Here is a 70173-nt window from a genome sequence, read left to right on the forward strand (position 1 = left end):
ATGGTTCAAGAAACAAAAGAGACAAAACAAGTTGTAGTCGTTTCGGCGTTTCTAGAAATGACTTGTGGCCAAAATAAGTAGCCCTTGCCCAATAATATTCCGTCAACCCCTTTTTACATCCTTCTTCTCTTCTCAACTGTTAGAACAGAAGCGTACGCGACTCCTCTGCAACTTGTCTCCCTTTGTTCCCAGGCGACCATCGTTAACATGTCAGAGCTCCCATGAGCTCGTTGAGCCTTCCATTGCTTCGATTTCTATCTGATTCGGAGTCCGCATCGATTTCTTCCTGCCTTTCGCTTTCTTCTTCAACTTCTTCTTGCCCTGACCACGAAGATCTCCCAAGGCTTTCCCTGGATTCGGATTGTCCGAATCCAAATCAAACAAGTTCTCTAAGCAGAAATCCTTGGAGGCTTAGTGACTTCTATAACTGCTACTGCATCTGCCGGCAAGAACATTAGGCCTTTTGCGGCCGCGTATCCAACTGTTAGAGTCGGACGTCAGACGGAGTCCGATTCGCAGAGCACCTGATTCAACCACTACTGTTCTTTGGTTGTTCCATAGGGAATCTTATTATTCGCTTACAAATGTTAGATGTATATATGAGGGGTCTTTCAGCTAATGTAGGATTTCTTCCACTGATCTGCAAATTCTACAAAAAAAAAAAAAAAAAAGATCTGCAAAAGGTTGTAGTCCTTTAAGCTTTACTGGGTTTTCTGATTTCTATCTGGTGGGTTGTTTTTGCTGGTTCTTGTAATCTCACAGTACTGAGCAGTAAGAGATATGATCCTGTTCACAAGATAAAATTTTTGTTTTAAGTTTGCTGATTCTCTTTGTGTAGTGTATTTGATTGCATGATGCAAGTGTGCAAGTGCAAGATTTTCCAAAAAAATTCTACAAGAAACAAGGTTTATCAAACACCTAAAAATCCATTTCTGTTCCCAGAAACGTGAATTTATGTTTCTGGTGTTTCTGAACACAGAAACGTTGTCAAACGGTGCCTAGATGTACCTCTCCACTTTACTCATCCTGCTTTGATCCACGAATAACATCCTCCATAATTTCTCCTTCCTTATTTATGATTTAATGGGTAATCTAATATAGTTACCAAGAGGTATCTCTTGATCAACAATCTTGACGACTTCTTTATAAAGCAAATCTCATAATTTCATGTCTCAGTTGATAGTATCTCTTGATCAAACTTGTTGACAATGAATGCTCCACATTTTGTTCTAAACCTCTCCTCCATGAGGTATCTTTGGATAACTAATAATTTTTAAGAATGCCTTGTGTTTTTTTATGCAAAATTGCAACAGAAGGAAAAGAAGGCCAGGTTTGCCTGTGGTTTGGTCTGGTCCAACTTTAAACCAGTTTTATGGTTCTTTTCAGAACCTAGGTTTCAATTCTGGTTCACCAAAGGTACCAGCAATCATGGGCTCCCACTTAGATTTAATTTTTTTAATTTATTACCATTAAGTAGCTAGTTGTCAGGCAGGAATAGTTTAATATAATTCAAGTCTTGTTTTCAAGCTGTTTTCCTTATTTCAGTTTCCTAGTCAGTTCATGTTTCCTTCTTCAGTTCAGGATTGGTTTTAGGCCTTTCCTTTTTTTTGACATTGTGTCTGCCTAGGACGATTCTATAACATCTATGTAAGGGGCTCCACCCAACCCACGAATTTATGAATGAAGAATGGCTTTGGCTGCGACTTTGGTCTATAGTCTCAAACTTACTCTTGTGGGATACAAGAGTGTTGACTCTGTAGTGGATTGCTGTGCAATCAGTAGTTTCTTTTTTGCTCTGGAGCAGGTCAATCAGGTAGATTCCTGATTATATCTCCCTTCTATTTTCCCACATCTTCTCTCCAATCGATTCAGGTCCGTGCAGCACGGCCGGGCATGCTTAACTACCTTTAAGTTGAATAAAACTGCTCCCAATCCTGCGCAGGCTAGTTTTCTCACTTTCCTTTGATTCTGTTTTGCTTTCTGAATGCGATACTACTAATTAGTTTTATGCCCTGAAAATTTTCAGTTTCTAATTCTGAGTTTCTCTGGCCGTTTCTAAATCATATTGCAACTTTAATTTTAAATTCTGGTTTCTAAATCTGATTTATTAATTCTGGATCTCGGAATCTACTTTCTATTTCTGTTTCTAATTTAAGTTTCAGTTTCTAAATCTCAATTTTCTAAATTTCTGAGTTTCTAAATCTGAGTTACTAATTTTGGTAGTTACTAATTGTCTAATTCTGGTTTCTAGTTTCTATTTTCTATTTTCTGTTTAGGTTTTGATAACCTACTAAAAGTGGTTGACGTAGATAAATCACCTAAATGGGCTTATTTTATTAGAAATTAGCTCTGGGATGGGTTTTATACATGTTGTGCCTTGGTACATAGGGTTTTATTTGTAATGAGCCACTTTACTAGGCCTTTGATATGGGTATAGGCTAGGCATATGGGATTAGTTAAGTTAATAGCTTTATTTGTTTATTTTACTTGCTATTAAGCGTTTTAGTTAGGCTATCTTGGTGCAACGGTAATGTTGCCCCATTGTGGCCAGGAAACAGCCTCTCCGTGAAATGGGGTAAGGTTGTGTACATTATAACCCTCCCCAGACCCCACAGTGGTGGGAGCCTCATGCACTGGGTATCCCCTTTTAGTTAAGGTTGGATTAGTCTATAGGTCCAGTCCTCTTTTGAGTCTATTTTCTTTATTATTTCATTCTCCTAGTCAGTTTAGGTTACCTAATTAGTTAAGGATTGGGTTAGGCCTTTCCTTTTCAGTGTTTGAGTCGATTTTTGAGTCTCTTACGTAAGTTTGTAAAGGGGCCCACCATTGTACACGAAAATTGATTAATGAAAAGCTTTGCTTGCTTCTTCTCCATTGAAGACCTCTTGTGTTTGATCAAGAAAGCCCTTGTGTTCGATCAAGGCCTTGTTTTTTATCAAGGAAAAGGGAATGGTATTTGATCCAATCGAGGACTTGCGGTGAGAAGCCCGGGTGGATAATCTTCAAGCTATTGTTCTCTTATTGCTGTTGTTTTACGGGTTATTACTCTTAATTCTCTGATCACAGCCATTAACAAGTAAGTGTTTAAATCTGAAATCTCTGGAACTAGAACCCTAGGTTGTAGAAGTTCATATGCAGCACTTATTTTAAGATTAAACAAACCAGCCACTGGATCATCTTAAGATTTTGATCACTTGTTCAAAAACCCTACCAAGGAACTTGATTTGAATTTCATCATATTCTAACCATCTGATTTGCTTCTATTAATTATTCTTCAAATCTGGATTTTATTCTCTGTGAAAAGATCTTGTTTGGCTACCGTTTTGATCATTAAAATTCTTGTACTATATTCTAATTTCAGTTTCTAATAATTAAAATTATTTGGTAAGCAAGTATTGGTTTTTTAGCAAGGTACGGAATGTCGGAATGTATTGTCAAATATTTTGTTCAATACACAACATCTATTTTGTTCAAGGGATTGTAATCTAGCCAATTGAAAGGGTCTTCTAATCAATTCAGAGATCATTTCGTGCGATGGATCCCTCGCTGGCTTTATTGGTTTGAGATCGATTTTGTATTATTTGGTATCAGAGCAATGGAATGACGACAGACTGTTGATGTACATTGACGTAGCCCCTCCATAACAGTTCAAGCTTTTAGGTGAAAGGGTAGCAAACATGTTATCAGAGATGGGAGGTCAAGTGTTGGATTCCTAGGAAGTGCATCAAAAGAGTTTTCTCGACATTTCTTCTCTGTCGGTGTCAGGCGAAGGAAATGCTGCATGAGCTCCACATGCAAGGACCATGGGATCTTGGCTCTTGGCTTGCATATGTAAGGAGTGTTGATGTATACATTGACATAGTCCCTCCCTAACAATTCGAGCATTTAGGTGAAACGGTAGCAAACATGGTATCTGAGTCGGGAGGTCAAGTATTCGACTCCTGAGAAGTGCATCACTAGAGTTTTCCCGACATTTCTTCTCTGTTAGTGTCAAGAGAAGGAAATGCCGCATGAGCTCTAGTGCAAGGACCACGGGATCTTACCTCTTGATCGGCATGTGCAGGGGAGTGTTGATGTACACATTGAAGCTGCCCTTCCTTAACAGTTTGAGCTTTTAGGTGAAATGGTAGCGAACCCAAACGAAGTCAACGATTGCTGAGTTCTACATCGGATTGAAGGTTGATTGAGCGGATCTGATTCCTCGACTTTACAAAAAATGATGATGAATTTTCAAAGAAAGAAGGCTTGTGACCCTGTCAGAGAACCTGTAAGTCTGGTTTTTACTGAGGCTTATGGTTCAGTTTCTAGTTGGATCTGATTCCTCGACTTTACAAAAATGATGACGACTTTACAAAGAAAGAATGCTTGTGAACCTATCACAAAACTTGTAGGTCTGGTTTTTACCAAGGCTTATGGTTCAGTTTCTAGTTCAGGAACTGAACCAATTGGGAGGCCCAATCATGTGCGATTAGGAAGATCTCCTAAATTTCAGGAGATAAACTCCTAGATTCTATATCCTGCATGTGGGAAGCCTGGTGGGCCCTATGGAGGAAGATTAGGTTCTTGTGATTACTATCACCTAGAAATTTGGAAACTCTTCTTCAATCCAAGTTGTTCCCTGCATGCAAAGATCTCTTATCTCTTGAAGACAACTGCTATGGGCCAATTAAAGATGTGATTGTGATGATAAAAGATTCATAGATTTTGAGAATCATATCACTAAATAATGCAGGTTCTTTCTTTAGTTAATTATTTATTTTACAAGACTGCAATCACGCCACGCATGGAATATGTCTTGTCCTTATTTTATTTTATTAGTTTCTTCTTTAGTCCAAGTTGCTGTCCAAGTAGGGAAGGTTCTAATTAGTATTTATTTCAAGTCTTTTGAGTCTTATTTACAATGTACTGCTGTAATAGAGGAGATGGTTGAGAAATAAATATTGTACTTTTAGGATTCAGTAAAGAATCTGGACAGGTTGCAGTGGTGAAGTTGTGACACCTATTGGCAGTACTTCCAATCAGACCCTGCTATGGTGATTTAGTAGGTTGGGTAAGGTGGTGATTCCATTCCCGCAGGCTAGGTGGTGAATTCTGTTCTTCATACTGATCTGCCCCCGTATGTGATCCTGTTGCTATTGATCTCTCATTGGTTTTACCAGTTCGAGATCGATTATGCATTACGAACACATCCCATTTAATAGGTAGTTGGGACTTGGGAGCACGATTACAAAAAGGCCCCTCTCTAAGTTGAGAAAAATTTCAACATGATGAAAATTTAACACAAACCAAACATGAACCACTCCGACACGCCATGGGGTGGGGTGGGCTGGGGATTGGATTCCTTTTTAATAATTGCTAAAAGCAATTGTCCTTTGTTTCTTTGATCTCCCCATTCTTCACTGACTCTTGAATCTTTATTTTATTGAGATATACGATGTAAGTCACTAGTTTCCTCTCCTTAACTAGAGAAAGTTATTATAAATAAATGTTATATTTAACATCCAGAAAGTTTCTATTGGAAAAGATAGAACTCATGATATCTTCTCATACATCTTATCTTGTTCTCAGAAACAACATCTGCTAATGCAAAACAAAAAAAAAGAAGTTTCATGTTCCCCCTCAAGAATCCTGGCATGCCAGAATCCAACTTGCCTCGCAGATATGCTTCTTCAGAAGGGTCTATGAAACACAGTATAAATAAAGAAAGAAAATGCCCAAACCAAAAAAAAAAACCACCAATAATAATCACGTTAGAGATATCAACTGAATTTTAAGATGTGTATTACTACACAACTCAAGCATCTTAACAAGATTTGGGGCTCAATGTTATTAACGCCAAGTGAGTAATATTGCAAGCTTAAGTTAGTAGGGCTCAGTTGAGTAAGAATATAAAATGTGACAATGTCCAAGATGATGCAAGAAAGTCTCTGAACAAATAATTATGAGACAAAGTTGAAGTTGTTATCAATACTCAAAAAAAGTTACAAAATAAAATAATTTTTATAAAAATGAAAGATATACAATTTAAACTTTCATATTAAGGACTCAAAAGCATAAATCATCAAGGAGAACCAAAAATCAAACAGTCTCCCAACTCCAACCATAGGTTCAGTATACAAGAGCAATAGCAAGCCAAGGCTGAGAATACAGCTCAGAGATCCCATAAACATGAAGAAAGAGAGAAGTTCACAATCAAGCTCAAAACTGTGACAATCATTTCCCTCTGTAACAAATGAACAAACTACCGAATGTTAAGCGACAATAATCATGGACATTCAACATAATGTTGACTGTACACTAATTTACCTAGCATGATGAACACCAGGGTTTCAAGCATCAGGAACAGCAAATCCAGATAGGGATCCCTAGTGGCTGACCCAGCTATCCGATAAAGATAGCCAATATAAATTAAAAGGAAAAAAAGGCAGTCGGATTCACACTTTCACTCAGGATTGATCAGGATCAGGTCAGATAAGCCGATCTGCTTGGGCCAGGATCCCAAGTTTTAAGACCTTGATGACCACAGAAGACAATATAAAATATAGTTCTGTAGGGATACTTCTAGACTTCCAGTTACCAATTATTGATGATGAGGCTATAAAAAATGGGAGAAAAAAACTTCCTAATGCAAAACCATTATTCTCCAAATCAAATTAGTTTTGTATATTTCAAGGTTAAGCACAGGATTGTTAAAGGATATAAAATGCCAGCAAAATCATTTCAATATCAATCAAAAAGAAATGATGGGAGGACAGGTTGAAAACTCCCAACAGATGTTTGAGAGCTAAGGAATCATTTGAACTGAAAGATAAAACACAGACCTCCATCTTATACTTCCCATTGATGGCTTCCAGTGCTGCAAGAGCTTGTTCTTTCATCTCATACTTCAGAAAAGCACACCCTGCTCCATAAATAATATTCGATGTGACAACCGAAAGATTTCTACTGGTGATTTGCAGACAATCAAGCAACAAATAGTACTCAGCACTTTAGTGCAGAAACTGAAAACAATAACTGAAAGGGCAACATACCTTTGCTCGTTTGCTGAGAACCTCGCAGAATCTGTAAATCTTTTATGGTTCCATATTTAGAAAATAAAGCAGCAACTTCAGCATCAGAGACATTCTTTGGAAGCATGCCAACAAAAAGCTTGTGTTCTGAAGATAAACACATTCATACAGACAATTAATAGATCTTTAACAAAGTGCATTTCTATCTTCCCAGCATATCCAAAAGGGGGTGAACAGTGAACTAAAATATCATGATGGAGCAAAAAAATGAAAATCGGCATCACCACAATTATAGAAATGATTAAAAGAAGTTAAACAGTAACCAAATCTTATACCTAGCCTTTCCAACTCGCCATCTGCATACTTCACTTGTAATGGACTTGATGCCTGCATCAAACAGAAAGAAAACAATGCAATTTCTAATCAAAGCAGATAATTACAGCCATTGGCATGTGGCATCATACAGAAACAAAATGTAAGTGAAAGAGCATATACAGTTCAAAGGATCAGAATGTCCTTTGCTATATGAAGCAAAAGATTTTCTTTCCCGTTTTCAATTCAAGTATTATGGAAAATAAAAATATAAAAGTGCTGCAAATAAGCCAACCAAGAAAATGATTAAGCAAAACAAAATTAAAAGTTATCTTGAGGAAGGAGTGAAAGTGATGCATTTTCTGCTGATAGTAAGTAGACAAGTTATAACCGTCCAATGTTTGGCACAAATTCACAGAGAAATCAGCAAGTAGTTCTTTTCTTTTGATTTTCCAGCCACTGAAATTTTTTATTTAAGTTTCATCAGATAAACGGAGAAACATTTCTCAAGAAAAAACATTCACCGAAGGAAGAGCTAGAGATCTAGTAAATTGATGCAGGTATAAATGTCACAATAGTTGGCACATGCAAAACCTAGTTTCTCTAGTCTATACACTGAAGGTAGACAAAGACGATTTAAAAACAAAAAAAAAAAATGTACTTCTGGCTTGTTATTTTTCATATTTTTAAACTAATAACTACACAGCATTGTTCAGTGGGAATTATGTGACTGGAACAGGCTGCCACCTGATATGTATGTCAATATAGATTACTTCAATTTCCCCGCGAAAAATGATGTAATTAACCAAAGAAACCATAACTAGGTGGTAAATATATTCAATACTATACCTATTGCATTATGGAGGATAGGATGCAAGTAGGGATAACAAATGGATTTGGTGCTTCAAAGGCAGGGAAACTTTTCTATCAAATCCCAGTATGAAGCTTTGTTCGAGTTTAGGCCCTCTTCATGCTCAGTTAGCACCCAAAGGTGTTTTCTTTCTAAAATACGGTTCTCTGTCTGGACAGCATATGCAGAGTACTCTCACTCTAAATCGCTTAACCCAAGGGTCTAAAGCATTTTGAATTTCTGCCACATGTGTCTCTCCCAAGCAGAGATTGATCGTCTTCTCTCCAATGCAGATTTGCTCACGGAGTTTCAGGGTTTGATTCCCAAATACCTTGGATTGCCATAGGTCATGCCTCTCTACTCTAGAAAAGATTAATGCATGCGGCGATTGAATGGCATCCATTGTTCGGGAATTCGTGAAGAGAACTTCGGTCTCTGATGTTGCCAGAAACATCACGGAGCACATGGATGATAAGCCAAGAAGTTGATAAACTTTGATAGCGAGCAAGTTGCAGGACTTTTGGACTTGTCTGCTGTTACAAAGTGGCTTATAAGGCCAAGCTTCTTTTTTTTTCTTCTTTTGCCTCAAACATTAAGCAGTGTTTGGTTGAAAAGACAATGTGAGGGAGTGTGTGAAAGTGAAAGAGTGAGAGACCTAAGCCATGTGAAGTGAAGTGGAAGAAAATAAGACATTTTCTCTCATTGATGATTCATTGTACTAAGAAATTGAAGAAGATAAGTGGGATCCATCACTTTTTAAGGTTTCATACACTGCCTCACAAATCCCCACCATTTTGGTCGGATACTTCAACAAGTTTATCTGGAGAATGAGCAAGTGTACAGGACAAGTTCTATTCCCAACGCCACCCTTTCTCAAACAACCAAAGAACAAGACAATGTGAGAAAGTTGTCAAAAAGTGATATAAGGAATTTGAGGGATGCAAGAACTGAGGGGGCTCACTTTTTTTTGTAGTCTTATATTCTGAGGTGCTGTTCAGTTGTGCGGTCTCTTTTTTTCAAGAGATTTCCCTTGGTCTTTCTAGTTAAAAAAAAAACAAAAAAAAAAAAACCTTATTCAACATAACAAATGCTATTCTGTCCTTAGCAACTGTACTTTTTATTAGTTTCGTAAAATGGCATTTGGACTTGAATCATTTCCCCACAGTAGTATTCTCCACACGACAGAAAAACAAAAAACCTCTTGAAATCTCACAACAATTAGGAACCAAACTTGGACCAATGAGCAGGTAAATTGAGAAGCAGCCCCTCTGCGGTTATCAGGCCTCTTCTTTTTTCTTTTCATTTTCTCTGCGATATTGAACTGCATTCTGAAAATTTTTCTGGGCATTATTCCCTCATTGCCACTTCATAATTGAAAAATGATGTATTGATGGTATCATGGTAGATTGAGACTTTTCAATGCAGTTTTGACATTATGGGTATGAAAGGAAAGAACTAGGGAACTTAGATCCAAGGTTCTTTCCAGATATGCTTGACTATGAGGAATTATACGTAGATATGCAACCCTAAAACGATGCAGAAGATAATGGGAAAACAGAACAAACAATGCATACAAATTTACGAGGTTCGGCAAGGTTACCTACGTCCTCGGTGAGATGAGATCCTGCTTCACTATCAATGGAGAATAGGGTTACAGCGCTCGTCCCTCACACCTCTCAGTATTGCTTGCATTACAGAGAAAAAAACCCTCGCTATGAATATATAGCGAAAAACCCTAATCCGGAAAGTACAAAACTGCCCTCAAATAAAAAATTCCAGGGGGGGCTGCACCCCCCCTACACCCCCGCTATGCAGGGGGGCCTCCTGCCCTCTTGTAACCCCCCACGGCCTGCTAACTGGCTAGCGGGACCGCCGTCCTGCCTGTCGAGGCGCTGCACCAGTACTCACTGGATTAAACTATGACGGAATACAAGACATCGTACACCAACAGTAAGTTTAGCGAACAACAGGAAATTCCCACCTGGATACTACTATCTTTGGTTGATTGTTCACAAGCAGGTTTTATGGAGGCTTCACTGCTTCAGTGATATATAATGCACAATATGTACACAAAAAGGAGCACAACTGAGATGAGACTGTTGACTTGTTTGGGGGGATGCAGGAGGGTAGATTGTGATGGTCTGGAAATGCATAACAAAGAACAGTGACAGAAAACACTGAAAAACTTTGGTTGATGAAGATTGAACACCATAAATGGTTATGGAAAGACCAAAGGGCATTGATTTTCAGGTAGTACAAAGAGGATCTGAACCCATAAGATTAATAAGGCACATGGCCCTAGACATATGAGAATAAGAGAATAGGCACGAAAATTATTTATTTGCCTTCCACTTCAAATGGTTCATACAAACTCAAATGAACAAACAGGGAAATGTGAGTATTGTGTTCAGTAAAGGATAAGATTGTAGTCAAATAGTTGTCAGACAATTGGATCAACATCATCCTCAATCTGGGTGAGTGCATCAAAATCTTACCAAGCTCAACCAGTTAAATACCTACTCACCCTGAATCGGAATCAGAATATTATTGCATTACACAACATCAACATGAATAGGTCCCCTGATAGTGCCTATGACTCCCAAGGCATACTCATTAGGCCTAAATTGTTGCAACTTGCAACTATCGCTCCTCATAGTTTTACAGGACCATAAAGTCAACGTGCAACAGAACAGTTATTAAACCCTAAGTTCAACACACAGGAACAACCTCAAATTCAAGAATATCAGCTCATGTGACCACACAAAATAGATCAGTACAGACAAAAAGAATCAAAATTCCAGGCTTAATACAATCAAGTAAATAAAAAACATTGAGATTTTCAAGATAATTACGGAATCACATGACTCGAGAAGAGAGATCAGACTCAAACTCACCCCTGGAAGCGTTCGCTTGTTATGACACGCACTGACTGCCTTATCTGCTTCTTGTCTCGACGGACAAATCACAAAACAACAACCTGTAAAAGGCAAAACCTTACCAAAATGCCAATCTAGGGTTTAAACAAATCTCCAGTACCCATTCAAAACCACATATATCGACTAAATAAATCTCTCAGATCACGCATTCTTGATCCGTCGGAACACATGATATGACAACCAAAAAACAAAAAAAAAAAAAAATTGCAGTACTAAATTAGAGAACAAGGTTTGAAGGGAGAATTTTTTTTCCAACCTCGGGAAGCTCGAGTAGTCTTGTCTTTGATGATGTTGACCTCGTCCACAATAGCAACTTCCTTGAACATTGCAAGAAGTTGAGATTCAGACATGTTTTTGGGGACCTGACCAACGAAGAGCTTCACACTCTCTCCATCTCCGCTAGACTGTGGAGATCTCTGCCCTTCCGCCATTAATGCCGAAACCCGTTCAGTTTCCAGTACTCTGCAACTCGTTCCGATCGATCTTCACAGTAGTCTTCGCTCGTTCGAAAATTTCGATCTTTGGAAATGAAATCTTTTAGAAGGGTAAAGTTGGGTCTTTACCGATTGTAATTATAATTGTGAAATTTTCTAAATGCCCCGGAAGTTGGCCATAAATACTAAAATAGCCTCATAGTTGTTCAGATAAGACACGTGGAATTTGCTGACAAAGGTGAATTTGGAAGTTCCGTCGTAACTGTTGTATATCCATATGCCATTTGTTTTTTCTTAATGACGTAAATACCCCTTTCATTCAATCTCTATCTGTTGCTTCTTAATGCGGCATTCATATGTTGAACGTTGAAAGACTTTTAAAACTTTAAAAAGGAATCAAGTAGACTTGCGGATTGAGTCGGGTGATCGGGTCTGTGTCGGGTCAACTTCACAAATACCAACCCAAACCCATTAACTTTATCTTCTCATGTCACCCAACTACTTGTAGTTTCTTAACTCGAACCCATGATCACTAGATTTCGATGAAGCAACCTAGGAGGCTCATCGACATGAAATAAAATGGTGACTAATGTTGTGGAAGAAACACTTGTATAAAGAAAGAAAGAAAGTGGCTAACTTAGAATGAAAAATAAAAAGTCATATTGAGGTAATATAACTAATTTCATATGGATTAAGATATATTCAGATAACCATTTAAGGTACTTTTTTCCTTCCGCCATGGTTGAGGGAGAATCCTACTCTCCTCCAGTGGCCGGCTATTGTCCTCAACATCTTTTCCTCCCCTAAATAGATCTCGCTCGTTAAATAGGTTTCACTTAATTGATTGCATATGCTAAAATCCTCATTGCCAAAATAGATAAACAATCTTACCCCGTGTTGCTAGTCAGGTTAGTCAATAAAGTCATTGGCCTGTTGTAACTGCAAGAGTGATACTACCTTCACCTCTGCTCTCCCCTCGCCTCCCAACCAAAGTAAAGAAAGAAAAGAGGTATCGGTCCTAAAGTTATAGGGTTGGGGCTAAAGTCCTCTTCACAGCCGTTCAATTACATATAGTTTCGTGACAATGCTTGTCCTTTTTCTTCAACAAATGTTCTTCTAAACACTCTTAATGACAACGTAAATGAGTATTTATGGAAGAAAAAAAAAATGTATTATTACAAAATCTTATATGATGCGGGAAGCTGTTCCGGACTCGGTGAATCCGGAGTTTATGATGGACAGTATTGGATGGCCTCATTTTTTTTTTAAAGAAAATATTGAATGGGCTCAGCATCTCCTCACAAACTGAAGGAATATACTTTTGATCTGTTGGAATAGACACTAGTTATTGATGTCACGGTCTGCAGTCTTTGATTAAAAATTAAATAAATAAGATTGATTTCAGACCTTATTAAGTTAAAAAATGGTTTTCACAAAGCCAGATTAAACAGTGAACCAGAATGCATGGGCTCCGGTTTAACTCCCCCTGATTGAAGGTCCGGTCCACTCCAATCCAATATTTAAATGAATCTAATTAATAACAACCATACCTGCCTTATAAAGGATTCTGAAGTACTAGGCAAGTAAATACGAAAGTTAAATGTTAAAATCTAATTACCAAAATAGTGAATTGAGTTGTAAATTTGTAGATTCAATGTATAGCGCATTAGTTACGGTCTCTGTTTAAAGAGCAGGCACTAGGAGTGTGGATGATATAAGAATCGACTCTTGTCATATGTATCCCCCCCTCCCCCTTTGGTGTGCTTAGTAAAGTCTCTTTGGACAGTTCCTTAGTATGCAATAGCTACAAAGAAAAAAAAAACGTAAATTTAGTTTTTTTGCTCTTTTAAGATAGCATAATTTTTCCCCTCCCACGGAAGTAAATCATGTCATTTCACATAAATACGGATTCGGCTCTTCTCCTGAGCGCCCATAGCTACCTAAGAGAACGCCATGTGTCCAGGCGAAGATCTAATGCATTGAAAAGAGGGATGACGAATGAGGCACGAAAAGCGAGGAGGCGTTGAGAACCATTGACTCTCGCCTGGACACGTGGCGTCAGCCCAAGTAGCTTTGGGTAAGACCTAGGCAATGGGCGCTCAGGAGAGGAGTTAGATCCCCTTTTATTTTTTTTCTCTACATTAAATGATTTTTAGGAATAGGACAAGGAGCAACTAAAATAAGGTTACAACTTATTTGTTCACCACTTTGGTTACAACAAGTTGCACCATTTTTTCCTTTTTTATTGAATCAAGTTGCACCTAATAATTAAATGTGGCCTTGAACCAATCTAAGTCATGGTTCAACTGAGGGGAGTGGCTGATTCACAGAATCAGATGATCGAATCGATGATCTAATTTCAATTCCTTAAACCATTCATTCTCTAAGTACGGTTCACCTTTGCTTTGATACGTTTGTTGTTTTGACTGAGATCATTTTGCTTTTGGTGAGTCTAATTGAAAATTTCAACCTCTCCAAAAGTGATCCATTTTCCACTTCTTAAAAGTTGGATTCCAAAAAGAAAGAAAGAAAAAAAAGTTGGAAAGTTATGTGACAGTGAGCAAGGGTGGAGGAAGCTAAAGGCATTTGAGAATTAATCAAGGTAGAGTAACTGCTGATTTCAGTTCGAATTGACTAAAAAAACCCTAAAAATATTGCTTCAGATTGGTCGAATCGGGATCAGCTGCAACTAATTTTGATTCAAATTGCTCAATTCTTTTGATTCAATCCCAATTTCATAGATCACACTCGCAGAAAGAAATCATAAAAATTCACTTCCACCTCAAGATTACACTCAGCAAAATATATTGCAACCAAACGGAGCCTTAAGTGTGATCTGTTCAGCCATCAATTTCGTAGTGGATGAGAGGATTGAACCGGTATTTAGGTCTGGTTGGCAAAAGGCAAAACCGGGTTTTTTTTGGGGTGGGGGAGCGAGAAGAGGAATTCATGGATTAACTGCGAACAGGACAGAACAGGTAAAACTATTTTATGTTTGGGGTTGTTTTGGTAAAATATCCTATAACAGTATTAATACAACCAACGACACAAGGGGTATTTTCGTAGTTTTGTGAGAAAATAATGGTGTAAATATAACAGTTCCAGATTGTCCCGCCGAGGCACAGGGGCAATTACGGGAAAAGAAAGTAAGGCCAACTGGCAGCACGGAACGGACAGCACACGTCGCCGACAGTTCACTCTTCACTCACTGTTTTTCTCCCTTTGACATTTTGTGAAATTTCTCTTATTTTGTTTCCATCCATGACCTGGCTCAATCTGCATTTATCAAAATTAGACTGATTATATGTATTTGTGAGCAAGATTTGGAAATATAGAAAGGCTTTTTTTTTTTTTATAATGTATAAAAATTGCTATGTAGAGAAAACATAATTTTTGTTCTTCCGTTTAGTGTGGTTGTCAAAAATGAATAGAAAAAAAAGTTGAAAATTTTGAATTTGAGAAGAAAAATAAACACATATATCAATCATTGCATTATGATGATACTTTTTTCATCACATTACAATGATTGATGTATTTATCTCTCTCTCTCTCTCTCAAATTCAATAAATTATTATGAACGAGAAAAATGCTAACCACAAAAGAATATATTAAGTTTTCACTTAATACCTTCACTCAGGTGTAAGAGAGTGATCATTTCTGTCTAGTAGGACCTCTAAGACTGCCCATGCGGCTGACACTGTCATCTTATCAAAGGGACTCTCTAAATGACACCTCTATTGGTGTATTTAGAATTTGTAGCTTTTCCTTGGATTGGCCCCTTATCTTATTCCTAAAAATTCTTTAAGTCATGGGTAAAAAAGGGTTTTCAAAATAAATTGAAGTGAATTATTAAGTTACAAACTCGAAAACCATAATTCTTAAAAAGCATATAAAATTACAGCTTCTTGGTTACAAACTTGAAAATGATAAATGAGAATGACAACAATTAGAGATATTCTTGAATTTAAGGAAAAGATGGGAATCAGTTTCATGTAATACAACAGATACTACAAAAGAATTTATTTAAAAGAATTGAGGATCAAGAGTTAAGAATCTAATTGCTCAACCTGAAATCTCATTCTTAATCGGATTTGCTCTAAGTGGAATCAAACTGCAGATCCACTCAAAAGCAGAAAAGCAAGATGGTAGTTACCCAACTTCATTCTCCTCCAGATGTGAACTTATTGGCAACATGTAAAGCTGTTTCATTTTGAAATTGAGGGTTCAATCAAAACCATATGAAGCTGGTAATCTTGAATAGATAGAACCTGTAAATCAGAGAGCCCGCAGGCCAGCATGTTCCCTCAGCTTCTCACACACAAGAAAAGTTATCATGGTTTGTGGACCCAATCTCGCGAAAGTTACAAACCCCCTGAAATTTTTTAAAAGGTTATAAATCCTTGAATGTTGGAACAGGGACGCAACTGTATATGACATGCACAAATGAATACAAGCACAAGAAATATGTCTAGAGTCTCACCCTTTGTAGAGTGCCCAAGGGCCTTCAGTGAGAATGACCTGAAACCACAATTTAAGTATGAGACAGGAAAGGGATAAAAGGTATCATTCCATGGAAATTTATCTTTCACATTTAAATCTTGAAAAGCTAGCTTTTGAGATGGAACAAGCAAGAAATCTAGGGCAATAGCAATGGGAATAATGGCCAACTCCCAAAAGAGGACAACCCAATAGTCATAAAAATCACAAAGAAAGAAATTGCTAAATAAACAGGAAAGAGAACTTTAGATGCATGGAGTAAGCAGTAGAGGTGAATACCTCATGCAACACAAAATAATATAAATGAAATTGCTAGTACCTCATATAGTGTCAAGAGTAAAAGAAACAGTTTGTACCACAAAAAACATGACAACACATACACACCTGGTATGCACAATGAAATCCATTCCTGTAACCACCAACTTTATAAGATTCTCGCTGCAGCATGAGACGGGTTTTAATCATGTCCATGGGTGCAGTTGCAAGGGTGCTCACTGCTCCTGCAATGGTACTTGAGCTGGCACAGATTATAGTTAGCTATGCTGAAAGGGAAACTTAAAGGATGCATTTGATAGATTCTCCAATATACATAGAGAAACAGCACAAAACCATTTCTTTCTTTTCCAATTCCAAAACAAGTTGACAATTAAAGGAAGAAAGGGGGAAGGCTGGGAACAGGACCATACATGAAATGGAGATGAAAGCCTTCTTCAAGAGATGTCCACCTAATGAGAGCCTACATCCAAAAAACGAAGATAAGGTGGAACTGAGAAATATGAAGATGAAAATGGATTCTATAAACTCCTGGAAGCGTGTAAATGTAATTAAAAATCAAGCAATTCAGAATCGGTTGAAATTACTTCGTTTAAATTCAAACTGAAAAATAGCATGCTTAGAACTTGACCCGCTTGGATTCATCATATGTTGCCAGCTGAGATGCAGTCAGCATTGCAGCTCTGCCCATTGCAGGACCAACCCCCTTCCAGAAAGATTTTATTCCCTCTTCTGAAGCAATTTTACGCATTTCTCTAAGAACACCCCTTTTCTCCACATTTGAATTCGTCTGTAGTCGCACCTGTTGAAAGGAAACAAGTCGTAAACAGAGTCTAAATATATAAATCCAAAGAAAATTTCACAGAAAAGCCTTTTCAACCTTCAGGACTTCTGTCGGATTGGTCAGAGCAGTAGCAATGGCACCAGAGAATGCACCAGATGCAATTTTCACCAAGATATTAGTGGAACCAAAAGCCCTGTCACAGACATATTTTGATGGTTCATACAAGCTCAGACGTAGACCTCCATAAACAAGTGATCTCATCAGTGCAGGTGTAAATCCCTGATACATAGCCTTAGGACCTTCCATTTTTAGTATTTGAGATAAAAGTTTTCCCTGCAAATTTCCCAACTCATAACCTTTAAGAAAAATATCATAAAAATCATACAATAATGATATAACAGCCAAAAGCATCGTAATACCATTCCAATTAAGGGACCCTTCTCGCCAACGAGCTGCATTTGCAATCTAACTTTGAGAACATCTACATTCCACATTGAAACAAAATACATCAATAGGATACAAACCGTAAGCCGCAAAAAAACAAGGCCAGAACCATATGTAAGTTCAACATGCACAGTGAGTCAAGACCAACTTGTGACATAATTTTTATAAAAATTTTAGGAAATCACTGCAGTTTAGCACAACTGCTAGGTCCTCTGAAAACCATAACCCACTTGAACTAAAGACTAGACTTTCTGCAAAGAACTATATCTTTGTTGTTGTTTCTGGTCTCTATGATTTGCTGCACTGTTTTCTCCCATATGATAGCTTGGTACAGGGATACTTCAAAATACAAAAAGAAAGCATTTGTACCACCGAACTCATCCAATAATGAACGAAAGACTACTGGCACATTTTGATCCATCCTAAAATACATTTTGCCAAAAGTAAATAAATTGGAAATAAATAGTTAATGGAAGAAAATCCAATCCAGTGGTAAACTGTACAAAGAATATTAATTTGATAAGCTAAATTTATACTACAAGTAAGACACTTACATCCATAGAATTTTCACCTGGAAGTGCAAAAAACATTCTTAAGACCAAAAATTTCCACAAGAAAGACCACTAAATGTCTGTTGATAAATCTACTGATCGTAAGGAAATTGATGTTGATAATGTTTTTAATGTGCTTGTTTGTTTTTCCACACTGACCCCATAATGGCGTCGAAAGGCATACAAGTCAGAAGACTTAAAAAATGATTTTTCTTTAAAAGGAAGAAGGAAGAAGAATAAGCAAAACCTAAAGGATGAGTGAGGCCAGTAGCAGTGGCAACAGCAATTCCATTGGTACTGAAGTGATAAACAATATACGAAGCTGAAAGGACAGAACCCTTCTTCTCTTCAACCTTCAGAGGCCCTGAACATATCAAATCATAGTAAATGAGCTTTCAATAATTGTTAAAAGTATACCAAAACCGATCCAACAAAAAAAAGTACACCAAAAGGCTTAATATGGAGCTGTTTTGGAAGTTAATTAGTAGGCTGAAGACTCTGTCTTTGAAGGGTTAGGCAAATGGGTTCTACTTATTAATGAAATTAATGTGATTGCACCTTAAGTGTTAAGCATGGATTTCCAACCCTTATCACTCAACTCTCTCCTCCAGTCGTGTGAGAGCTTTCGTTGAAAGGGTATATCACCTGATCCACAAGAAGGGACCCAAGGCTGCTTAATTCAATTTGTTCATGCTAATTTTTTTATCCTAGATTAAGCTTCACGTTCTTCTTCAGTTTGGTTATCAATGGATGTTGCTCAAGATATGCAACATTTTCTTTGTTTATTCATGGGTATTGGGGAAAGCATCATCAACTGCACCGTTAGCGAATTCAAATTTCTTTTCGTAAATTAAAAACCCGAAATTGAAACTATGCTTGGAGGTACGAAACATTCGGAATTTGAATCAAAAAAGTCCATCAGAAAACTTAGGACTAGGCAACACAGTAGGTCATAGACCATCAATTCTGAAGTGGAAGCAAAGCGAGATTACCAGAAGCAGGTGATCCCGGCATGTTTGGTTTCCGAGAAGAAGGTTACTTCTCCTCCCCCGAACTTCACTAAATCGCCGGAAGAAGTAGAATTCTCAAGGCGGAAGCCTCATAAACTAAACGAGCCAATGCCTCTTTGTCTCTGCACTGCGACTTTCAACAAATTTACAAACCAAAATGACAGATTAACCGCTTCGCTCATGATTCATCACTCAAACCAACGAAACTCCAACCTGCGTCGCGCCGTCTTCTCAGTCTCAGACCATTCGTAATACGCATTATACGCCACGCCTTGCTTCTTCAGCTGCCGTCAGAATTTCAGATGAAAAGGCAAGAGAAAAACCGTCGGATTGGCATAAGAACCCTCTGCGGTGAGGCAGTGCAGCCGTTGGATCCTTCATGTCAGTCACTGCTAATCACAGAGAATTTGAACCCATCGGATTGTGGGCGCGTTTACCCAAGAAAATGAACCAACTGAAACTGGGTCCCAGTTTATGATCCCTCCAAACAGGACTGAGCATTACAGGGGCAGAGTGGGCTGTCTCATCCATATTATTCCGATCAAATGACATATCTATCCCTAGCATATACTTTGCAACCTGGTAGGAAGCTCAAAACCTTTTGTCCCTGTTGCCCGATCATGTGACTTCTGCTTTAATATTGGACCAATAAGAGTGAATAAGGTCATCAATATGAAAGGAATTTTTATTTCACAAGGGATGAAGCGATAATTTTGCACACCCTTATGTCTTGGCATAGGGGTTATGCAACCATGCAACTTCCATTTTCCCTTATTATCTTCTAGGCGAAAGAAACCCAAACTAGAGGGCCAATGAGAGGGAGTGTGGAAATATATTTAACACACATCAAAAGTGGTAGTGTGGTTTTCTCATACCTTGCATAGTCTGAGATTTTATGCACCTAATTGGCAAGTTTTTTTTTTTTCTTATTTTTTACAAAGTTTTTCTTTACGCATACTTTAGGAATCTCAACAAGTGGCATGACCTCATGATTGGACTCTTTAAATCATCATTACATTCCCACCCCTATTGACAAAGTCAAAACTATCCTCTCCTTCACCAATCTTATGGTACTGTCATACTGCTGTCCATGGTGATAGAAGGAATTCCTCCTTCACAGTGGATAAAGGGAAACGTAAGTCCTTTTTCATGCATTCCAGACATAGCCAAGAGATATCTTCAACATGGGAACCAGAACCACCACCACCACCACTGTGGTCTCTCTCTTTCTCTCTCTCTCTCTCTCTCTCTCTCTCCAATCATCTGATGCTCTATCAAGTATCAACTTCATTCACAAGCTGGTCCGCATTTTCCATGGCTATGCTTGGAAGACAGGAAAGGAAAAGGTTTGAAAAAAAAAATGACAAGAATAAATAAAGACACATAAATTCATCATTACTTTTTTCCCTACTTTTTGTCTTATTATGTTTTTCTTTACCATCCATTGACTGCGTTCCAAAAATGGTGGAAGAATAAAACACTGTTTTGTTAAGTTGGTAGAAACTCTTCGTAATGTGTGGAAAATAAATCATTTACAACTATACAGGAATTTCATCACTTGTCAACATAACCTCCAGAAATGAAAGCCCAGAGCTAATTACAGACTTTTCAACATTTTTGGGTGCACTCCAAAATGCATGTTAACACCACCAATAATATTGACACATAGACATAGGCCTCAAGATGATCAACTAGTCTTGACTCTTGACAAGAGCTATCCTTGGATGGAAGTGTGGGCTTCATTGGCAAAACCTGGTTTGATCTCCCTGCCTTGCATGTAGGTCAAAAACTGCCCTGGCAGTTCTTCCAACAGGGCTTGGGCAGTAGAAATCTGACCACCTGCATAACAATGATCTTAGTGCAAAGTGGGGTTAAAAATAAATAAAAAAAATTAAAAAAATTAAAAAAAAATTGCGTAATAGTAACTGTAAATACAGGAGAATCACATTAAGGCACACACATCAAATAATGTCGCAATGTCGCCTAATAATAAATATAGAAGAATCCCAGTTAGCAAAATAAAACCATTCAAGCACACACACATCAATGGGTCAGACAATGTTGCCTAGTAGGCTAGTACCCAGGCCTCCCCCACCCCCAGGTCTTCTTTTTCCCCCCTTCTCAGTAATCAGCATAATTTCCATGAATTTTCAAGGGGAACAATTGAAATGGTAATCTAGTAAACACTTCTAATTTACATGGATTAAATCACCCCTTAAATCTTGAGTGCTAGCCCTATTGACCTTTTTGAGCCATGAGCTGAGGCTAGTTTTCCCCTACCCTGTATTTAAGTAATGGAGGGCCTCAATGCCAAAATGTGGGCTTCTGTTAGTTGAGTGAGTACTCAACAAAGAAGCAACGGTGTTACAAATATACAACTATTATAACTTGACACCATTATGCAGACAGACACATTTATCCTGCTTTTTGAACCACCACTGCCAATCTTCCCAAGAACACTTTGATTTGATAATCTTATCCATCCAATTCACTATAATTTAAAAGATATCATGGAGGATTGTCTGAGAAATAAACTCCCATATTAAATAATCAAGAACATCTGAACATTTGGTTTTCTTCTCTTTGCCCATTTTTCCTTGGAAGAGAATAGTTATATATTGTTAAGAGATCCTCTACATTCTGGCCTAATAGATGATGGGATTTGATCACAAACCAAACAATAACAACCACACTATACCATCTGAGCATGGGTATTAAGTAAAACGAACCAGAAAAGAGTGCGCAGAAAATTAAAACTTAAACACCCACCATGCAGCTCACGCATTGGAACAAACTGCACGATGTCGCGTGTGGCTACCCGTCCTGTAGAACTCTCTAATCGATGTCCCTTATCAGCATCAAGGATCTGCCAAAATACAAGAAATTTGTATAGTTTACATTTTCTTTCTGATTTTTAATCGCATTCACCAAACCATTATACGGTTGGAAATTTGATGACCTTAACAGAAAGATTGATTAATTGAAACCCTGGAAACAGGATATAACTTGGAAGGCTAAAAGCTCGATAAGAATTGTATTTGTACCTCCATTTCTTTAAAATCTGCACCTCCCACTCCAACAATAAGAATGGACAATGGTAGATCGGATGCCCTTACAAGAGCATCTTTAGTTTCTTGAAGATCAGTAAGCACTCCATCCTAAAAAAATCCTGGATTACTTTATTATCTACATAAAAAATGAGGGAAGACAAAGATAAATGTAACTAGAAGCCATGTCATTCTTTACCGTAATGATGAGCAAAACAAAGTACTTGCGTGAGAAAGTCTGGCTTGCAATTTGTGCAGCTCTGTTGATAACTTGCCCAAATAAAGTGGGCCCGGCAAGAGCAACAGTACGTAGTGTGTTTGCATAAGCAGACATGATGCCACTAACTCCTTCCACCTGTAGAGTGAATTGTAACAACTGGCTAACCAAAAACTTTGTCCGGATTCAACAAAAACTGACAACTTCACTTCTGAGAACCATTGTCGGGCTGGGTTGCAAAATGCCACAACCACAAATAGCAGAAAAATTACAGAGAAAACCCAGTTTTTCTCAGCGAAAGCTGGAGATATCATGCATAATAAACAGACTAATCAGAGAAGTGGGACTAATCTGGTCATGAACTACCTAAATGTCTCAGCAACAGAGCACAATGACAAATCGAGCATGATGAAGACTCCATACAATAAACTACATATCTCAGCGCAGTGGAAGACATGCAATCTGCAGGGCTGAGTTACTTGAAAGACAATGTTCGTAATCAGAGAGTGATTAGACCCACACCAAGAACTAAGCACTGGACAGTTCCACAGACTTTTCAACTTCAACAGCTTCAAAAGTAGAACATAAGAGAAGTAACCAAGAATAAAAATGTGACTTCTTACCTCACTATCTATAGCATTTCCATTCAAGTTAAAACAATGAGAGACAACACCATCACTTAGCCTTCCACCAAAACCCCAAGCAGGAAAACGCTTGTCGGAATCGTAAAATTGGATGACATCTCCAACCTCCATTATAGCCTGTGTTGAAGTCAGTTAGCAATGAGACAATAAGATTGCATCCATTATAATTATAATATTGATGCATGAAAACTTTTACAAGGTCAATGAAAAACAATAATCCTACAGAATAAATGTAGAGCCAGTAAAAACAAAGCCATCATGTTGCAAAGGTAATGGCTCCAGAGTCCAGACTAACGGAATCAACTAGATAATTGTAAGTTCTGAAGTAGCTTTATGCAAGTCAAGTCATAAAAACCAGTGCAAATAATTATGAACACAATTATTTGTCAATTTATCAAATGTTTATGTATTAACTGTTCAACGCAAATCTTTCAATGGGAAATCTACTAGGGATCCCACCATCATGTAGTGGGGGTCCCATAGCCCTCACTCTGTAAAAATAGATGAAACAAGATATGATCTTTTACCTGCTGGTAAGCATTTAATCGACCTGAAGGATCAATGTAGTGCAAGGATTCTGGGAGCCGGGGATTTCCATTTGAAGCTATAGAAAGATAAGAGATTAAAATCATCAACAGAATAAATTTGCAACAAACACCAAAGGAAAATATGTTTGACACCATTTGAAGTTATCTACCTGTGAAGTCAACAGCAACCATAAAGTTAAGCTCAAAGCCACTAGAAATGTAATCCAGGAAACTGTACACTATTTTCTCAGAAAACCCATCCACAAACAGTTGGCCTTTCAAAATCTGTGGACAAATAGTTGCAAATCTGGTTAAATATGACAACTTCACTTAAGATGTGGCTAACTTTCCAGCAAGATTGGACAACAACCTTCTCATGGCCATGGTGAAAAGAAGGTGGCAAATGAAAGTTAACTCCAATTTTTTCCTTGTAGATTTTCTCCAAGTCAGCTACTGATTTTTGAAGTTGTCTGATGAAAGAAAATCAAAACAAAGTAGCATACGTTAGATTTGATGCACAAAAAGGAATGCGCAGAATTAGATCAAAAGCAATCAGCACAATGCATTCATCAATTACCCTATAAGTTCATGCTTGCCACTGTCATTGAAATCAAAGCACTCTATAACCAGTGGGTTATCCTACATAGAATTGGCACAATGTCAGGAAGCAAGTCACATAACAGGAGTACTTTCACTTTTTCGAGTTATATAAATCTATTGGAGAAACAAGGAAAGTAAGAAGCTTGCCTTGCTTCCAAATTGCTGCATGGTCAGCCGGAGGGGCTTCCAAGTAGGATTTAAGTTGTTATTAACCACTTCCGTCTTGCAAATTGGAATAGCACCACCACTCTCAACAATTCTAGAAATTCTCAAGAAAGGGTCCTACATGAAGAGAAAGATAAAAATGATGACAATAATAAAATTAAATAATAACAACAATAATAAGAATGATAATGATAAGAGGGTAGGTTTTCTAGGGGCCAAATAGGTGTCCCTCACCCCTGTAGAGAAGCTTTGCAAAGGAACAAAAAGCTTTCCATGAGAGTAACAACAACAATAGCGATGATGACCATGTCAGTAACAAGAAAAGAATGCCATAAACCTCAGACTAATGTAAAACTTTAAAAGAATAGCTGTTCATAAACTTCTAAGAGAAATAATAATCACCATTTTAAGGCAAAAGTTTTTCTGGACACCACAGTCGAGATATGTGGTATCTCTTCATTGCTCACCTTGTTGTGCCATGTGGAAGGGTGATGTGGTAAATCTAAATCATGGAATATTGTAAGAAAGGGTTTGGATTGGCCATGTGTAAATTTTCCGGCTCAAATGCAGTCATACAATCTCCCATGAATTTGCATATTCCACTTGCATTTTCAGCCATCTATTCTTTTCAATAAGTTCCACTTTTCTCGGATTTAAAAGCTTATGTTGTACTTGACCAACTCCGTTTGGGCTGAAACTTGCATGTGAGCAGGAGACCTTGGGGTCTATCTTTCCATAAAATTTCAGCTCCATCCGACCAGCATGTGACAGATATTGGTACTGTCCATGGATTCCATAACGGACATGCTTCCCGGAAAACCGTTCCCTTACTTTAATAACAGTAATAGTAACAGTGATGATGATGTTGGTGCTGATAGTTATAAGAAGAATATGCCCATAAACCTCTGAATAATATCAAAGCCTTAAAAAGGATAGTTGCTCACACTTTTAGAGAAGAGATCCTTGTTATCCAAGTGAGAACAACGGAGCATCATCTCGACAGCTTCCCTCGAAGCATTTGTTTCCTCTGCACGGACAGTAACTGTTCCTAATCTTTTCATGCCTCCATGCCCATTTCTGTTATGTAGATGAAGCGTCAGACTCCTACTCTGTTTAGTCACTATCTGCCATTTAGCAAAAATCTATACTGTTAAGTATGATCACATGCAATAGTTCTCATGCGGATGCACGGATGTGATATAAACCCAAGTTTGCATTCATTACAACATAGTATGTACATAAACACCATTGACACAGATACAAGTAAAGATGTCAAAATCCAGTGCAGGTACAATACCTACTTCAAAAACTAAACATAATATTCAGTTAAAGACACTTATTACATACATACATTTATGTATTAACAGTGAAATGAAATCTTGCTTTGAGTCCCACAGACACAGAGCATGTATATAACTGGCTATTATAGGTGATATATACAAAACCACTTACATCTCATCTTGGTGAGATAATGCAGCACCTTAAATTTATTCTACAAGCCTCATACCCATTCTGAAGCTCACAAGAGTTCAAGTTCTTGTGAGCACAACATGTCATCACGTAAGAACAATTCAGAGTGGAACTATGTGCTGAATCATTCATGATATTCCAGGTCAACACTCAAGAATATACTGCAACCTACCTCTGACAGAACACAACTAGCTTCTCCAAGGAATTCTTGCTCGTTCAACCTCAGCGTCTGCAGGAAAACAGAATATAATAAGTACAAACTTCATCATCCGAAAGACTAGTAATTTATTAACAAGGATAAAATCCTGACTTTAACTAGATAAAAGAATACCTATCATCAGAAATACTATGCACTGATTTTATAAACAAAACATCTTCATGGTCGATATTTATCATTTAAAAATTTGTTCACATATAAAAAATTCTTACACGTATTTATGATTCAAAAATTGGTTTAAAATTAAAGTCACGACTCTCTCCATGGTCACCTGTTTTGCCATGTGACATGATCAGATGGGGCCCACAACAATAACAACAAACTAAGCCTTATTCCAACTTAATGAGGTTGGCTACATGGATCCAAACACATAAAGTAAGGAAAACTGCATTCTAAAACAGAGAGGGGGTGGGGAAGAGATGAAAAAAGACAAAGAGAAATATATGAGAAATGAACAATGAAACAATACAAATGAAAGATGAAGAAAGCAATATGAAAAGGCAAAACTGCCTAATGGCTGACCACAAAGGAATCTCCATCAATCAAAAAATTCAAACAAACCAGTTTAAGGCTTGCCATAGTGTATATCTCAGCTCAAAATTTTAGTTCACTGCAGTCAAGCAAAATATTATATCAAAACCAGAACATAGGATACCTTCACAGGTAAATTGTGATATTTGGTGTCAACATCAAACACATGAAACCTGAAAATGAGGTGCACCAAAAGGGAGGGGGAGGGGGGGAGAAGGGTAAAGAATAAGTATTGGATAAAATGGAACACAACCATATGTGTCTACACAAATAATAAGCAATTTTGAGGATGGTGAAAAATTTACACTAATGGCTGAACAATCTCAAACTGATAAGCAATAGGAATTTTTTCAATCCAAACAGGGTCGAGCGTGTTCATAATTACTTCCGTACGACCAAGTTCCTCAAGTGTTCCATCCCTTTTCTTTGTATACACTACGGCAATAGGGTCACTCTGTAAAACAAGGTGGGGGGAGAGAGAGAGAGAGAGTAAATAAGAACAGGAATAAAGTCAAGCAACTTGTACAAACATGTGCACTTAAGTAGTGACAATCTGATAGAGTAACAAGACAGAATATTGAAAGCTCTGGCCAATAAATACTTCAAATATAAAGCATGCACAATTCAATTGGACAAAATTTTAAATACAGCTGAGGATATAGAGGAAGAACTGCAATAAGTTGAGAGGTTAGCTAATAAGATTACAGGATTTACAGTTACATATCAACTATTTATACGACCTTTAACCTTAGAAATATGAAGTTGGACTAGGTATCTGAAAGTTTCAGTGTTCCAATCAAAACTATGAAACATATTCCTTCACATGTTTGTGCCATTTAGACATGAAGTGGAATATTTCTATGAACCAACAATGCATCTGAACTAAAAGTGAATCTCAAATCGTGGTTCATTACATAACTGAAAATGATAATTGCCTAGCAAAAACCTAATCAATGAGGCACTGGAAAGAAACCAGTAAGAATTAGGAGAAATTAAAAATCAATAAAGAGTTTACTTATGAGAAAGAATGACAAACGAGAGAGATTATGGTGCAATGAACTCTCAAGGATGCATCTAGCTGATGGCTCTAGCAATTCCATCATCACTGAGGAAGCTGAAGGTATGTTATTTTGAGAAGTTGCAATTTTTCTCACTTCATAGAATTAACGATAAGACAGCTATCTACATACATAGTTCAAAGTTGTTTATGCCGGTGATATGATTCTTTAAGAGATTGATCCTTCATTTGCATATTAAACAAACCCAATATCATGGCAATGGTATATTATTTGAGCAACCATTCCAGGCTTCTTAGTCTTTAGGATGAAGATGATAACTGTAACAGAATCTAGTTAGGTTCCAAACATCTCTGCTAAAATGAGCAACCAAACTGCATATTGGGTGGTAGATGATAATCAGCAGTGCAGAAAAGGAATTATGGCAGGCCTCTTTCCACAAAAGGTGAAGTCATACATGGGGCCAACACAAGACCAGATTTGAGTCTAATGGACCAAGTGGAATAGATTTGAGACTTGGAAACAGCCTCTTCTGCGAAGCAGGGGGTAAGGCTGCATGCTTAGCCCCCTCCCAGACCCTGCAGTAGCGGGAGCCTTGTGCACTGGGTTGCTCAGAGGACCAAGTGGAATAGGATGTCAAACTATCAGGTGCAGCAGGGATTGCTGACATGTTTGGTTGTTGAATTTTTAATATGCAAAGATCCTTGTCATTCAACAGAAAAAAATGTTAAATTATTTAATGTCTTGCTAGGTTGGTAGAGGTGTTTCATGAAATTTGAATTTCAATTTTTTATTTGTTTACTTAGTTTTCTTCATTCCTATTTTAGATTCATTCTGCATTGTCAAATTGAGCTCTGTTTTCTTTATATAGTATGAATCAGTGAAGCAGAAAAAATGGGGCTTGAATGCTTGATATGAAAGGATTGAAATATCCTTCGGTTTTACACATCTATTGAAGAACACCGAGATGCCTTCATGGTGCTACGTGTGATGCCAAAAAATGCTCCAGGTAGTGGTTCTAGCAAGTAATTCTAATTTTCTCTTCTTCTACCTTTTTTCTTATTAAATTTCCCCTCCTGTTCTCTACAAGCTTTCATAGCACAAAACAACCATCTCAACCCCTAGTTTTCAAACCCTGCTATCCCAAAATTTAGAACTTTAGTATAAATACATTCCCAACCACCGACAAACCACTTATGAACCTTTCTATCATCATCCTCTTGCACAAAATCTGTTGAACACCTTTAAACCCAGCGTTAAAGCAAACATACCACCCTTAAAACCCTGCATTATCAAACCCTTGCTTATTCCTTTCCTTCTATTTGATCCTTAATTCATCACGATTTATTACCAATACTCAGATCAATAAACAAATTCATCACGATTTATTACCAATACTCAGATCAATAAACAAAACCTGTTTCTACCAACAGCCTGCAAGTAAACCCTTCAGATTTCAACCAATTTTTCAAAAAAAAAAAAAAAAAAAAAAAGACACTTCCTAAACCTAGACCCAGGGCATCTGCAACCCTCAAACCTAATCCTCTTTAGATTCTAAATCAGTAGGGGTTCCTCCAATGCAATCAAAGAGGCAGAGGGGGTGAAAAAAGGAAACTGTGATTCAAAAGTCCCCTCCCTAATCCTCTCTCTTTCATACTTTCAGTGTAACGCCATTGATTTCAAATGAGTGCAGAAAAGCCACAATGCAAACCACTCTTCGCATTGAAGAGGGGAAGCCAATGGAAGTTAGCTTGTTTTATTAGAAAGGACCACAGCAACTCTCCTCGGAAAATCTGAGTCAAGTGGGCGCTTAGGTCAGCAAATTCCCCAGCTGATGATTGAGCCAAGCACGGTGTCATGAGGGTCTTATGCATATTAGAGATTGAGGGTAAAAAACCTGACACAATAATGTAAGGGGACGCACTATTGGTTTTATTGTATTTTATTCATATTTAAGCCTTTTCTCTCTTTCTCAATAAATTGTATTGCTATTCACAAAAAAAAAAAAAAAAGCGTACATGTTGACGCTATAAATTTCAGTACAGGCTAGAAATGCTAGATAATCCAATCATTTCATTCCCACAAGAGAAAGAGAAAATTAAACCATAATCATATTAAACAAAGAATGGTGAACAAATAATAGACTACACAATACAATTACGGAACTATCATTCTTCCAATGGTATAAGACAATACAACAATTGATATAAAGTAACACCTAAGAAGTTTCTCTTAATTGAACCCAAAAATTTCTTAGCAACGAAAGTATACCTTTGAAAAGATGTCCCGATCACGTAAATTTGCAGCAGATAATGATAACTGCAATGAGCATTTGCAGTTTAGTCCATTGTTACATAGTAATTGACAGTCTTCAGTAGACAGAACCAAATGGACGGGAAATGTACCAATGAGGACAAAAAGAACACTTAAACAACAAGAAATAAGAAATAAATGGTCACAAAGAGGATATACAGAAAGATAAACCAAACCAAGAGTAAAACTAAACTCATATTCAAATTATTCTAAGTAAGTTGAATCACACATGCTAGCTACTCTATGATCAGCAGATGTGGATACTCCTAAGCCCACATGAGCAAAGATCTGGAAAACAGGTACAGAACTATTTTAAGAACTCAAGGATATAAATATAGCAATGATACCATACTTCAACTTTAGTTTTTCCCATGCCATATTGCCATGCATCTTTAAAGTTAACTCATGTCATATTTGATGATTCTCCAGTTAATACAAAGCCAACCACCAGAAGGATGTACCCAGTCCATGAGGCTCCCAACACTGCAGGGTCTAGGGAGGGTCATAATGTACACAGCTTTACCCCGCTTCGCGGAGAGTTTGTTTCCTGACTCGAACTGACCACTTGGTCATAATAAAGCAACCTTACCGTTGGACCAAGGTCCGTCCTCAAAGCTCACCACCAGAAGATTTTTTAAAATAGGCCATATCCTAAATGTCATTGACAAAACAATAACAACCTTCTTGTATGTTTCATTTTATCAAAGGGGGAAAAATACAGGATTCACTAGAATAACTAGAACAACAAGAGCTAGCATCCAATTGTTAGACCTAAAGGCAGCAAGATACCTTATTGCTATAAGATTCACAATGTAGAAAAAATATTAATGTTTTTACAAAAGAAACTAAATAACAAAAAATAAGGCCAAGAAAAGGCTGCAGTAGGCATGATATTGTTGGCAGTGGGGAATGCCCGATAAAAATTTTGCAACCCCACACCTTGGAACATGCAATACAGGTTTGAGTAAATACATACAAGAGGGTTTAGGGTTACCTCAAAACCTACAAGTTCAGGTTCTTAGAAGGATTGCAACACTTAAACTGGCTACTCTGCATGGGCAACGGAGATCAACGTAGCGGAGATGTTCTTCCCAAATTATGGTTTCACAAACCCTAGCTCTCAAAACCTGAAGAGAGAGGATAGAGAAGAACTGGAGGAGAAAGAAAGGTTGCCATGATTTTTGGGGATTCTTAAAAGCCTAAATAGTAGGTTAGCAATTGATTTTTCCTATCTCTCCTCCCTAGCTACGTATATATAGAATACCATCTCATCATCTCTCATGCTCAGTGTGCCAGCCAATTGGTGTGTTCCCATTGAGGTTGCACAAGGCCAGTCTAACTCATCTCCAATATTTAGTATTATTTACCCAACAAATAACTCTAATTAATAACTAGTGTAGCAACAATTGAAAATAACATGTAAACCCTTGAGTGATAGAAAACAATACATTTAAGTCCCTCCACTTTTACAGCATCGCATAGCGGATTTTCAAATACGGAAAATACAACCATCGAAAACCCTAATCCGTCAAAACAACTAATACAGAGAATCTCGACCATTGATTGGACATAAAACACTTATAATATTGTTTAACATAATTATTAATAATAATAATATTTAAATAAAATGGTATACAATTTACAAAACTGTTATCAAGCTCGGAATTTTGTAAATCATTGTCAGTAAATTCTCTTGAGATACTCCCTAATTAGGAACCATATTCCTTGTTAAGCATCCTCTCCACTCACATATACACATCACAAATCTAGCCTACCGATATATAGTCGGTGTAGGCATTGGCCACTGGAAAAACTAAGATGGACAAAGTATATCTGCAGCAGTAGGAAACTCTCAGGTAGTGGGACAAAAAACAATCAGAAACCTTTGTTGCATAAACAACCGACGACGATCCGTACAAAACTCTCACTTAGATCACGTCCAACACACATAGTATGAATGCTCACGTCTATATTCTTGAATCACATTCTGCGAAATATACAATGTGACAATCCTATGACAAGTATGCCCAATATTGTCCCTAGTTGAAGACGCTTTAAGGTATAACCTTAGGACAACCCATTGCACATAGACTGATAATACATATTAATGCGTATAATCATGGTTCAACATCTTCGTCTCGTAAGAAACCGAGACAAAATCTGGGCTTGAAATGGTATCATTCAATGGGTTTTGATGTGTTTTGATTTTTGACCAAAGCCTTGTTCAACACAGTCTTTAAAGTCACATGTCTCCCACGAACTCAGACGGGCTTCAATATAGAACTTGAATATCTCAATGGAAACTTGGAGGTAGATTTGTTTCAAAATACCCCCTTTGTTCGGAATATTTCAGTAAAAGCACCCAGGAACAACACTGGTTTATACCTAATCTCATTCAAGTAAATGATATTATAATTATTTCACAATTTACTTAAGATACCGTTCACAATTAAGGAACACCCCACTAATGAATCTAACAAAAATAGTCAAAATTTCAAATTCCAAAAAGATAAAAAGTCAATTCTCCAGTTCAATAACATAAACCGAATTTTCAGTTGTAGGGACAATTTTTAATTTTAAATGCTAGTGTTCGAACCATCTAGTACAAATTCATAGTATTGCTAGCGCCTAAATATCAAGGAATGATGTTCTCAAATTCCAATACATGAGTGTGGCTACACAAGATGAATGTTACATGTCAATATATCGGTCATTCATATTGTCTTTCCATTTAGGAGAAGACCTCATGCAGTATCATATGTTCCTGAACAATGGACATGAAACCCATGTCAATGCCATAATCAATTCTACAAAAATTTCAACTGCGGTATAGCATGAATCATCCCCTCAACTTCTAATATAAATATTGCAAATCGAGGCAACATGTTAGCAGGAGCGCAGTGGAAACAGTAATCCCTCTTAACTTTAGTCTTTATTTTCTCTTTCTTTTTGTGTTCTAGTCTTTTTTTGGGTAAAGAAGAGAGAACCCAGATGAATAGTAATTAAATATATACCTCGAGTTGGGTGAGGAGGCCATGATAACCGCGAGACCTGAAGAAGTAGTCAATTGCGTCATTGGGTTCAGCAGCTCTTACGTCGGTCATGGGCATGGGCGTTTGTTGTCCCCCACCTACGGCCTGTTGTCCTCCCTTTGTGTCCGATAAACATCCACCCATCTCTCTCTGTACACTGTTAACAAGAGGGTCAGAGCTTCAGGGCAATGGAAGTTCAAAACTTAAGCGCAAAGCAGAAACTCTTCACTGTAGAAGTATTCCTGTATCTCCCAGTAATTGAATTGCTCGGCCAAATCGAGTTCTTGAGTTGGGTATTTGATTTTCCCGCAATTCAGAGTTTAAAAGAGATCCTGATTCCGTGTTTTTGAACCCTAGATGGATACCTAGAAGATACAAAAATGTGTCCTTTTTTGTGATTGAAATTACATTTCTTTTTCTTGGAAAAGTTTTTGACTGTACATTTAAGATAATTTTGGGTCCAACATTCACTTCCAAGTTTCCAATTAATTCCAATAAAGTAACCAATGGAGCATAGGAAACGTTACCTGCTATTGGAAGCTATTTAATGTGGAAAGTCACATCGTTGGAGTTGTTCCATCTTGCAACTTCCAAGTTGACTCCATTTCCCCTTCCCTGCCTTCGTTCTCCTTTCTTAGAAAGGTAAAGGGTGTTTGGTTCGGTAAATCAAATGATGTATGTATCGGATATGATTGTCAATCCTTTGATAAATATTCTTTCGAATTATATTTATTTTTAAAAAATCGTTTGGTTGCCTTAAGGCTAGCACATGTTTCTCGCGGGTTGAGATATTGGCTTCCATAGATAACATCTTTCCGTTTTTTTCTTTTATACTAGGTGGTAAAAAGGTTGCTCAAATCTGAGTTTAAGTGTTGAGGTAAACTCATATTTTGAACACATCCTTTATAATATGGTCATTCATGGGAAATAGGATGCTCACTTATGAGGGTCATCTTAGTGGAACCAAACAACTCAAAAAATTAAAAATTATCATTCTAAAGAATGTCATTCCAAAGATTTACTGAATCAAACACCCCACTATTCTTATGGATTTCAATGACTAATGTTCCAGTGTAGATGCCATGTACTTTACCTTCAAGGGTGCAAATGTGTTATGCTCAAAGACTATTTTTAGCTTTTCTTTGGGATCCAATTCTCATATTCTACTCTTCTTTCTCTCACGGCAAGACTATTATTCCCTTAGCCGTGCAATGAGTGGTACTCCGTCGACAGAGTCCACAAGGCAATCATAGGTAGCAAGACAAGGTAGGCTTATTTGTCCCCCTTGCTACTTTCATGGCAGGGGGGGCTTTCAACACTGCAAATTGTTCATTTCCAGCATTCATTCTACTCATGTTCCCTACGCATTCCCCCCCCCCCAAAAAAATGAAAAATTACATGATTACCCATTTCTTGGTTTCCCTTTACAAAACTACCGACAAAAAATTTTGGTTAACAAAAATACTCAAAATTAGGTTTGAGTTTACAAAACTACCCACCAAAAGTTTTAATTAACAAAAATACCCAAAATCAGGTTTGGGTTTACAAAACTACCTAAAATAGTGATTCTTCATCTTCCACATATAATCATGTATTTTTTTATGACTAAAACTTTGAGTGGGTAGTTTTGTAAACCCAAACTCAATTTTAAGTATTTTTGTTAACTTAAACTTTAAATGGGTAATTTCGTAAAGGGAAACCTAATTTTGGATATTTTTGTTAACTGAAATTTTTGATGGGTAATTTTGTTAAGAAAAACCCAAAAGTGGGTAATCATGTAATTTTCCAAACCCCTTTACCATACCCTCAACTTTCATAGGCAAAGATAGGCTCTCAACAGTACATACCCGAACACCAAAAGTTGTTTTGTCTAGCAGTGATAAGATATCATGGTCTAAAGTCTAGACTTTCCAATACAATAATAACAAAAGAAAAAATACATCGAGTCATTTGACACTATTTACATCAGACAAAGTTTTCAAAAAACTCTCAACTCTCATCCAAAATTTCTTGTGGTTGAAATAATTCCCCACACCTAGACACATGGCAAAATGGAGGTTTGATAAGGGCTAGGCTCAAGTGCTCAAGTACCACTAACTTCAAGCCTTCAAACCTATCCTCTTGTAACTAGATTTTCACAACTTTTGTTCTTCAATGTAAATGACATGTATTTTATTTTTACTGAGTCTAGGGAAATATCTCATGCCATGCCAATTTATGTATAAAAAACGATTTCGTCAGATGACCCACATGTTCAAAAAGGAGAAATATCAATTAATATTTAGCCAATAAATCAAAATGTTCAAAATAATAAGAAAAAATGTACTTAGAGTGGAGCTTGATAAACATAGGATGCCCTTCCTATCACTTTGGTATATATATAATTGATTTTTTTTTTTTTAACATTAATTTTTTGCACACCACAATTCACACACAATTGATATTACATAATAATTAGGAACGAAGTTAGCTTTTCTTGGAAACAACAATATCATAAAGCATTACACACACCTCCCACGAATCCATGGCCATTGTTCTATAACCCTTGCCAAAACCAACATAACAAGACACGAGCGGATAAAATTAGCATCCCACCATTGGGTAATGAAAAATCTCATCCATCATATAATCTTATAGCACTCTCATCGGCCCCAACATTAGTGCAACAACCACACAACCAAGAAGAGGAATCTCTTGCCCAACTTTTTTTTATAAGAATCTGTCAATGTGGTGTTGCTTATGCCCATATACAAATAAACACAAAAAAAAACCATGTTATTCTTTACTCTTTACATTGAAGATATTTTCACACACCCTCTCCTTGGCCCAGCATTTTAGAAAACACTCGAAGCCACTCAAAACCCAGTGGGAGCCAAAAAGTGTGGTGCCACCGCCAAGCCGTGCGTGCAAACTGCAAAGCCCGCCAACGTTACTACTACTACCTAACGCTTAAACAACCCCATAATTAAGCTTTTGTACTTTAAGACAACTTGAAGGTAAGGGTCTCTGCTGATCTGCTTACTCGGGGCTTCCCATTCTGCAACTAGGGTTTATCCTTCTTATTTTCTCGCCCGAGCTACGGTTTTTCACTGGTTACCATCGCCATTTACCTTCGGCCTCATTGCAATTCCCGAGAATCGCTTTCTAGCTCCAATATTGACCTGCTTATTGTTTTATTCGATTAAGAATTGATAATGTATCGGTGATCAAGCTGTTTGAGTGAGGCTTAACATTTCGTTTATTTACTTGTAGCTTTCCATTTTTTTTTTCTTTTTCTTTGGATCGACCCTGAATCAGGGATCACATTTGTTTTTGAAACGTGTAGGTATTGGAAGTTCATAAGCAAGCCAACTCATTGTAGGTTGCTGAATCTGGCTGCTAACCATGCCTCGGTACAGGATTTTCATTATTTTCATGTCTATGATTTTTTTTCCCTTTTATAATTTTCCTTCTGTTCAGGGGACTTATTGTCTTTTCCCCCACCCCCACTTTAATATCATGAATTTGCAGATACTACTGTGATTATTGCGACACCTACCTGACACACGATTCTGTGAGTTACTAGCATTCCATTGGTTCTCTCCTTTGTTTTGTTACTGTTCAGTTCATTTTGTTTGGAAAATCGTTTCGGCAAACTGATCTCAAAGGGTTGCCATAGTTGTTGGGTGATGATGATGATGATTATGAAGATGGTTGCTGAAATGACTGGATTTATTTTATTATGGTGCCATTTATTTGAAATTTGTTTATTGCAATGTGATCCCAGGTATTTTGGGATAATAAGATTGAGTGATAATGACGGCTATGATGATTCACAAAACATTTTTCTATTATTCTAACTTGGCATTTACACCTTTAAATTCCCATTAAAACTCTCATAATCTGAAATACGGATTTCATCTCTTATATCATATATGTTAGGCAATCATACATAACTAGTGCAAAGGGGTAAGCTCGGTTTAATGCTACCACCAGATGGGTGCAGAGTGAAAGATAAACCCTGCACTGTAAGACAAAATGATGTAGGACTGAAGTAGTAAACTTCTGATTTGGAAATTAATAGTTACACCTTAATTACTTTTTATATTTCCTTTTCCAGAATGATGATTTTTCTTTTAAGCTTTTCTTTCTTTTTTTGGTGCATGGGATATTCTTTCATGGAGGCAGTTATCTTTAACATTCTTTCTAATCTTGCTGAGGATTTAAAAGTTAAACAATGTGCCCATTCTACTACTTACTTCCCTTTTTTCTTCCTTTTCCCTGATACTGTCAGCCTTCTGTTAGAAAGCAGCACAATGCAGGCTATAAGCACAAGGTATTTTGTTTATAGCTTAAAAGAATCCATTAGGTTATCATGCTCTACATCTTTTGCCATTGCTGTTACACTGATTTTCTTTTATCACTTAAGGCAAATGTGCGGTCCTATTATCAACAATTTGAGGAGCAACAAACTCAAAGTTTGATTGACCAGAGGATCAAGGAACATCTTGGGCAGACTGCAGCATATCAGCAAGTTGGTGCAGCATACAACCAACATGTCACTTCTTTGCAAGCTCAGAGGCCCCGGCTCCCTATTCTACCAACACCAGCAAATGCCCCATTGATCCCAGGGATCAGACCTCCTATTTTGCCAAGACCTGTTATTGGTGCCCCAGGTGAATTGTTATTAATACTATTGATGGATTGGTTATTAGTGTGGTCCTTGTTATACAGAATTCTGTTGGCTGCTTTGATTTAATTTGGGTGATAACTCAGCTGCTACTTAAGCAGGCCCATTAGCATATATTCATGGATGCAAGGATTTTGTACTAGCACTTTTATTGGTTGCTCCATAATTGCACATTGTTTAGCTTATTTCTTCCCTCACTATGCATGGCAAACATGCCACACACAACTTGTTTTAACTGGGCTTTAGTCAATATTATATGATTTTGATTTATAATTTGTTATCCTTGTACCTTGGTGAGGACACCAGTATTTTCGTATTACCTGCATATGTGTTTAGGCAGGTGGAAGCACGAATTTTCTTGCTTTCACATGTCAATTTTGGGGCCAATCATTAATTGAGTTTTATGCAGAAAGTTAAACACATGGAAAATTCTTAAAATATTCGTTGGTTCATTTTCCAGGGTTGAATGAATGACAAAGTTTAGGGCACTCTTTTTATGGGTGGCAATGGTCATGCGATTTACCGTTCATGAATCTTCTGTTACCTTGAGTATTGCTTGGTTTGGTGCCTTGACAGTTATCTTTGCCTGTTCTGATAGGGCGGATGGATTAAGTCTCAGTAATAAAGAATATATTTTTGACTACTTGCCTATGGGTTGCATGATGCTCATGGTGCTTATGATTGTTGTGGAACCATAAAGTCTCTACCTTCCCTCTCTGAGGTTTATTTTTGGTTCCATGGAATGTAAGTGCTCCATACTCCATAGAACTTCAAATAATTTCTAGTGGTTTCGATTGTCTAATCTTAAGGAGAAGCTCTAATTGGAATGTGGTGCAATAAAGTTTATCTCAGGCTGCAAAGAAAATTGTGTGGCATAAAAAGTGATAGTAGGTCACCCATTTATGTACACCATGTTGAAGTGGAAAAATGAGAAGAAATTAAAAGAAAAACTTAGAGCTCTCACCTCTGATCGACTCTGTGTCAGGAAAGCAATTTTCCGGGTCATGCTTCTAATTGTTCTAGTTGTGCTATTGAACTCCTTCCTGATAGTGGAAAGTTGAAATTCAAGTTACTTTATCTTGAGGTGCATCATGCACGAATACAAACTATGCAAGCAATGCAGATAATATCATTGTGGGGAGAAAATCTGCGTTCTGTTGATTTTCATGAACACCCAACAGGTATGGTGGATCAATGTTTTGCTAGTCGTGGTTTAGATGAAAAGGGACAAGGATTGGAAAGGCATTCAAAAAGTTCAGGTCATGCATGTGGTGATCATGGAAGTAGAGATTAAAAAAAAAAAAAATTCCATTCTCAAAGCTTTTAGAGAAGTCAACAATAGGTCAGCTAATTTACTTTTCTTGCAGTAGACTCCAAGCTAGCCAGGCTCATAAAATTCTGTTATAAATATTTCATTTCTGTGGGCAGCAGCACTGGGAAACCACTTAATCAGGACCTAAATAGCATCATTCTTGTCCAAATTAGAATCTTTGTCATTCCCAAAACTCAAAATGGAAGATTTTCTGTCCTTTTTTGTTTTGGAGTTGAACATGATTTCATGGTGGTGGAAGAAGATTTAAGAGGGTTTCCAGGCATTTTGGCCTGACTATTCCACTGGGTCCAGCCGACCCCTTAATCACTGGACTGGTCATTAGCGGGATTAACGGGAAAGCCAAATTAATCCCATTGTGAGTGGCCCCAAAGGTGCTGCAAGGTGATTTAAACATAGGTAACCATTGAAAATTCACCAATGGACCAACCCCTTGGGGTTAACTGTACTTTATTCGAATCTTGACAAGTACTAGTTATCTAAATTACAGTTCTATAGATTATTTCCCCTGTTTCTCTCTCCCCATCTTTGCCAACTCATGGATCTATATTCAGCTGTATCCTTCAGTTGCTGAAGAGCCGTAATGTAACTGTTATTTTTCTGTTTTTTTGAATTCTTTTAATGCATGTAATTGCTTGAACTGGAACTCTTTATGTACGTGTTCTAACTGTATGCCTATTGCAATTGAATTTTCTTTCCATTACAATTTATTTAATGAGTTGCTTACAGAAGATTAATTTTCAGTTAGAAGGGCTGCAATTTTACGATTATCCAACTGGGCCAATTTGGCAACCTCTAGATCTCATAATTGGGTATAGTTATTAAGGTGTCCAAACACAGTCTAGGGTCCAAGGCAACCATACGCCTTATTTGATGCAGGAAAGGTGGCTGTCTTGGTCACCTGAGCGTTGCCTTGTGGCCTTGGGTGGACGCCATATCGTATGGTTTTTTTTTTTTTACCCCCAATATTATATGAATTTGATTCTGATTCTAACCTGATTGCTGGTCTGCGTGTAGGATTATGAAGCACATGCGATACATGGAAACATAGTTACATGCTCTATAATTTTGTTTCTTAATTGTATGCTATTATGTTCTTGGTTTATTGCTTCGATTTTTGATGAATATGCTTATAGTGTTATCCTATACTTTGTTTATTATTTGTTGGTCTGCTCATGTCAGGTCTTTACTAGCATAATTATATCATATTGCATTGATACATATACATTAAACTGACCATATTGCATTACTGTCGCAATTATTAATTATATTTATGGCATAAATACTGCATGTAATGCACAGTTAGCCACCTAGGGCACCTAAGCAACTCCTGGTCAGGCACCTTGTCTCCTGGGAATCTAGGACCCATCCACCACCTTGGGTTGCCTAGCCACTTTGATAACTATATAGCTGGGACCATCAAATGAGTTTTGACATGCCCCTTGACTTTATATTGATGTGACTGTCATGAGCTTTCATTCCTTGCACTGGTATTCTCCCGCATTTCTGTGGAATGATGCTTTTTAGTCCTTTCTACCACTCAATTCTGCCCAAGTGTCATATGCATTCACAAGTTCAGTCATCCTGTTTCAGGGATATGATGATGATTACTGTTTTTTTCTCATATTGGCTTTGGCAGGTTATGGGACTGCTCCAAATATGCCATCGATGATGGGGCCACCTAGTGCAACTTCCTTACCCATGCAAGTAAATGGTGTGCCAAGGCCTCCAATGCTGAATCCCCCAACAACAGTGCCTGGGAGCTCGGTGGCACCGACTTCCATTAGTCCCCTTTCTATGATTACACCGCCTATGTATCAAAAGAATCCAACAACACCAACCAGTGTAGGCTTTGATAGTTTTAACATGAATGCTGCTTCCAGTTTGCAGAGAACAACTGCTCTTGGAACTACTGCTCCTTCAACTGCCCCTACTGATTCACAGGATGGATTTACTTACTCTCAAGCTTCCGAGGCTGGTCACTAGTCAAATGGATATGTATGTCTTTCATTCTCTACTCTGCCCCCCACCTCCCCCCTACCACCACCTCCCCCTCCCCCTCCCCCAATATTCTCTCTAGACATTGGACTGTAAGAATGAATCAGAGTTCATTACCCCACCCACCCCCCCCAAAAAAAAAAAAGAATGAATCAGAGTACATATGAAACAACATATATTTGTCGCCTGTTTTCTTGCAGTTGCAATTTTAAAAATTTCATTCATTTTGTGAGTGCTATTATTTGATATGTTACTTAATTTTAGTTGATTCTTGGTGGGGAGTTGGGATTTTAATTGGTTGGGTAGTCCCACAATTATATAAATCACTGCTATAAACTTTCCTTTTGGGGGTTGGGGAGGGGTGAGGAAAGAACGTCTGGCTACCATATACCTTTGACATGCATTGCTCGATCTTACTTCAACCGTGCATTTTGAATTCATTTTAACTGCTGTTTATGTCCTTGGGGTGAGAATAGACCTCCTATCTGTGGCCAGCAGATATATTCTTGTATTTGCCTTTTTTATTCTCATGATTGTATCATCTAAATAACAAATAGGTTTTTGTTATTGTACTCTAGGGAAGTGGAATTTTTTTGTCCTTCCTGGGCCTGAAAAAGCAAACACATGCCACAGACGAGTATTTTTCTTACTGAGCGGATGCATTTGTGAGAATTCATTTCCTTAATTGGATATTTATAAGTGCATTTTTAAATGGACTCTGCTGATTAATGTGATTTTATTATGTAGATTTGGTTCACTGCCAAGTTCACCAGTATTAAAATTATAAAGTTTGTAGCTTACCAACCCTGTTTTTTGTTTCAGCTGAGTGGAGCATCAGGGCTGGGTTTCCTCATCCACTGTGCATGACCCATGGTTTTCAACTATATCAACTATGATTCAAGCTTGTGAATTGTTGCTGATCATTGCGGATGGAATATTGTGGATTGTGAAACATACAATGTATATAACTTGAATTCTAAAGGATAGAAGTTTGGGAAGTTACTTTCATTTGGGGAGAGAGAAAATATGTATCTGAACTTATTGGCTTCTACCTATAGGTACTAATGGATAGGAGTACTGGTAGTTTGCAATTTCAAATTTGCAAAGGCAAACTGAAACCGGCATCTATGGAGATTTAGTGGATACATGAACATAAGCTCTCTATGGATATGGGTAATTGGGAGTTCAATTACAAATTTTTCTTTTTCTCTGATTTGATTTGATTGTGCTTGTCTCTTCATCTCCTGCAAACTTTAGGGCCCGTTTGATAATGTTTCTACCGTTTCTGTTTCAAGAAACGGCAGAAACATAAATTTTCGTTTCTAGAAACAGAAACGGAATTGAAGGTGTTTGATAAGTCATGTTTTTAGAAATCGATGGTAACCAATGAAAGAATTGCCACAAGTCGTTTCCAGAAACGGGCCCTCTTGTTTCGCCTGGGTTATTTCTTGAACCATAAATAAGTAAAAATTTCTATTTCTATTTATAAAAATAAGTGAAACGAAACAGTTTTATCAAATGCTTTTTGTTCCGTTTCTGCTACTTCTGAAAACAGAAACGGTAGAAACGCGTTTCTTGAAACGTTATCAAACGGCCCTTAGTTTCTTAATAAATAATATAATTGGTGGTTGAAAAGGATTGAAGAAAAAAAATTCCTGTTTTTGTTCTTAACCTAAATTCACCTCTTAATCAATATGAGATCAGTAGGCATTGAGCTAGGCATAAGCGCAAATTGTTGTATTAGGGCAACATTTCATAATTTGGGTCTTCAATATGGATCATTGGAGAATTTGTTTCATTAAAAAAAAAAAGCACACCCTCTTCACCTCTTCCCCCCCCCCCCCCTCCTTTTCCTTATTTCACCTGACTGCTTGCTTGAGATGATACTGTGAGAAATTGAACAAAAAACACACACAAGGATATGGTGCAGATATCAAAACATGTGTTCCCTCTCCTGTTCTATCCTGTGATTGTTTAGTACAGTGACCTAATGTGAGAATTTTGTATGGGTAATCCCCGAGATGGTCCAAAATCCAAATCTATCCCAAGAACACCCTCCTCCCCATCCCAAAAAAGAAAAAAAAATACATTTTCCTTCTGAAAGTCAATCAAGAAAGACTTTAATATCAATTCCACTGTCTATGAGAGACTGAACCACTGCCCTGATCTTCCCCTCAAACTTGTCCCTCTCCCTTGGAGTATAAGAAGCAGTGTAGACATCAGCTTCTCTTGCCCTATCAGCTAAGATTTGGCCAACAGCCAAACATGCAGGTATGTCTGACCGGGACTGGAGAACAGCCTTGATGTCTTTAGAGTTTGTACCAGCAACTGCTACCTGCTTACTTGTCACCCTGTGTGTAATCGATGCTGAAACAAAGCGCTTGGAGATGAAAACATCAAGTGTAAAAGGTTCCATGTATGCTACGGTCCGCTGCTTGAAAGATATGTGTTTATGTGGGTTCTTTGTCTTCTTTTCCTTTTTGTATGTGTACGGGCGGCTGTTATCATCATCGAGGAAATCTTCCACCCCAAAGAAGCTTCTTGGTGCAGAATTAGCCTGTGAAATGACCACAAAGAAACCAAATAACTCAACATATAATATTATCATCCAGTCAGCTGGTTCCATAAACTGGGTCATGCCCTTTTAGAGAAGATTTTGCGCGTGAATGTACATGGATTATGTTGTGCGAGAGAGAACATCAAGAGGATTGTAATGGTTACATCTAGTGTCCTGAAGCTCATTATTTGATATTACACCAAAAATAACTAACTGGACTTCACCTGCACATTAATCTAACTTCTATTCATTTGTTAGAAACACTTTTCACCATCTAAAAAGCCTGATTGTGAAACACTATTGACCGACAGATTGGACCAGTCATGGAACATTTCTCTGAGGAAACCACTCCCTGTTACACAACATGCATTGCAACTAAGCTTTGTTATGTTCTTTATGATCCAAATTTATGTTGTCATCTTTTAGGCCTAACAAATTCAAACGCAGAAGACAGTTGGGAGTACTATAAATAAATGCTATATGTATATACCTGTCCACTATGGAAGCTGTGCCTCCACAGATATAAAACTGGAACAACTTTCTCCTTGCTCGATATAGAAGCCCTTTGGATCCACAAATTTCCCAATACTTGCTTAAACATTTTACTTCACCTACACCTTCAATGAAACAGTTGTTCAACAGGCAAACGGCCAGTCACCTGCAAGTTTAAAACAATAAGAAAGGAAAAAAAAGCCCTGGAAATGCTGGCGTAAAATAAATTGCTCATTTTTTTAGGATAAATGTTTCTTCAAATTTATTGAAAAATAATAATAATAATAAAATTTAATAAATTTTCCTTCAAACCTAGCAACTCACAGATATTTGCAATGACTATGAAGTAGCTTCTGTATTCCCCCACTGAAGGCTAAGAAAAGACTTATCTTTCTTTTGAAATACAAGCTGTCTGGAAGGCAACCCTATTATGCTTAATAACCTCTTAGGAGATAAAAAGACTACATTACACTGATGATTTGAATAACGAACTCCACTTGTTTCAAAGTTAGTTTTGTGAGACTTTTCAAGTTATTGGTTCAGTAAGGTCAACCTAAATCAATTCAGATGTCAAAGCAGTCATGAACAAAATCACTGGTTTTTCAATTAATTTACTATGCAGTTGCTGTAATGATTCAAACATGGGTATAAGCTCATCCTTAGGCAGCTCTATTCAAATGTTTCCTGTCTACCTGACACTGGACTTTCTCCTTTTTGTTATTGATTCAGTCAGGGAGTATTCGGAGAGGGAAGGGTAGGGGTTAAATCCTAAAAAGAAGCATTGAGCCAAAATCTGAACAACCCTAGGCAGATTTCTAAGAAAAGGTTTAGATTTATTGGTGCCATGAAATTCTCGCATAACTCTCTAGTATTCAGAACTAAAATTAGATATAAAAATAGCTGGAAACATCAAAATAGTATGGATGAACTTCCGATTGAGATAAACCTCTCAATCTGATTGATCAATAATATGACGAATACCTAAAAACTGGACTTCAACCTTCCATTGGAGAGTGAGCCATCCATGGAATCTGAACGCAATACATTCTTAATTTATCAATTTAGGAACTTCAGCGAACAGGAATAACATACAACCCGTCTATGAACTATGGAAAATATGAGAGAGAGAGAGAGAGAGAGAGAACCTGGTGATAGCCGCCGGATAGCCCCGTGCAGATGACGGAGAGAGGGAACCTGGTTGTGGTGATCGCCGGATGGCCTTATGAAGAGGACGGAGGTTGGGTGGCTCGTGTTGGAGAGGACCGACGACTCAGTATCAGTGTCGAAGAGGAGTGGAGGAAGGGTTTTAGAAACCAGAATCGGTGATTGAATCGGTCTTTGACGATTTTGATTGGATTGGAATCGGACAGAATCGATTCTCAGAACCTTAACAATCGGCCATTTGATCTGAAAATCCACCAATTCAGGAGAATCTTAACGTGAAGGTTCCGATTTGAAAACAATTGAAATCGGGATCGGTCCCGGCCCCAGTCCCAGTCCCGGTCCCAGGCCCGGTCCCGGTCCCAGCCAACTCCTAATCCAACGCAATAATTTTTGAAACCCTTGGAGATGGCCAGATGGGAGCTGGTCTGGTAGACGGCTTGGGAAGCAATGTTCTTCACCTCCCGGATCGGATGGGGTTTGAGAGTGAAGATTGCCTTCTCCTACTCATTGAGAACACAAGATATGTGGATGGTTGATAACAAAGATTTTAAACACGGAATCGGGTTGAATTGATTCGAAAAAACCTAGAATTGATTGACTTATTGGTTTGAACCAATATCAATTTAAGTGACCTAATTTCGATTTTTAAATTACGACATCAGGATAAACTCAGAGAATGTCGATTACGATGGTATTGACATGTTCAAAGGAGGTCTTTAGATGCATCAGTACGGAAGAGTGACCAGATGTACATGGATGGAGCGAAAAGGACTAAGGGCAGACTAAAAATGACCATTGAGAAGTTAGTAAAAAGAGACATGCAAAAGTTAAATCTTCACCCAAGCATGGTATTTAACAGAGCTGTCGAAGGGCTAAGATCCAAGTTGTTGATTGTTCGTGAGTAGGATGTCCCAAACCCTTTTTTTCCACACAGATTCATGTAATTGACCCCATTTAGTTGGGATAAGACTGAGATGCGTTGTTATTGTTGTTTGATCATGAGATGGGAGTCAGCAATGTCAAAGCAAGCAAAATCCACAATGGTATCTGGCCCTGCTGAATCATAATTGATCGCAATTCGTTGAACCATATGTTTCAGTTTCGATTGTGACATAACAGATTGAAGATCCATCGCCAAGGCCATAGAACACAAACAGCCCAATCAAAAACCACTATTTGAATTAGAATGTTTCTTCTCGCAAATTGGTAAAATCATACATACAATTGAATGGATGTGAATAATTCTGATCCACTATCTTTGCAAATTGAACAAAATAAGAAGACAGCATATGAAAGTTGGATTCTGTCAGTCACTTTAGTCTAATAGCAGAGATTACATCGGAAGTTTTGATTTCTTTCTCCCAAAAAAAAAGTTTCAATTTCTTCTCTTCCAAATTCCCAGTTCACAGATCTCTGAGGTTTTAATCAAATCCCGCAATGCCTACTCACAATTGAAAACAAAACAATTATATAAAGCATGAACAAATCCAAGTTTGAAAATTTGATCATGGTTCTCCAATCACTTGTCAATCTTGATTCTCCTTGTAGCCTGCAAAAGATGCAAGACGATATCTTTAGAATATCGTGGAACATTGTAGATACTGGTGGAACACATGCATACCTTAGGACTGTTAACAAGTATAGCTTTGAAAAGAATATATTGGCAAAAGATGATTCATGTAGCTGACACCATTTAGTTGGAATATGGCTAAGGACGTTAGGATAGGAACATGGTAGATTGTAGATGCTGCAATAATATCCAAAACTACATAACTATCTAACATAGCTCCCCCTTCAATTTATAAAGTGAGGAACATAAGAAAAGAAATTATCTGGCATTGAAGGGGAAGCTGAAATATTCATTCAGTTTTCTGCGAATGAAATTATCATGACCATAAACCAGGGAGTTCTTGCTAAAATTCTGGTTAAAAAACAATCACCAGGCTTTCGACGGTGCCTACCACAGCTTATAGGGTGGCCTATGAGGCTCAGGAGTTTGTTGCAAGTGCAGGGTGGCCCTTTTTCCCCCTTCTAGGTCACTTGTCCCATCTTATAATAAAATTCCCTCAGTAAAATAAATTTAGTTAAGAGATTATCCTATTACATTTTAAAAAATTGCCGAGGTCCAGTAATGGCTGACACCTAAGAATACGGCAAGTACCGTGAGGTGTCCCCACCAAGAATACAGAAAGTACCAGGGGATTTAGGAGATCGGTGAGGGTGTGCAAACTTTAGTCCCACATCGCCTAGAAGGAGATTACTGGGCTAGTTGACAACCTCTAGCCTCCTTAATATGGCACAACGCGTTTTAAAGCCTTAAGACCCATGGGCCAAAGAGGACAATATTGTGCAAGGTTAATGGGGCCGAGACGTTACATGGGCTTCCTTAGTTCAAAGACACAACAGATTAAAACTTTCATAACTGCTTACCTCATCAAAAGAAATGATTTTCGAAGGGGGAATGATCCATAGCACATTGGTTTTGGTTCAGCTTAAAGCGGGAGGAATTTCAAATTCCATTCGTTAAAAGGTACAAAGTTCAAAATTAATTTTAATAAACCAGTTTAACAGTTAGGTGCTCTTGATGCATGACTATAAACTACATTAACTGAACTCTGTACTGGGTGAAGTTTCTGCTGACTTTTATATCCATTAAGATCTATATATAAGGTTAAAAAATTAGTCAAATCACTTCACCATATAACAAATGGGTAGTTCTCAAATGTACCGTTTTGTGAATCAAGTGAAAGCCAAGAAAGAGAAGCAACAGCATACTAGGAATTACATCTTGTCTCCTCCTTATCATGCTCCCTCCAAGGATTGAGAGCCTTTTTGATTGCTTCAGCTTCTGGTGAATTCTCCCAAGCTCGCTTCTCAGACTCTAGAACAGTTACCTTGTCGTCTGAAGAATACAGCAAACAGCAGTCAAGTATCAGAGTTAAAACTTCAAAGACAGACAACAGAATTCAAATTATAGCCACAATTGCATTCCCTTTGTAGCACAATAAAGCTTTAAATGAAATAGTACAGATACGGTTAACCACAACTTTCATTGGTATTTACGAGGGTTGAAATTACTTCGGACAGGTGAAAACTCCAGATGGGATATAATTTGAAGGGGTTAATAACTGGAAAGTGATACACATGATGTATCATATAAATGTAACTGTTTCTAAAGAGATGTAGCAAAAGAATCAATATGGAAGACAGACACATAACATTATAATTAGAATGACACAGAAGGTTCCCACTAGCTGATGACATCCATATCAATCCAATGTTAGCTCGACACTCTGCAACTGTATTCATATTCCCATGATTGTGAGAGTAATAAAGACTTCCAGTGGCTTAAATAGCCTCACTTCAAATGAAGCCATCGATGGAGGCTTCCATTGGTTTTTCAAAAGATTTACTGGTGCCATGTTATCTTTTTCCCTCAACATTTATAACTACTACTTATACAATCTCATGCCTGGGCCAATAATCTAAACTTAGAACATTGGATCTTCCTGAAAGCTAATTATAAAGTACGAACAACTGAATTGGAGCCACAACAAGTTTGAAAATTCAAAATCTTGATAAAGTTCTGGTTAATCGACCACACAGAAATTCTGGTATTATGCTCTTAATTCATCAATTGAGGCATTTCAACAAACAGGTAACGAATACAAACGGTACAAGCAATAAAATGAATCACGAAATAGAACAAAATAAACAAGAAAGCCAGACCATTTAAAGTAAAAGAACAGAAAAGGAAAAATAGCTCAGCACATTTAAACCAGAGAGCAATAAAATCTTGAATTTGAAATACCCTCTTCCCAAGGAACTCCTCGGAAGAAAATGGGTACAGTATTCCATTAATTTTGATACATTCTAATAGATCTGGATTCTGGAACGAATTCCGGTCGAACGTACTACAGTTCAAGCTTCAATATCATGTGATTTTCAATTGCAAAGAGACTGTTCGGAATTCAAGACATCTTTTATAGAAAAAAAAGAGAAATAAACTGGAGATTTAAAAGAGAACGAAAGGATGGTTCTCACACAGAAACCGGTTTGAATCATGAAGTACTCCATTGAAGCTCCGATCAAGGCGGACCCAGCTGCTATCTTCAAGTACCAGTCCAGAAACTTCATCTTTTTCATACGCGAGGGACCAGAATGGTGAAATTTTCAGGATTGAGGTGATGATCATAAACCTGAACGGAAAACATTTTCCCAAATAATATGTGCCCAGCCATGTGTTTGTCTCTCTCCCGACCTTTGAAATGACCCCTCTACCCCTATCATCCCGTGCTCCCCATTTACCAAACCCCTACTATTAGGGGTGTCGATTCCTAGCCAGCATTGGTAGGCTCGAGCTCGACACTTTTATGGTCCAATCTTGATCGGCCCGATTAATAAACATGTCGGGCCTAAGCTCGACATGTTTATAAATAGGTAGTATACGGTGTAAGGAGTAAGCCCGATGGACCTCCCAACTGGTCCAACCAATTTACGAGCCCGACTCAAGACCAACATTTTTAGCGCGACCGTTTATATAGATATTTTGATTTTTTTCAGACAGAATAGGGTATATATTGATATTTTTATCAATTATTGACTGTGATTAAGTGTAATATCTTTCCAAACTTGTTAATAATTTAATAAAATAAATCAAAGTATCTTAAATTAAGAAAAGTAAAGACCGTTTAAGACTTAATTGGTACATTACCCTGTTTAAGGCCTGATTAGCCCGATTAAAGTTTGAAACCTGATCGAGCCTGACACGACACTGATCAAGACTGGTTCATTCCTTAAATAGGTAGGTCATGGTCCGAGGACATAGTCCCGCTAGGCTCAACTAGGTCCGACAAAGACTGGCCCAACCCGACCGATTGACACCCCTACCTAGTATTATCTATTGGGAAGTGGGGTTCCTATGCCTAAGTGGAACCCAATCAATGGTTTCATTTTAGTATAATTAAGGGGGATAAAGAGATCATTTTATAGGAAAGAGGAGACAAAGAGACGCAAGGCTGCAGGTGTAAGAGCTACACTCCTTAACAAAAAAACTTTTATCTTTGAATGTGGGGGAAAAGAATACTTTCTAGTAGTGTGCCCCTAAACTAGCATGGGGGCATCATTTCACTACCCTCTGTTTTTTAGTATAGAGGCCGCAAGATCAAGGAGCATCATTTTCAGGTTGAACGGTTTGCCTGGATCCCTTGATTGGGTTGTTGCATCTATTTAAATAAGGTTTTAAAAAATTAGTGAATTGGATTGGGAATTACCTGATCTAAAATGGAATCGATGGTCACCCATCCCAATCTAACAAGTCAATATGATTGATTCCTGGATAAAATTACTAGAAGTTCAGGGCCTTTTTCATATTGATTCATGCTAATTCAGATTCGATTCAATTTAGAATCAGCACTAACTCTTCCCATCAACAATTACACATTTTAAAACCCTGACTGTAAGGGATATTTACGGTTCATCTTTAATTTTTTCGCTTTTTTTTTTTTTTGTTATTATTTCTCATATTAAGGAGGCCCATGTCTTGACTTATCGAGCTTGTTTGCCTTATCCCAACTTAATAAGATCAGTATTAAGTTGTCAAAATCAAAAGGTGATGGCAAACGAAAGGGCTTGGAATGTATAAAGAAAATTCTTCCCCCAAGAATTAAGGAGACTGTGTCGTCTCAAAACGCAATGTGCCAAATAACCCATCAACTATTTGTGACCTATTTCCAACCATGGTTCAATTTTTTGGTATTAGATTAGTCGGATCAAATTTTGTATCAGTATCAACAGGGGTCGATACTGATTTTTGATCAATCTTGGGTTGCAAATTGGTATCGGACCAAAGGCAAAAGCATAAAAAACCCAATTAATGAAAATATGATTAAAATTGTCTAATCTAAGCTGATGTGAACTGGTATCAAGAAAGATCGATACTAATCCCGATACCAATTACTAAATCCATGTTACAAACTTATATGTGTTCCTGACCCCCACAAATTATAGCCACACCCTCACACATGCTTATCCAAGTTGAAATTATGAACTTTCTTAACACTTTCCTCTAAAAAGAGAAAAAGAAAAGAAGGCGCACACAAGGATCACGAGTTTAAATGGGGAGAGGTGCTGTGTGACTGAGTACATTTTTAGTTATTGGTTTGTTCGTCAAATGGGGGTAAGAATCTTGATATTTTCAAGGGGACTTTTGTAACCATTCAAGCGTTCAAGCAAGACCGTGCACAATGAACAGTTACTCATGAAAGTAAAAGCATCAAAAGAGGTGGGATTTTGTCTTTTAAAAGGGTCAGGTCGTAAGGGCTTGTGTTTAGGCACGATAGCCACACTCCTAGATAGGCTCCTTTTTCCCTTAATATGGAAGAAGGTTCCTTAAAGTGTAGTGTAGTATGATTTTTGCACCATTGTGAAAACCAATTAGAGCACTAGTAGAAGCATCAACATGGATAGGATTTTAACTAGGATTTTAATATTATTTGAGGGGTTGGCAATCATTTTGCCTCCCACTATATGTATGGGTGGATAATAGGAAGAGAGAACCTTGACGATCAGATAGTCATCAATTTGATCAATTTTGATTCATTATTGATTTTTAATCGATCCTTAATGATATATTTATTGATGTAGTCTCGATTTTCATATATATTAAAAAAGAGGAAAAAAAGTGTTGCCTTCTGCCCAAACTCCAAGAGGAATGAAGTGATGGCCTTGCCCCTTATAAGAGGCAAAAATTTTGCCTACCCTTATTGATGTTTTTATACGTGCTTTCATTGACTCTCATGCTTCGGCAAGGACAACACTGACTTTTGGAACCCTCTCCCATTAAAAAAGACAAATTGGTATTAGTATTATAAAAAAATATCTTTAAATATTATTAGTTTTCTTCCAATTTCATTACAAATGATTGGTCGGTTTTTGTGTCTTAGGCTGTGTTTGGAAGTCAAGAGAACAAAAAAAAAAAAAAAAAAAAAATTNTGTATCATAAAAATGTCACTGTTTCTAAAGAGATGTAGCAAAAGAATCAATATGGAAGACAGACACATAACATTATAATTAGAATGACACAGAAGGTTCCCACTAGCTGATGACATCCATATCAATCCAATGTTAGCTCGACACTCTGCAACTGTGTTCATATTCCCATGATTGTGAGAGTAATAAAGACTTCCAGTGGCTTAAATAGCCTCACTTCAAATGAAGCCATCGATGGAGGCTTCCATTGGTTTTTCAAAAGACTTACTGGTGCCATGTTATCTTTTTCCCTCAACATTTATAACTACCACTTATACAATCTCATGCCTAGGCCAATAATCTAAACTTAGAACATTGGATCTTCCTGAAAGCTAATTATAAAGTACGAACAACTGAATTGGAGCCACAACAATTTTGAAAATTCAAAATCTTGATAAAGTTCTGGTTAATCGACCACACACAAATTCTGGTAATATGCTCTAAATTCGTCAATTGAGGCATTTCAACAAACAGGTAACGAATACAAACGGTACAAGCAATAAAATGAATCACGAAATAGAACAAAATAAAAAAGAAAGCGAGACCATTTAAAGTAAAAGAACAGAAAAGGAAAAATAGCTCAGCACATTTAAACCAGAGAGCAATAAAATCTTGAATTTGAAATACCCTCTTCCCAAGGAACTCCTCGGAAGAAAATGGGTAAAATATTCCATTAATTTTGATACATTCTACTAGATCTGGATTCTGGAACGAATTCCGGTCGAACGTACAACAGTTCAAGCTTCAATATCATGTGATTTTCAATTGCAAAGAGACTGTTCGGAATTCAAGACATCTTTTATAGAAAAAAGAGAAATAAACTGGAGATTTAAAAGAGAACGAAAGGATGGTTCTCACACAGAAACCGGTTTGAATCATGAAGTACTCCATTGAAGCTCCGATCAAGGCGGACCCAGCTGCTATCTTCAAGTACCAGTCCTGAAACTTCATCTTTTTCATACGCGAGGGACCAGAATGGTGAAATTTTCAGGATTGAGGTGATGATCATAAACCTGAACGGAAAACATTTTCCCAAATAATATGTGCCCAGCCATGTGTTTGTCTCTCTCCCGGCCTTTGAAAAGACCCCTCTACCCCTATCATCCCGTGCTCCCCATTCACCAAGTATTAGGTAGCCAGCATTGGTAGGCTCAACTGAGCTCGACACATTTATGGTCCAATCTTGATCGGCCCAATTAATAAACATATCAGGCCTAAGCTCGATACGTTTATAAATAGGTAGTACACAGTGTAAGGAGTAAGCCCGATGGGCCTCCCAACTGGTCTAGCCAATTTACTAGCCCGACTCGAGACCGACATTTTTAGCCCACCGTTTATATAGATATTTTGATTTTTTTCAAACAGAATAGGGCATATATTAATATTTTTATCAATTATTGACTGTGATTAAGTGTAATATATTTCCAAACTTATTGATAATTTAATAAAATAAATTAAAGTATCTTAAATTAAGAAAAGTAAAGACCGTTTAAGGCTTAATTGGTATATTATCCCGTTTAAGGCCCGATTAGCCTGATTAAAGTTCAGAATCTGATCGAGCCCGACACGACACTGATCAAGACCGCCTCATTCCTTGAATAGGTAGGTCATGGTCCAAGGACATAGTTCTGTCAGGCTCGGCTAGGTCCGACCAAGACCGGCCCAACCCGACAGATTGACACCCTAACCTAGTATTATCTATTAGGGAAGTGGGGCTCCTATGCCTAAGTGGAACCCAATCAACGCTTTCATTTTAGTATATTTAGGGGGGGTAAAGAGATCATTTTATAGGAAAGAGGAGACAAAGAGACGCAAGGCTGCAGGTGTAAGAACTACGCTCCTTAATGAAAAAAAATTTCTCATATTAAGGCTGTAGGTGGAACCCAATCAACCCTTTTTTTTTTTTTCTTTTTGTTATTAGTTCTCATATTAAAGAGGCCCATGTCTTGACTTATGGGTTTCAAGTCTGCTTGCCTTATCTCAACTTAATGAGGTAAGTATTAAGTTGTCAAAATCAAAAGATGATGGCAAACGAAAGGACTTGGAATGTATGAAGAAAATTCTTCCCCCAAGAATTAAGGAGACCGTGTCATCTCAAAACGCAATGTGCCAAATAAACCATCAACTATATGTGACCTATTTCCAACCATGGTTCAATTTTTTGGTATTAGATTAGTCGGATCAAATTTTGTATCAGTATCAACAGGGGTCGATACTGATTTTTGATCAATCTTGGGTTGCAAATTGGTATCGGACCAAAGGCAAAAGCATAAAAAACCCAATTAATGAAAATATGATTAAAATTGTCTAATCTAAGCTGATGTGAATTGATATCAAGAAGATCGATACTAATCCCGATACCAATTACTAAATCCATGTTACAAACTTATATGTGTTCCTGACCCCCACAAATTATAGCCACACCCTCACACATGCTTATCCAAGTTGAAATTATGAACTTTCTTAACACTTTCCTCTAAAAGAAGGCGCACACAAGGATCACGAGTTTAAATGGGGAGAGGTGCTGTGTGACTGAGTACATTTTTAGTTATTGGTTTGTTCGTCAAATGGGGGTAAGAATTTTGATATTTTCAAGGGGACTTTTGTAACCATTCAAGGGTTCAAGCAAGACCGTGTACAATGAACGGTTACTCATGAAAGTAAAAGCATTAAAAGGGGTGGGATTTTGTCTTTTAAAAGGGTCAGGTCGTAAGGGCTTGTGTTTAGCCACAATAGCGACACTCCTAGATAGGCTCATTTTTCCCTTAATATGGAAGAGGGTTCCTTAAAGGGTAGTGTAGTATGGTTCTTGCACCATTGTGAAAACCAATTGGAGCACTAGTAGAAGCATCAACATGGACAGGATTTTAACTAGGATTTTAACATTATTTTAAGGGTTGGCAATCATTTTGCCTCCCACTATATGTATGGGTGGATAATAGGAAGAGAGAACCTTGACGATCCGATAGTCATCAATTTGATCAATTTTGATTCATTATTGATTTTTAATCGATCCTTAATGATATATTTATTGATGTAGTCTCGATTTTCATATATATTAAAAAAGAGGAAAAAAAGTGTTGCCTTGTGCCCAAACTCCGAGAGGAATGAAGTGATGGCCTTGCCCCTTATAAGAGGCAAAAAATTTGCCTACCCTTATTGATGTTTTTATACGTGCTTTCATTGACTCTCATGCTTCGAAAAGGACAACATTGACTTTTGGAACCCTCTCCCATTAAAAAAGACAAATTGGTATTAATATTATAAAAAATATCTTTAAATATTATTAGTTTTCTTCCAATTTCATTACAAATGATTGGTCAATTTTTGTGTCTTAGGCTGTGTTTGGAAGTCAAGAGAAGAAAATAAAAGAAAAGAAAAACAGTACATTTTTTGTACGTTTTTTCCTTGGGATAAGAATTTTTCTTTGTACTTGGCATGTCTTCACCCAAGAGAAGATTTCCCTCTTCAAATTCAAAATTCTTCTTGGGAATTGTAAAATTTTTTTTTGCTCTCTCAAAAGTTTTCTTGCAAAAAACACAATAAAACATGAGAAAATATGAAAAGATAATAAGACAAAAAATAAATGATTACACAATGATTTCCTATGTGTCTATCTCTCTCTTAAAATTCAAAAATTTTTTGATTTTTTTTTTCTTTTATTCTTTGGGTAACCAAACATAGATACTCTTTTTATTTTCTCACAATTTCTTCTCTTTTCTTCTATTGGCTACCAAACATAGCCTTAGCGAATTCTACATATCAAAATCAATATCGGACTAATAGAAATTCTATCAATCAGTTTTAATTATTTATATTGGTCGTATCATTTTTTATGCCCCTACATTGTTGATTATTGTTCTTTACCGAAAAAACATTGTTGATTATTGTGTTCAGGATTATAAAACAATAATTAGTATCAGAATTGGTCCAATGGCGTCTGATTTGATTATATTCCGGATCTGTAGGAATATATCAGGAAAAAACCGGAACCAACCAGATTCTGCATGAACCATACAAACATTTATGGATTGGTTCAGCCAATTCTGATTCAAATCGATCGGCTTACGTTATTGTACTTTGATTTTTAATTTACTAGCAAACGGTGAGTAGCAGTGAGAATCCAACAGCTGAGAGAATCCTGACATGCACATTAGTCGATGGATTCTCATTACCACTCACCAAGGATTTAAGGGATGGTATCAATATTGGTATCAATCAATATTGATCTGGATCATATTGAATCTTTGCCATGTTTTTTTAAAAAATATTAATTTTTTACTATTTTACCCTTGAAACGATAAGGATAATCAATCTAATATGGCCGATACGAGACCGATGCTTGAAACCATGCCATTTAGTGCCTCCCCATACGTTGTTGCACCTAAATTCTTGGAGCCACTGCACGAGAGTTTCCATCTTGAACTAACCCGATCCTGTATAAACGGTATCACAGCGACCCAAGGACTGGTCGGGTGAAAGATCTAGGCACCCTGAGCATAAAAAAAAGGAAAATTATCTTGTATCACCCCTATTTTTAAACCTTATATGAGATACCACCCTAAAGTATCAAAAAAATATCAAACGTACCCCTAATGTCTAACATCGTTAGTTTAAAAATGAAAATTACTCTTTTGACCCTAAAATCAAATATGAATAAAAAAGTCACTTCTCATCCTCTTCACCTTTGTTTCTCTGTTTTCACCTCAATAAACTCAGCAACTTAACCCCTCGAGGCAGCATCACTTTATATCTTGATGTATTCAAGAACAAGCTCTCCCTTAACGACTTCGCTTTGGTATCCAAAACAGGTTATGCACTAGGTATTTTTGACATATTAGAATGGCATCTCATATTGGGTTTAAAAACCGGATGGTACAAAATAATTTTTCAAAAAAAAAAAAAAAAAAATACCTCCCCATAGACGATTTTGGTCAGCGTTTTGTGCAGGGAGAGAGAGAGACACACGAATAATCCACCGCGTCGGATGGGGTTTTGGTCTTTATATTTTTTTTTGGTAAAGGTTTTGGTCTTTATTCTTTGGACTTTAATGAACCAAACCTCATCTTAAAATAGTCACTTTTTTGTTGGGACCCACCACGTCCTTAGGCCACCTACTCCGCCAAAAGGCCTTCCTATACGTTACGGGGTAGAAATCGTCTACAATTCACATCTTGTGCAATTCTATGCAATGCCCCCTGCAGAAGTCGACACGTGGAGATTCCGGATTGAACGGTTCAGATTCAACCACCAGTGAAACAATCCAAAACCATGGTTCTTCAATTTAAACCGAACCAATACTAGGTATTCAAACCAAACCGATTCACATTTTGAATTAAAAGGTATGAAAAACTCCCCCCCCTCTCTCTCGTTCTTACGAATCTCTCCCTCTCTGCCCTAACTCTCTCTTTCACTCCCGCGAGCTGCTACACCAACGATTCTTGTTCACTCTCTGCGAGATGCTGAATCTCCTCTTTGCACAAAGCTCTCTGCTCAGGTATGAAGAGCAGTCCCTTCATTTTTGTCTGGTATTTTTTTTTCTTGGGTAGATTTTTCTGCTATTCCCTGTCTCTCTTTCACTCCCTCTCCTCCCTGATCTTTCTCTCCCTCTTTTATCCCTTTTTTCTTTCTTTTGTTTTGCAGGTTACTCGAAACCTGGGAAAACCCCCTGGTTCTATCACCTTCCCTCATTGAGACATACTGCCCTAAGGTATGAAGAACAACCCCTTAATTTTTGTCTTGTATTTTTTTTTCTTGGGTAGTTTTTTCTGCTATTCTAACTCTTTTAGAGAGAAGGGGTCGGCTTCCTCAGATTCTCTTCAGCATTGTTTATATGCTCGATGAGAGCACCTAAAGTGTTCATGAATCCGAAAGGCATATTTAGGTGCAAAGCCAATAATTTTGAAACTACAACTCTAATAGTATTGCAGAAGACATTCTATCCACTAATTCTTTAGTTGGAGTGGAAAGCCTCTAATTTTGAAACTACAACTCATCCGAGAAATACCAACCAATTATTCACCAAGAAAGGAGATACAAAATTCAAATAAAAGCTTTAAATTAGGTGCATGTGTAGCTATTCATGGATACAGCTGACGATAACCTTCATGAAACATGGATATACGGTGCAGAACAAGAAAAGACATACAGTCAGGAACTGTATACAGCCCATACAGTTGCCATAATGAAGACAAGGACCCAGCAGGAAACATAAGATAAAATAAAATAGATAAAGGTCATAGTAACAGAACAAAGAAAAAACATTCAGGATTAATTACTCTCACACATAACTACTGAATATGCCTACAAAGGCAGATTTTTATGTATTATTATCCTACTGATGCTCTTTATGTAAGGAAAAAAAAACATATATACTTGTCGAACTCTTCTTATAAGAAAAAGACTACGGTAAAAAGAGATTAATTTTTCAAAACCACTTGAACTTCTACAATGATAGGACCGATTTACACATCACAGTTACCAGAAATTCAACTCACAATTTTAGTCCATCGTAGGCTTTTACATTTTAGAAAATAAATTGCTTGCTGTCTCTGTAGAACCAGGGACATGGTTAGTACATACATGCCTCTTACATTTTAGAATAGCATTGCTAAGTTAGAATTTTTTTAATGATGATAGTTGAAACCCAAATTTTTTATCCACTTCGAAGATTATTGATACAAGTGAGAACATTAAATTTTTTTTAATTCTACTCTTGCTCTTGCTTTGTTAAATTCTGTTAAAGTACTGTTACCTTATTGTTTTTTATTTTTTTGTCTAGTATGGAGAATGTTTGCGTGAATGATGTGAGTGAACTTGGGTTTGGGATGTTATTCAATTCAAAACAGGATGCATACGATTTTTACAACAGTTATGGACGGGCAATGGGGTTTAGTGTTAGGAGACACTTTGTGAATAAGAGATAAGCTGATTTGAATGTGTGAAGTATGGAATGCAGATTTAGGGTTATTTTCCTTGGCTGATTTGAGTTTCTTTTCAATAAAATTTCAATGTCTCCTGTGAAGCCTTGAATTATTTATTTTTGGGAAAAAAGCCCTCAATTTGTATTTGCTTGTTGTCTCTGTAGAGCCAGGGACATGGTTAGTACATACATGCCTCTTACATTTTAGTCTTTAGCTCAAAATGGTAGAGCACCTGGGTTAATGGCCAGGATATGGTGGTTCGAATCCACCAAGACTTTGAAAAGTGAACGAATGTGTTTTACCTTACTATATTTTGTAAGCAATTTTTTTTTTCTTAATTTGCCCTGAGATTGGTTCTTTTTCTACTGTCATGTGCTTCTACTGGTTTTTCCAATCATTGGGCCTTTTTTTTTTTTTTTTTTTAAGTTTCTGGTGATGTAATTGCATTCATAAAGGTTTTTCAGTTATGGGTTTGAGAGTGTTTGGTTGGAATATTTTTGGGTGAGACAATAGAGCATATGGACCTTTTTAGTTCTAGGTTTGAAATTACATTTTTCAAGGATTTTCAGCTCGGTTCTGCTGGTTTCAATGATTTTTAGGCTTCTGTGCAAATTTCAGTTCAGTTCTGCTGGCGTCATTGTCAGTTCTGGGTATGTGTTCAACTGTGTGGGTTGGGTTTTAGAAACATTAATTTGCATATAATGTTCATGTTAATAATCAAACCAGGGAGAAATGAATCAGATCTGGTCTAAATTCCAATCAAGTGGCTTGATCATGATGGGATGAATAGTCCAGCGAAGTTGGATGTTTATCCACTCAGGTTTGAATTTATCAAGTGGCTTCATTTTATAATAATGAGAGGGTTTTTCTATGTACAGATATTGGGAGAGAGGCTAAATGGGTTCTTATTTGTTCTGATCTCAAAGCTGGCCAAGCTTATACTAATACACAATAGCAATTAGAATAAGAAATCACTTTGAATAATGTAGGGCAGTTAGGGGAGAAGATTTTTGATTGGATGATAAAGCATAACAGGTTATAAAAGGCTACTGTTGTTGCTGCTTCTGCTTGGCTTGTATTCCATCCCAATACTGATGCACTTGGATAAGTATCCAAGCCCCATCAGCACATCAGAGTTGCAAAACCACAGTTGAGGCATTTTCATATCAAATACCTGACATGAATTCTCAGAATGGTTTTGGGGCTTAATTTTTCCAGTACTACCTATCTAGAACCACAATCACCAAGAGTAACATGTTTTCCTCTATAATGTCTTCCTTTAAAAGAATAGGGAATATCATCAAGTTACCAACAATAGACTTCTAGTGGTAGAATAATTAATGAAACTGCAAGTTCAAAAGTAGCCGTTGGGAACAACAAAAATTGAACCCTCTGATTGGGACTTCAAGTAGACATAGGAAAGATGAAGTTCTCTGTTACAAAGCTAGAAAGGGTCAAGTTTTGAGCTGGTTTCTATGCTCAGTTTTGCCTCCATTAGGAATCTTCACAAAACCTTATCATTTTTCTATGAAGTAGGGATAAAAATAGGAGTACTTGAAAGCTATGGGATAGGAACATATCACAGCTTACTGACTTCATTGAGCACATTGTATGGGATTAGGTAGAATACAATATGACTTTACTTTTCTCAAATTTCAGATCAAAAGCTTCATAATTTACTAGGAAGGATAAGAACAGGGCATGGCTGAACCGGAGTCCTCCAAAATAGTTGGGCTCAGACTTCATTTATTGGAAGCATAAACAGGAGACTAGCAAATAAAAGATATATGCTTTACTGTGTATCCATCAGACAAATATATGCTTTACTCTTCGGGAAATCTCAAACTGATCACTACAACTTATTCCACATCTTTTATTGTGTATCCATCATAATAGGGATTTATTTAGGGAACAATTTGAAGTAAGAGAATTCTTTGATTTACTTGCAGACCAATTTGGAATCAGAAACACTACTAACCAAGGTAATGGTATATTTTGTATTTTCCTGATAACTACACAGGTGACCAAATTTTGAAGTTCTTTCACATAAGGTGTCATATCAAGGAGATACAATGGCAGGATCAACAACCATGAGGGTAATTCAAAACTTCGGTGTAATTGAATTTTTTTTTCTTATCCAAATAACATCAAGAAAGTAATCTATTTAGAACCAATGCTACTTTCAATACATTTGGGTATTATAACTTCGAGTCTTGGTGGATTCGAACCACCATAACCTTGGCATTAACCAAGGTGCTCTACCATTTTGAGCTAAAGACTCCTTCCCCAAACTGTAAAATTTGTAATGAATCACTTAAAAGGTTCCAGGTTCAATTCAATTCAATTAAAAAAAAAAATCCCATTATCATCAAAATTAGGTAGCTCCATCTATGAGAGAGAATTCCTACAGCATACCCCAAGGGGCTAAGATAGGAACCAAGGACATTGGGTATGTACTAACCATGTCCCTGGTTCTAGCCGTTTCAACAGAGACAGCAAGCAAATACACAAGAGATGAGATAGAGATTTTACCTTTAAAAAAATTCAAATCAGCCAAGGAAAGTAACCATAAATCTGCATTCTATACTTCACACATTCAAATCACAGAACTAGAATCTGATTTCGATGCCTCTTGAGAGAGAGATAGAGAGAGAAAGAGAGTTGAGTATTACCTTCGTGCACAGAGATTGAAAAAAATATTCTCCCGGGTAAAATCGAACGTCGACCTGGCTGTATCAACAAGGTAAGTTGAAAAAAAAAAAAAAGGGGTTAAGAGAGGGAGAGAGAAATCAGGGGGAGAGGGAGTGAAAGAGGGACAAGGAAAGAGATCGACCTACCTCTCCGGCGGCAGATCTGCGTCGTCTTCGCAGACGGTGGCTGAAAACGAAGAAGAAGAGCAGTCGTCGGTGAGCAAGGAGCTTCGTGCGAGTTAGGGCAGTGAGCGAGAGAGAGCAGGGAGCAGGGAGCTTCGTTGGTTTTTTTTTTTTGAAAGCAGGGAGCTTCGTTGCGAGTTAGGGCAGAGAGGGAGAGAGGTAATAGAGAGAGTCTGGGATAGAAATCTCTCCGGTTTTAATTCAAAATGTGAATCGGTTTGGTTTGAATACCTAGTATTGGTTCGGTTTAAATTGAAGAACCATGGTTTTGGATTGTTTCACTGGTGGTTGAATCTGAACCATTCAATCCGGAATCTCCACGTGTCGACCTCTGCAGGGGGCATTGCATAGAATTGCACAAGATGCGAATTGCAGACGATTTCTACCCTATACGTTACGCAAGTTTACAATTAAAAACGGGAAATTATTTTTGATGATATGAGAAATTAAAAAAGGAATTTTTTTTTTTTGGTAAAGAATTAAAAATGGAAAATTATGAACTGCAAACTTGATTTTAAATCACCCCCTTCCTAATCCTGCTTGGATAAAATATTGGTTGAATTAAAAAAACTAGATTGAATCAGCTGAATCGGGTTGATCTTAGACCGATCGTTTTACGCAATTAGGGTTACAAATCTCACACCCATTCTTGAGATGATTCAGAACGATTCTAATTTCTTCTGAATCATAATTGATTGGGACCATTCTAGATTCTAATTATGTGTTTTTAAATCCTGATTTTTTTTTTCTTTCTTTTGATAGAAATTTTGGAAAATGATCGGATTCACTTGAATTAAAAGATGATGAATACATCTCGTGTAGTCGTGTATATGGAGAAAATGGTTTCTAGAGAGAGGGGGGTGTTGGAGTGTAGCCTCTATTTTTTGCTAATGATGGGTAGTCCCACAGGTCCATACTAACCAAATAACCACATGAACCGGGTCATATCGGGGTTGAATGAGAATCATTTAACTTTCATTGAAAGCAGTGAAGAGCACTAAACAGGAGTGTAGCCTCTATGTCTAGACCCTAGACTCTAGACACGTAGGGCATGAAATGATCGACCCATCCCCTATGAAATGAAAAATGATGCATCTATTTGATGTTTCCTCATGAGCTCCATTGGTCTGTGCATGTAAAAGAGCCACACTACCCCCCCGGCCCCGGCCCCGACCCCGGCCCCGGCCCCGGCCCCCGATCCACTTCCCTTTTTTTTTTATATATATATATATATATATTTTGTTTGGTACAATTCCCAATGTTGTGTAATAGTTTTAGAATTGAGTTATCTTGAGGTTGATCCCTTGAATGTAGGGCTCCAAATGCTTGTACAAGAAGATAATAAGAGGGTATTCTGGAGAACATACTAAAATCATATTAAGAATACAATACCCTCCCTTGATTGTAGGGCTCCAAATGCTTGTACAATAAGGTAATAAGAGGGTATTCTGGAGAACATACTAAAATCATATTAAGAATACAATACCCACAAAGGGTCAAATAAAGAATATCACAAGAGGTATTACTACTACCATTACTAATTACTATAGAAAAAGAAAGCCTAGAAGACACTGCAGTCTTAACACCAGACACAGGGAAGGGTGAAATGACCACCCACCCCATGAAAAATAGAAATCTTCCGCTGTTGATTCATCTGCATATATTCTAATTGATTCACACGTATGTGGAGGAGCCACGATACCTTTTGAGAAGACTATCCTAATTACCAATTAATATATAAAAGGATGAGGTATAGGGTGTTTGAACACTAGCCCTTCAAACCTACATTAAATTTCACAAACCAATTACTGGCCACTGTGCGTTGGCACATGCCCCAATTGGGTTTAACCTGGTACATAGGAAGCTGAGAGAGGGAACCATTTCTCACAAATTTTTAGTTTCCAGACAATTTATCACGTGGCAAATATGACTAGAAGTTACACAATGGTAAACATAGTTATATTTCAAGGGTGAATGTGTGGAAGGTCATAAACATGGGTCTAAGGAATGTTCTCTAACAACCCACTTGACAACTATCGAAGAAAATTTAGGACAAGGAAAACATGTTAAGAGAATGTTCCCAGCAGTTAGTAAATCTTTTTTCTGACCTTAGCTTATTGACTTGCTGACCTTAAATAATAGAAATCAAAGATTTAATAATGATTAAACGAATTACATACTTAACGGACAGACAAGAACAATAATAAAAAATTAGAAGGGAAAAAACAATCCACCTTCAAAGTTTTATCGTCAAGGTTTTGTCCATAATTATTTTTTTTGAAATAATATCTAGACAATTAATACATGTCCAAATGATGATCTAATGGTTCATAATATGACGTTTCCATTATGATCGATTGATTGAAACACAGTCGTTAGATCACCTACTTAAACATATGTTGATCACGCAGATAACTCTAAGGTGATCTATGCGATCACTGTGAAGGAGAGGAGCCCGACAATTATTTGAAGCGACCTCATGTGAGGTCGACCTCTCATTTGCTATTTTCAGACGTAAGAATCAAACTGCGTATTCCGTCAGCGGACTTAGACTTAGACTTAGACTGCAACACAGACCCACCATCGTCTTTCTCTGCTCTTTCTTCCCCTCTTTCTCTGTACATTTGGAGAGGTCTGGAGAGAGAGAGAGAGAGAGAGAGAGAGAGAGTGAGAGAATAAGAAGAAGAAGGATTGGGAGTAACTTTGAAGTAGTTCGTCTTTAGGAACGCCTGACAAGGGAAAAAAATGATACGCGAGGGAAGCTCTGATGAAGTTGAAGTTGGAGTGGAAGAAGAGATGTCTCAAGAGGTAATTTCTTAGGTTTCTTATTTCATTCTAATGATTTGTATGTTTCTTCTGATCTATTTTGGGACAATTTTGTAGTTTCTCTTTAGAGTAGAAACAAAGTGTTGCAGTAAGAATCTCAACAAAAAGAAAAGAGAATTGAAACAGTGATTTGTTGTTATTTTATTTTATTTTTCGTTTGTTTGATAGTATTGTATTTTAGGTTTCAGGCCATTTTAGTTTATTTTGCTCTAAACTGGTGTGGCATTTATTCCTTAGTTTCCCCCCTTAAAATTTATTTTTACAGGTAACAAGCGGAAGCCATTCTGCTTTTGCTGATAATAATGTACTGGAATGTCATAATAATTGATCTTAAACTTAGTTGGAGTTGTTCATAACTCAAGTACTTGTCTACTATTAATTTTTTTCTTTTTATCTGTTCGTTGATTTCATTTTTCTATTATTTTTTTTGGGCCTCCAGTTTTTTTTTTTTTTTTGTTTTTGTGGGGGGGGCGGGGTGGGGGTTGGGGGGGAGGGGAGGGGGGCATGGTTTGCTGGAGTTTATTTCTGTTTTAATCTTTGAAAATCTATATCTAAATGCTTGCGTTTAGGGTTGTGATCTTACTGAAAAGAAGAAGTAATTGTGTTCAGTGATGTTATTTTGATGGTTTGATTCTCCTTTTCTTTTTTTGCCTGATAGAATATATGACTTTTCATCCATAAAACAGAGTTTCATTGAGCTTTTCTGGTGGTTCTCTCCTCGGGGAAAATAAAGGGAGTGATTCAAAGAAAAGAAAAAGCAAACGAGAAGGAAATAAAATGGGCAAAATAGGAGGAAAAAAAGAAAAAAGAAAAGAAAGAACAAGAAACGTAATTCAATTGCAATCCCTCATCACATGTTGGTTGATTCATTTTGGGTTTGCTTGACTCAAATCACATTTCATAATCCACTTTTTACTTGCGTGCTCTTTTTTGTCGTTGATTAGTATGTAGCTCTAAAATTTTGGTTATCAAGTTTTGTATGGTTTGAACTTGTTGAGGACACAGGCTTGGGCTTTAGATCCATTTACACCATATTTATCCAGTGGAGTGTTTGTTTTCTACTTGGAAGATTTGTCATAGCTAAGGATGGTCCGAAGCTGAAAATCTGAAGTGATGTTGAAGTCCCAAAAAATCCATAAACAAGCGTATTGAACAGTTTTTGCCCAATTTGGCAGTTACTCTCCAACACAGGCTAGATGACGTTGATTTGTGTGACGATTACTTTAAATATTTATCTGGAGAGTTGGTTTATCTTGAGTGAAATTGATACACTGGAATTCCAAGTTTCTAAGTGTGTTAGATGTGTGCTTCAGAACATGTGCTCTTGATCTTTAAGCATTGTTGAAATTGCTATATTATTTATTACTTAAACTGCATTTAAGTGGTGGTCGAAATCTGGTGGTTCTGGATTTCCTTTATATGGGTATCATAGAAGGAAGCAACTATCCATATTTACATTTGAATGAGGAGATGTAGAAATGCCTCTGTTGAGGGTTATTTAGCAACTTTTTTCATAATGAGCTCTTATGGGTTGTGAGTATGGGGCTTAAAATACACTAATGAGAAAAGAGGAGGGTGGGGGTTGCCACGGTGCATACTTTGCTGGGCTGAAATTCCAAAGTTGGTACCACAGGTGGGTACCCATTTCCTGAAGGACCGGATAGGGGTTGAATTTCTCCAGGTTTGTGGTGGAGATCCTTTTCGAGAGGGTCATTGTTACTTCAGTGATTATTGTCATCAAGAAAGAAAAGAGCTACAGCTTCAAAAAGCCCTGTGCTTTGATAGCTTGAGATGAGGCTTGTCAAGGATTTTAAGCTACTTCTCACTATGATGGCCTGGTTGGGTCTACTGACTCTCCATCTGAAGGATTATTTCCCCTTTCTTATCTTTTATTTTTAGGATCTCTTCAACTCCTTTTTTTTTTTTTTTTTAAATATAAATTCAGGGTTGAAATTCTCACTTTAGACCTCTGTGAAAAATGAATGTTTGTCTACTTGATTACTTCCATGCTCTCTCATTTAATTTTTTTCCTCTGTTTAGGCCCTGGTGCATCTTCCCACTTGTTATGTGTTTCTAGATGTTTGTTTTTCCAGATTGTTGGAGGTAATCCTGGAATTTTCATCATATGCAGGAGGGTCACCAAATAGTGGATCCTACCAACAAAAAGGTTACACTTCCAGGACCCAGTGGGAGGAGGTCTGATCTCTCACTTCAAATACCCCCTATATCAGGTGTTGGCAATAGCTGTGTTGTAAAGGGTCTACTACAGTCTCAAAATTCCTTCAAAGGTGGTTTGTCTCCAAGAGGTTTCCTAAGGGGGGTAAGCTTCAAGCACAAGGCAGCTGCACCTGATGGCGAAAAAAGATCCCTCCTGAATCCAGACCCTAGAGCCGTTCCTGAGAGCTCTGGTATGACTAATTCTTCTGCAAAAGCCTCTTGGAAGAGATGCATTTCTCTCCCTGTTACACCAGCCTCAAACTTGTCACCTTCAGTTTCTACCCCCACTACGGCAAGAAAATGGATTGAGAAGCAGAAATCATGTCTACAGGTGATCTTCTCGGTTATGTGAATATTGTAATGATGTGCTTGGAAGGGCTGGAACTTTAATTTAATTTGACAATAAAATGAAGGTTACTTTTGTTGTCTGAAATGTTCCAATTATCATTTCTTCTACTACTAGTATGCTTGTTTTATATCATTGCTACTTCGCTAGAGAAAATGTCTAAATTGCATTTGTGATCAATCTGTGCAGACAAGGGAAGTTACAGTCAAGGTCTCAAGGTCTTTGTCTGTTCCATCGCGGAATGTTGTTATTGTGAGATCGATGTCCTTTGCCTCTCATAAAGAGAACCCACAAGTAGATTGCGGTGATGGTACATATATACAAATCCACATGCTTTCACTGTTATGCTATATTTTTTCTTTTAATTTTTATAAATACCTTGTGCATAACTATTCACTTTTTCCTCCCTGCACCCTAAAATCATAGTTGAGGAATCAACCTGTTTAAGATGTTTTCAGGCCAATTGAGTCACAAATGGGGATGTCTTGGTTAAGCTTAGAAGTTAGAAGTTCCATATTAGGTTGTGTATGATTATTTGTGATTTGGTGGAGTTGTGACATTTTGTTGGTCTATGTAAACACCGAATCTTTTATGAAATTTACTGTCATAATCATCATGTACTTAGATGAATTTCTTGAGTAATTTTGCACAACTCAAGCTTTTATCGTGAATAAAATTTTCCTTGGCTCCTAAGTCACCCCTTCACAAGTTTTTCTACTTTGTTTTATTACATCACCCTAATTTTGTTGCACCACGATTGGCGTCCATTTGGATTTATAAGAAATGAGATGTAATCATGGATGATGATCAAACATTTAATTTATTTTCATTTTAGAAATTTCATCCTTGTCTTCTTTAATCTCTGATGACTTTGTTTTCTGCCAATTCAGGTCAAATAACTCCCATTCATATGGAAGATGACGATGAAGAGATTCCTGAAGAGGAAGCAGTTTGTAGGATCTGTTTAGTTGAATTGTCTGAAGGGGGAAACAAACTCAAAATGGAGTGCAGTTGTAAAGGTGCTTTAAGACTTACGCACGAAGAATGTGCGGTGAAGTGGTTCAGCATTAGAGGAAATAAAACGTGTGATGTCTGTGGGCAAGAGGTTCTCAACCTACCTGTAACTTTGCTTAGGGGACAGACTTCTGTTCAAAGGGCCAACAGAGAGAACAACAGACAGAGTTCAAATTCACAGTCAACAAGGTGAGAAAATTTATAGTCAAGAGGTTCTCAACTTACCTGTAATTTTGTCAAAGCTTAAGGTTTCATTTGGACCTTATTCTGTTTTTTCGGAGACTGATATGAGTTATTTATTTATGTATTTATTTTTTTTGGGGTGGGGGGAAGAGGAAACTGGCAACATGCTTGTCTTGCCCGTTGATAAAATGACTCAGTGTGTTGATACCATGACTTGCTGAAGTCATTTAGTTGATGTTCTATACTCGCTGTAATTTGACTCGGTCATATCATCTTTTTTATAATGAGTGAGTTGCGCTTTCTTTTTTTTTTTTTTTTTTTTGGTGGTTTTTACAAAAATGTCGTTGGGATTTGAACCCAGTATTCCTGGGCAAAAGCCAGATTTACTAACAAGGCTGGACGATATCATCCAATTTCTTTGCTCATTGATCAACTCGATTTCTTTCACTTCCCATGCTTGATGCTTTGTTTTGTTATTTGGTTGGTGCAGTGCCTGGAAGGACTTGGTGGTGCTTGTCTTGATTAGCACAATATGCTATTTCTTCTTCCTTGAGCAGCTGCTGGTATGCAAACCTACTTATAAAAAATAAATCTAGAATAATTTCTGTTGTCCCTTGTCTCTAAACTCAATTGTGAAATGCCATTCGCTGTTATAGAGATGTGATTGGAATGCAGTTTTGTCCTTCTGATAAGCCATTTATGATTTATCCAATAGAAGAAAAAAAAGGCAAACGAGACTTGGCTGAAAAAGTGCTATGATATCATTAAGATTCATCAAAAGAATATGTATTTTATAATTATCAAGAAAGCAAAGCAAGTTGGCCCTTGAATGGGTGAAGCTTCTAAAGGGAGTAAAAGTGAAATGGCATTCATCTTCACTCCCTGTAATTGTTGGGCAGTTGTAGCTTCATATTTTGAAGTTCCTCATGATGCTTTGAACTTTTCCTCTCTTGGAAATATCATTAGCATAAAGGTTTTGAGATCCAAAGCTTCCATAGGGATTCATAAGAGCCAGTGCACCCCTAACAAATTAGCATGTGATACACGTGCAAGGAGCAAGGTGCTTTGAATGGAGGTTTGTGTTGTGGCTTTCATCTCCTCCCTATGGCTTACTAAGTTCAACTTCCACAAGCATCTGGAAGCATGGATGTGCAAGTAACCAGTAATGGCAATGCTGATATTAGCATGAGAGTGAATATTGAGAGTAGGCCGGCTTCATTGGGTTGAGTCTCACCAATAAATGAAGAGCTGCCATAGAATTCCATCATGAAGGAGGGTTTTTCTTCTGGGAAACAAGTTGTTACAGGGAAATTCTTCAAACTTCCATTAAAATGGAAAAAAAAAAAAAATACACAGCCTTTTATGGGGTTAGGTAACCATCCTTTTAGGGTAAGGTTGTAACTTGCACCAAATGAAAACTAACAAAAATAAATATATAAATAAATAAAAGAAAAAAAATCCAAAACAAAGAAATAACAAGTATTTAATAGATTCTTCTAGAGAAGGCTTACCAGAGGTGGCTTTACCCGTGTATTGAGTAGGAGACATAAAATATGGGCCATTCAGCCATCTATGTCAATGAATGAAATGCGTATGCATAGAGAGGGAGAAAATGCTTACAAGCTTATTAAACTGGGGGAGAAGGCCTTATTTCAAACAAACTAGTCTTATT

General features: G+C 37.4%; 7 protein-coding genes across 18 annotated transcripts in view; 2 read left to right on the top strand and 5 right to left on the bottom strand.

The window, feature by feature from the left end:
- The window catches only part of LOC122091680 (RNA-binding protein BRN1), a 19321-nt gene extending 7662 nt beyond the window's left edge, over positions 1-11659 (bottom strand). For all 5 annotated transcript variants that reach the window (XM_042661728.1, XM_042661725.1, XM_042661724.1 and 2 more), the window contains exons 1-5: positions 11365-11659; positions 11067-11149; positions 7346-7397; positions 7032-7157; positions 6822-6901 (exon numbers count right to left, since the gene is read on the bottom strand). In XM_042661728.1, the coding sequence (XP_042517662.1) occupies positions 6822-6901; positions 7032-7157; positions 7346-7397; positions 11067-11149; positions 11365-11539 (516 nt within the window). In that variant the 5' untranslated portion in view covers positions 11540-11659. The remainder of the gene's footprint in view (positions 1-6821; positions 6902-7031; positions 7158-7345; positions 7398-11066; positions 11150-11364) is intronic.
- A 3735-nt stretch (positions 11660-15394) lies between these two features.
- On the bottom strand, positions 15395-19518 carry LOC122091148 (mitochondrial substrate carrier family protein ucpB). The gene is made up of 9 exons (XM_042660987.1): positions 19084-19518; positions 18339-18455; positions 17516-17577; positions 17193-17429; positions 16944-17114; positions 16726-16775; positions 16424-16556; positions 16023-16060; positions 15395-15914 (listed from the first exon to the last, which is right to left on the bottom strand). The coding sequence occupies exons 1-9, from the start codon at positions 19103-19105 to the stop codon at positions 15818-15820; spliced, it is 927 nt and encodes a 308-aa protein (XP_042516921.1). The 5' UTR covers positions 19106-19518; the 3' UTR covers positions 15395-15817.
- A 971-nt stretch (positions 19519-20489) lies between these two features.
- LOC122091396 (protein BONZAI 3) lies at positions 20490-33528 on the bottom strand. Of its 3 annotated transcripts, none has more exons than XM_042661313.1 (17): positions 33408-33528; positions 32863-33037; positions 29807-29854; positions 26825-26973; positions 26644-26692; positions 25944-26000; positions 25246-25425; positions 24284-24418; positions 24114-24175; positions 23907-24006; positions 23707-23821; positions 23537-23613; positions 22989-23126; positions 22348-22503; positions 22146-22259; positions 21871-21967; positions 20490-20940 (listed from the first exon to the last, which is right to left on the bottom strand). In XM_042661313.1, exons 2-17 carry the CDS (start codon positions 33022-33024, stop codon positions 20816-20818), a joined length of 1764 nt encoding a protein of 587 aa, XP_042517247.1. In that variant the 5' UTR covers positions 33025-33037; positions 33408-33528; the 3' UTR covers positions 20490-20815. The 3 variants fall into 3 exon arrangements, with proteins under 3 accessions (XP_042517247.1, XP_042517245.1, XP_042517244.1); XM_042661311.1 differs by having other exon boundaries at positions 32863-33245; positions 33408-33520; XM_042661310.1 differs by lacking the exon at positions 33408-33528 and having other exon boundaries at positions 32863-33291.
- Positions 33529-35700: 2172 nt separating this feature from the next.
- LOC122091397 (U1 small nuclear ribonucleoprotein C) lies at positions 35701-42085 on the top strand. Of its 2 annotated transcripts, none has more exons than XM_042661314.1 (7): positions 35701-35876; positions 36206-36272; positions 36391-36433; positions 37154-37195; positions 37289-37535; positions 40519-40877; positions 41700-42085. In XM_042661314.1, exons 2-6 carry the CDS (start codon positions 36265-36267, stop codon positions 40863-40865), a joined length of 687 nt encoding a protein of 228 aa, XP_042517248.1. In that variant the 5' UTR covers positions 35701-35876; positions 36206-36264; the 3' UTR covers positions 40866-40877; positions 41700-42085. The 2 variants fall into 2 exon arrangements, with proteins under 2 accessions (XP_042517248.1, XP_042517249.1); XM_042661315.1 differs by lacking the exon at positions 35701-35876 and adding an exon at positions 35889-36099.
- A 688-nt stretch (positions 42086-42773) lies between these two features.
- LOC122091056 lies at positions 42774-45559 on the bottom strand. Its single transcript, XM_042660871.1, has 3 exons — positions 45072-45559; positions 43925-44092; positions 42774-43434 (listed from the first exon to the last, which is right to left on the bottom strand). The coding sequence occupies exons 2-3, from the start codon at positions 44033-44035 to the stop codon at positions 42982-42984; spliced, it is 564 nt and encodes a 187-aa protein (XP_042516805.1). The 5' UTR covers positions 44036-44092; positions 45072-45559; the 3' UTR covers positions 42774-42981.
- Positions 45560-46246: 687 nt separating this feature from the next.
- LOC122090984 lies at positions 46247-53204 on the bottom strand. Of its 5 annotated transcripts, none has more exons than XR_006143780.1 (3): positions 52980-53172; positions 47819-47992; positions 46247-46639 (listed from the first exon to the last, which is right to left on the bottom strand). XR_006143780.1 is itself a non-coding variant. In XM_042660765.1 (3 exons), coding segments are annotated over exons 1-3 (228 nt in total). In that variant the 5' UTR covers positions 53080-53204; the 3' UTR covers positions 46247-46638. The 5 variants fall into 5 exon arrangements, 4 of the variants coding, with proteins under 4 accessions (XP_042516699.1, XP_042516697.1, XP_042516696.1 ...); XM_042660765.1 differs by having other exon boundaries at positions 47866-47992; positions 52980-53204; XM_042660763.1 differs by having other exon boundaries at positions 47876-47992; positions 52980-53201.
- Positions 53205-64478: 11274 nt separating this feature from the next.
- The window catches only part of LOC122090787, a 7666-nt gene continuing 1971 nt past the window's right edge, over positions 64479-70173 (top strand). Inside the window, exons 1-5 of the mRNA XM_042660506.1 lie at positions 64479-64723; positions 66873-67289; positions 67494-67614; positions 68195-68507; positions 68992-69064. Coding sequence (XP_042516440.1) covers positions 64661-64723; positions 66873-67289; positions 67494-67614; positions 68195-68507; positions 68992-69064 — 987 coding nt within the window. The 5' untranslated portion in view covers positions 64479-64660. The remainder of the gene's footprint in view (positions 64724-66872; positions 67290-67493; positions 67615-68194; positions 68508-68991; positions 69065-70173) is intronic.

The sequence above is a fragment of the Macadamia integrifolia genome, chromosome 10 (genome assembly GCF_013358625.1).
Source record: "Macadamia integrifolia cultivar HAES 741 chromosome 10, SCU_Mint_v3, whole genome shotgun sequence".
NCBI classification, from domain to species: Eukaryota; Viridiplantae; Streptophyta; class Magnoliopsida; order Proteales; family Proteaceae; genus Macadamia; species Macadamia integrifolia.

Excerpts from the sequence above, each read along its gene's own strand:
- LOC122091148 (XM_042660987.1), bottom strand. The coding sequence starts at position 19,105 with ATGCCGGGATCACCTGCTTCTG. Across the intron at positions 17,115-17,192 it reads ATCCGACAGAAGTCCTGAAG|GTGCGACTACAGACGAATTC; the intron begins GTTGAAAAGGCT and ends TCCTTTCAACAG. Across the intron at positions 16,557-16,725 it reads GGCTTTCATCTCCATTTCAT|CTCAAGTACCATTGCAGGAG; the intron begins GTATGGTCCTGT and ends AATCTGTGCCAG.
- LOC122091396 (XM_042661313.1), bottom strand. The coding sequence starts at position 33,024 with ATGGGTGGATGTTTATCGGACACAAAGGGAGGACAACAGGCCGTAGGT. Across the intron at positions 26,693-26,824 it reads GAGATTGTTCAGCCATTAGT|GTTTCATGTGTTTGATGTTG; the intron begins GTAAATTTTTCA and ends CCTCATTTTCAG. Across the intron at positions 25,426-25,943 it reads CTAGTTGTGTTCTGTCAGAG|ATAGTGACTAAACAGAGTAG; the intron begins GTAGGTTGCAGT and ends GCTAAATGGCAG.
- LOC122091397 (XM_042661314.1), top strand. Across the intron at positions 36,434-37,153 it reads CCTACCTGACACACGATTCT|CCTTCTGTTAGAAAGCAGCA; the intron begins GTGAGTTACTAG and ends TGATACTGTCAG. Across the intron at positions 37,196-37,288 it reads ATGCAGGCTATAAGCACAAG|GCAAATGTGCGGTCCTATTA; the intron begins GTATTTTGTTTA and ends TTATCACTTAAG.
- LOC122091056 (XM_042660871.1), bottom strand. The coding sequence starts at position 44,035 with ATGTTTAAGCAAGTATTGGGAAATTTGTGGATCCAAAGGGCTTCTATA. Across the intron at positions 43,435-43,924 it reads ACAGCTTCCATAGTGGACAG|GCTAATTCTGCACCAAGAAG; the intron begins GTATATACATAT and ends GTCATTTCACAG.
- LOC122090984 (XM_042660763.1), bottom strand. The coding sequence starts at position 53,079 with ATGAAAAAGATGAAGTTTCAGGACTGGTACTTGAAGATAGCAGCTGGG. Across the intron at positions 47,993-52,979 it reads CATGATTCAAACCGGTTTCT|ACGACAAGGTAACTGTTCTA; the intron begins GTGTGAGAACCA and ends TGTATTCTTCAG. Across the intron at positions 46,640-47,875 it reads TGATAAGGAGGAGACAAGAT|GCTACAAGGAGAATCAAGAT; the intron begins GTAATTCCTAGT and ends CATCTTTTGCAG.